The sequence below is a fragment of the Opisthocomus hoazin genome, chromosome Z (genome assembly GCF_030867145.1).
Source record: "Opisthocomus hoazin isolate bOpiHoa1 chromosome Z, bOpiHoa1.hap1, whole genome shotgun sequence".
Lineage (NCBI taxonomy): Eukaryota > Metazoa > Chordata > Aves > Opisthocomiformes > Opisthocomidae > Opisthocomus > Opisthocomus hoazin.
Genome location: NC_134454.1, coordinates 11551531 through 11623619, shown reverse-complemented (window position 1 = coordinate 11623619; position 72089 = coordinate 11551531).

Genomic DNA, 72089 nt, shown 5'->3' with positions numbered 1-72089 from the left:
AAGGCAAAAGCAGGGACTGGGAGAATGAAGAACCACCCAATGCAGAAGAAGGTCAGTCTTGTGACTGCCTAAGGAACCTGAGGGGACACAATTTCATGGCACCTGATGAGATGCATCTGCAGGTCCTGAAGGACCTCGCGGATGAAGTTGCTGAGCCACTGTCCACCATATTTGAGAAGTCATGACAGTCCACTGAAGTTGCCTCTGACTGTAAAAGTAAAAACATAAACTCCATATTTAAAAACCATAAACAGGAAGATCTGGGCAACTACAGGCCAGTTGGTCTCACCTCTGTGCCTGGCAGGATCCTGGAGAAGATCCAACTGGAAACTATGAAAGGCACATGAAAAATAAGGTGGTGATCATTGACAGCCAACGTGGCTTTATAAGGGCCAGTTGTGCCTGACAAATTTGGTGGTCTTCCATGGCAGGCTTATTGCATTGGCAGATAAGGGCAGAGAAACAGATGTCATCTATTTGACTTGAGCAAAGCCTTTCACACTGTCCTGCACAACATCCTTGTCTTTAAATTGCAGAGACGTGGATTTGAAGGATGGACCACTCGGTGGATGAAGAATTGGCTGGATGGTTGTGCTCAAAGACTTGCAGACAATGGCTCGATGTCCAAGCAGAGACCAGTGACGAGAAGTGTTTATCAGGGGTCAATAGTGGGACCAGTGTTAGCATCTTTGTCAGCAACATGGATGGTGGGATTGAGTACATCCTCAGCAAGTCTGCCAATGACACCAAACTGTGTGGTGCAGTCGACATGATGTAGGGAAGGGATGCCATCCAAAGGGACCTTGACAGGCTTCAGAGGTGAGCCTGTGTGAACCTCATGAAATTCAAGAAGGCCAAGTGCAAGTTCCTGCATCTGGGTCAGTATAATCCCAAGCACAGACACAGGCTGGGCAGAGAATGGACTGAGAGCAGCCCTGAGGAGAAGGACTTGTGGGTGCTGGTGGATGAGAAACTCAACATGACCAAGCAATGTGCGCTCGCAGCCCAGAAGGCCAAACTTATCCTGGGCTGCATCTAAAGAACTGTGGCCAGCAGGTCGAGGGAGGTGGTTCTTCCCTTCTACTCCACTCTGGTGACACGCCACTTGGAGTCCTGCATCCAGTTCTGGAGCCCTCAACATAAGAAAGACATGGACCTGTTGGAGCAGGTCCAGGGGAGGGCCACAAAAATGATCCGAGGGCTGGACCACCTCTCCTGAGGAAAGGCTGAGAGAGCTGTGGCTGTTCAGCCTGGCTCTGTGGAGACCTTGTCGCAGCCTTCCAGTAACTGAAGGGGGCCTGAAAGCAAGCTGGAGAGGGGCTTTTTACAAGGGCATGTAGTGATAGGACATAGGGTTATGGCTTCAAGCATAACAAGGGTATATTTAAATTAGATATAAGGAAGAAATTCTTTTCTATGAGGGTGGTGAGGCACTGGCACAGGTTGCCCAGAGAAGCTGTGAATTTCCCATGATTGGAAGTGTTCCAGGCCAGGTTGGATGGGTCTTCGAGCAACCTGGTCTAGTGGCAGGTGTCCCTGCCTATGACAAGGGTGTTGGAATTAGATGACCTATATTCTCCCTTCCAATCCAAATCGTTCTATGATTCTATGAGTTTATGATTTATTTTCAATTCTCCTTTAATTCAGGTTGTCTGATTTCCACTCTTTAACTAAATTATAGTTTAAGCATGGCTTCGAATATTTTCCCTTCTAAAGACGTGCAGACGGTAGAGGGCAGATATTCATAAATTTCAGCTAAACTTGTAAGTGTATTAGAAATATTGTGGTGGACATTTTTTTCCATAATGCAATACTAATGTGAACTGCAGGACAAGCAGAAAGAAATAGTAACCAGGTTTGACAGTAACTTTTACAAAAAAATACTACATACCTGCCTGTAGACTATAAGGTATATATCATGCAGGCTTTTTTTTTTCTTTTTCCTGAAGAATGTCCTTAGGAACTAAATTTTTGCTTTAAATTGCTAATATCATGAAAATTTTATGTTCACATCTGTCAGTGACTAGCTGTTGGGACACTGCATTTATGGTTTGTCTTAAAAGTGGTCAATGCCTGCTTTTCATTAGTTTCGTTCCCAGATGAATAGTCCCAGCTGAAATATCTTGTGCACAAATTCGCAGAAACAGAAAGTGGGAGCTACTAAACAAAAATATTGTACTTACTAGTAAGTGTCCATAAGGTTGGACCATATTCTTTTAAATATATAAATGAGTAACAGCCAGGTTTGAGGAAATGAGCAGAAAATGACTGCTGGAAGGTATTGTTTCCTAATCCCTTCTCTGATAATGATTTGCTAGGAAGCTCTCAACAGTCATTTCACTTTTCACTTTTCATTTTTCTGCTTTTGCTTCTCTACCAGGGCAGCTATAATAATAATCCTTGCTCATGCTCAGGGATGTCCAATATATTTGTCAGAGAATATTTCTGTGAAGTTTACACTGAACACGTAAAGACATGGTGAATAAGCAAAATGTGTTTGACTCATTTTGTGATTTCAAAGCAAAGAAAAATATACTTCTGGTTCTTCCTACCTAATACCTGTTCCCTATCTGCTTTCAGAACCAGCTTATTACAGGCATGATCTGGGGACTTACTGGTGTTATGCAGATCCATACATTTTATGAATTAGTTTCTCTACACCAAGGTTCCTCAGCCTGTATTAGAGCGTACAGCATTAGATAATCAGCTGTACTTTTCCCGAAAAGTTTGTGGGGAATTAACAGCATGACTCCCATTTACTTTGATGGAATTTGGATAGCTAAATCATAGCGCTCTGCTTCAAATACACATTCCTTATGCACCCCAAAGTCATAGAATCATAGAATCAAGAGTGATAGAATGGTAAGAGTTGGAAGGGACCTAAAAGATCATCTAGTTCCAACCCCCCTGACACGAGCAGGGACATCTTCCACTAGACCAGGTTGCTCAGAGCTCCTTCCAGCCTAGCCTTGAACATTTCCAAGGGAGGAGACATCCACAACTTCTCTGGGCAACCTGTTCCAGTGTTTCACCACCCTTACTGTGAAGAATTTCTTCCTAATATCTAATCTATATCTGCCCTCTTTTAGTTTACAGCCATTGCCCCTTGTCCTATCACTACACACCCTTGTGAAAAGTCCCTCTCCATCCTTCCTGTAGGCCCCTCCAGGTACTGGAAGGCTGCTATAAGGTCACCCCGGAGCCTTCTCTTCTCCAGGCTAAACAGCCCCAACTCCTTCAGCCTGTCCTCATAGGAGAGGTACTCCAGCCCTCTGATCATCTCCGTGACCCTCCTCTGGACACTCTCCAACAGATCCATGTCTTTCTTATGCTGGGGACTCCAGAGCTGGATGCAGTCCTCCAGGTGGGGTATCACGAGAGCGGTATCCCTCGACCTACTGGCCACGCTTCTCTTGATACAGCCCGAGATCCTGTGGGCTTCCTGGCCTGCAAGCGCACATTGCCGGCTCATGTTGAGCATCTCATCCACCAGTACACCCAAGTCCTTCTCCTCAGTACTGCTCTCGAGCCACTCTCCATCCAGCCTGTACTTGTGTTTGGGATTGCCCCGACCCATGTGCAGGACTTTGCACTTGGCCTTGTTGAACTTCATGCGGTTCACACAGGCCTACCTCTTCAACCTGTTAAGTTCCCTCTGAATGGCATCCCTTCCCTCCAGTATGTCAACCACACCACACAGCTCGGTGTTGTTGACAAACTTGCTCAAAAACTGTCCATGTCACTGACAAAGATCTTGAACAGCACTGGCCCCAGTAACGACCCCTGAGGCACACCACTCATCTCTGGTCTCCACCTGGATATCGAGCCATTGACTGCAAGTCTTTGAGTGCATTCATTGAGCCAGTTCCTTATCTAACAAGTGGTCCCTCATGACTGGCTGAGTAGACGAAGGGAGAGCCGTGGATGTTGTCTACCTCGACTTCAGCAAGGCTTTCGACACAGTCTTCCATCCTCCTTGGGAAGCTCAGGAAGTATGGGCTAGATGAGTGGTCGGTGAAGTGGATAGAGAACTGGCTGAATGGCAGAACTCAGAGGGTTGTCGTCAGCGGTGCTGAGTCTAGTCGGAGGCCAGTAACTATTGGTGTCCCCCAGGGGTCAGTACTGGGCCTAGCCTTGTTTAACTTCTTCATCAATGACCTGGATGAAGAGTTAGAATGTACCCTCAGCAAGTTTGCTGATGACACCAAACTGGGAGGTGTGGTAGATACACCAGAAGGCTGTGATGCCATTCAGCATGACCTGGACAGGCAGGAAAGTTGGGCAGAGAGGAAACTGATGAGGATGAACAAAGGCAAATGCAGGGTCCTGCACCTGGGGAGGAACAACCTCATGCATCAGTACAGGCTTGGGGAGGACCTGCTGGAGAGCTGCTCTGCCGAGAGGGACCTGGGTGTCCTGGTGGACGACAGGTTAACCATGAGCCAGCAGTGTGCCCTGGTTGCCAAGAAAGCCAATGGGATCCTGGGGTGCATCAAGAAGAGTGTGGCCAGTAGGACGTGGGAGGTTCTCCTTCACCTCTACACTGCCCTGGTGAGGCCTCATCTGGAGTACTGTGTCCAGTTCTGGGCTCCCCACTTCAAGAAAGATGAGGAGATACTGGAGAGAGTCCAGCGGAAGGCTACAAGGATGGTGAGGGGACTGGAACATCTTTCCTATGAGGAGAGGCTGAGGGAGCTGGGCTTGTTCAGCCTGAAGAAGAGAAGGCTGAGAGGGGACCTAACATATACGTTAGAAATATCTGAAGGGTGGGTGTCAGGAGGATGGGGCCAAACTCTTTTCAGCAGTGCCCAGCGACAGGACAAGGGGCAATGGGCACAAACTGAAGCACAGGAAGTTCTGTCTGAACATGAGGAAGAACTTCTTCCCTCTGAGGGTGACGGAGCACTGGCACAGGCTGCCCAGTGAGGTTGTGGAGTCTCCTTCTCTGGAGATATTCAAGACCCGCCTGGACAAGGTCCTGTGCAGCCTGCTGTAGGTGACCCTGCTTCGTCAGGAGGGTTGGACTAGATGACCCACAGAGGTCCCTTCCAACCCCTACCATTCTGTGATTCTGTGATTCTGTGATTCTGTGAAATCCATGTCCTTCCAGTTTAGAGACATGGACATCATGCGGGACAGTGTTGAATGCCTTGCACAAGTCCAGGTAGATGATGTCATTTGCCCTCCCTTTGTCCGCCAACACTGTAACCCCATCATAAAAGGACATCAAGTTGGTCAGGCACGATTTTCCCTTTGTGAAGTCATGTTGGCTGTCCCCAAATCGCCTCCTTGTTATCGGTGTGGCTTAGCATGGTTTTGAGGAGGATCTGCTCCATCGTCTTTCCAGGCACAGAGGTGAGACTGACTGGCCTATAGTTCACTGGGTCTTCCATTTTTCCCTTTTTAAAAATGGGAGTGATGTTGCTCTTTCTCCAGTCGGTGGGGACCTCCCCAGACCACCACGACCTCTCAAATCTGTTGGAGAGTGGTTTGGCAACTTCATCCTCCAGTCCCGACAATATTTTTATGTGCACAGTAGAAAATGGATGGTAAGTAGCATTTTATGCATGAATGAGTAGCTCTTAGTTCAATAAACATATTGTCCACCTTCAGAGAATTTAGGGTAACTTGCAGGACTGAGTTTTCAGCTGCAGCAGGGAAACACTTTGCACAACTAAATAACAAGTAAAGGCATAACTGGGAAATAGAACATTGTCTTGGGGATGCTTCACAGTGAGGTTTTGTGACACATCAGCTCTGGAAAACTCAGGGTGACATTTTATGGCCTAATGTTATCCATCTCAAAGCTGAGATCCAGCTTCTGGATGAAGTCAGCAACAAAAACCACTTTATAATCTGTTAACAGGACAGCTATGTGCAAGGTGGATTCATTTCACAGTTTTCAGCAGAATAATGCATTTTCTTGATGCACATGTACATCCACCAAAAATGGATCCTAGAAGAATATTGTAGCGCATACCATTCACCTATTTCATAACGAGTAGCCTGAAATGAGTCTCCCCTTTCTTGTCGTCCTGGGTTTGGCCAGGACAGGGTTAATTTCCACCAGAATCCAGGAAGGGGCACAGCCAAGCGGGCTTACCCCACCTGACCAAACAGAACAGGGTATTCCATACCATGTGCCGTCATGCTGGGTTCAGGTGGGGGGGAGTAGGGCGGTGGGAACTCACTTGTGTCTCGGGAGCTGGAGGCGCCGGTCGTGGAGAGCGGCTCTGTGGGTTGTGCAGTTTATGTTGTGTATTCTCCTTATCGTTGTAGTTCCTGTTCCCTTTGTTTGCTGTTCTGTTAAACTGCCCTTATCCCGACCCACCAGTTTCTGCCTCTTTCTTTCCATTCTCCTCCACACACAGGCAGGGGGATGGGGCGGCTGCATGGCGCTTTTGTTGCCGGCCGCAGTCAAACCATAACACTTGTACACACAACATAGCAAGATTGAGGGCATCCTTTGAGTTTTCTACCAACTATGTTGTTGCCTACAACTTGATACCTATGTCTGTGACTTAAGCTGATAAAACAGTTCTGAAATCAGGGCTAGGGATAAGTTTACTCTTTGCTGATGAAATGCATAGAGACAAGGGAGTACATGATGCCTACTGATGGTCAGAAGAGAAGTATGCAGAGACCACTTCAAATCTGAGCACACCTGAAGTTAAGCATCTACAGTCGAAGTTTAAAGACACATAAGTCACCTTATTTTTCCAGTTGCTGTGGATTCAGTGAAAAAAAAAGTCATCTAGGTACCTAGCTATGGAACTTAGCTTTAGAAATTTGAATTTGACAGATATGGTCTTGGGGTTCCTTCTTAATGCTCTATATAGCACCAAGAAATGCAGTATCAGAGCACGGAGCACAAACATTCATACTTTCAAAGCATCAGGAAAAAAGAGTTTTCCTCAGACCTTTCAACATGCACAATCTGTCCCTCACTCTTCCACATACCTGTGTGCAATAATTCTTCCCCAGACTTGCAAAAGCCTTTCTGTGAAAACTTGTTCTGGACGTGTCAGTGAACACACTGCTCTCTGCTTCTATTAGGAGTCATGTTTTGTGAGGTTGTCTTGACAAAAGGACACTTTCAAACTCACCATAGCTGAAAACTGTAGTTGAGATGAGAGCAGACCTATTGTTATCCATTCATATGTACTATTTAAAGATCAAATGCACTAGACTGTACTTCAGTCCAAGGACAGGGAGAGTTTTTTTAAAAACCGTTCATACTTTTGCCACAGTACACAGTAAGATTTTGATTTTATTATCTCCTACAATAGCTTTGTTGATAGCTATACTATAGGCACCCAGCAACAGACTTCCAAAACATCTCACCTTTTGCTGTTTTGTGTCACGTTACAGTCTTAATGATGTGGGTTCTGCTAGTTTGAGCAGGAAAGCTACAATCTTTATCAGTTCAACAAGGATTTCACAAATTACTCCTACAAAAATAGTCCAACTGTATGAAGAAGCTAGAATTAGGCAGGTATGTACTAAAAGTTAAGCCACAGTTACTTGCACAAAAAGCTTTTAATATGAAAAATAATAGAAAAAAATAGTTTTCAAAACCAACCTCTTTGTAGTCTTTATTTTAAGGTTAAGAAAATGCATATGATATCTCTACAAAATCTTGAAATCATGACACGTGCTTCAGTACCAGAGTGCCAGTGAGCATGAATGCTTACTCTGAGCACATTTGACTGATTTACAGTGTCAGTTTTCTTCCATGAAAGAAAGAATATTGCTTAGACCACCAGAAGATGAAGACATTTCTTAGTGTCGTTGCCAATGAAATTTTTGAGCAGGTTGTATGTGAAGTGACTAGTGTATAGCAAAAGACTCCCAGAGGCTGTTGAAACTATAAGACCTTAATGTCCTTGGCCTGCTTATGACTTACAGGAGGCATAAATATGGCTTGGGGATTAGGTACAGAGACATAGCATGTGCAAATCTTAAGTTGTCAATTAGACAGCATCATCAAATCAGTAGCAGAAGCTCCAAGGGCATATTTGTCTGCAAAGAAGGGATTAAAATAGACGGTCCCTACTGACTATCCCCTAAGATATATATCTGTGATTCATGACACTTGAGTAACCACATCTAAAACTTTGATCATATCAAGTCCAGGCTTTACTTTATGCTTAAGTGACTGAGACAAATACTGCTCAGAAAGCACCTTGTTGATAAACTTGTATTTGTAATGACACTTACTTGCTCTTTTTTCATGGATTTGAACTGTATATTACTAACCATACAAAGAGAAGCTTCCACTATCTGCCTGCCTATCAATTGTTCTAGGCCTTCTTTAAGATATCCTTCACAGTCTCCATGCACCACACAGATTTTTCACGCATATAGAACTTAAAAGTACTCAAGTTAATGAATACTTCTAAATTCACATACAGCTTGTAGTCTATAACCGAGTTCAGCTGGATTTTTCCCTAACACTTGTCAAATGAAAGATTTTTGAAAAGAAATAATCAAAGCTTTACAGTAGATGTAGCATTTTTGGTATCAGAGAGTAGCCTAGCTGTATTACTGTGTTTTGAGTGTATCTTTTTTTACTTTGCATAGTAAAATTGATTATCAAGAAATTTACCAAAATAAACTATTGAATGGTTTTCTATAGCAAGGAGGAATTGCTGTGTTAAGAAGTAACACTTCTCTAATTTGGGTTAAAGATGGCATATGATAGTCCTTTAAAATTATTGTAATTAATCTACCATTGTTCTTTTACTTGATTTTCTCTTTGTTTACAGGTTTGAATTACTTTAGTTCAGGAGACACAGTATTCATGAACAACCATTCTATGATGAATTATGTACCTTAAAGAAAAGTATCTTTCTTGAATAGCAGCAATACAATACAATGATTTATAGTCCTTCTCAGCGAAATAAAGGTGCAAAGATTAATGAAGAGGGTTTGGTTTCAATGAAACTTAAAATGTATTTGGATGGTTCCTCATATAAATTCAACCTCAGAAAGTTATGTGAGGTTTCCCACAAGAACAAAAGCCAATCTCAGCTAGCCTATGGTGATAACAACTTTTTAAAGTCGCTAGTATCTAGTTTCCACTTTATTCTTACTAAGAATAGCAATGGAAAATTAAAAAAAAAAAGTACCAAAACAAAAAACAAAACCAAGAACCACAAAAAACAAACAACTACAACAAAAAAGAAACACAAACAAAAAAACCCACAAACAAAAACCAAAAAAACAACCACAAAAACCCAACAAGCCACAAAGGGATGGTAGGAACAGATCTGAAGGGAATATTTTCTTTCAACTAACCTTAACACTGCTAATTTAAAAATGCTTTAGGAATGACGCACAGCTTCTCTGATGGACAAACACGTGGACGCATTCAGTACTCCCAGGGAGTCCATCTAATCTAAATCAAAGACTGCATGATAGAGGCAGAAAAAAAAGCAACGTATGGGCTTCAGTAAACACCTTTGTAAATCATCTGTCAAGACGATAAGTACACTGATCTAGATAGACTGACATGCCACAATGAACATAAGAGCAAGCAAAAGTCGGGATGATGAAAAAAATTCTTGGAAATACCTGAGATTAGAGAGAAGGAAGGTAGCTTAAAGTTAAGACGCTCATCAAATGCTCAGAATAGAAGGTAGTCACAGTTTCAAATGTAATCATAGATTAGGGCCCAAAGTCATTTTGCTTTCAGACACCATATCGTATTTACACAATTCCGCAGTCTCCCAGTTGTGGGTTTTTACTTTGCTTTGTTTTGAGGAGCTTTATCTTGTCTTTGGCTAAGACTGTATGACTACACTATAGCATAAGGGTACACAAACTGAATTCAAACAAGCTAGCTCAGGTTAGTAATTGTCTGATCTGAGTGTAGCTACTACTCCATGGACATCCACACAGTTCTGCTAGGGACCTCTTTGGGAACGTATCATTCCAGGCTATGTTCTGATGGCTTCTCCTGAGTATGTCAAAAAATCTTAAAAAGGAAATATCCTCCAGCTCTTGTGCAAAGCACTGCTCCAGGCCACTTACATGTTGAGAAACAACTTAATCTGTGACGCAGATGCAATTTTCTGCTTTCACTTTCTTTGCAGTTTTATCAAATCCGTGTACAAATATTTTACTATCTGTTTCCTTCTTGTACAGTGACTATCAGAATAGCTAAGGTACGTAGGTTTCTTTCACAAATAAATAATGCCAAAGGAAATACTGAAAGAGTAGGAGGGAACAAAAAGAAACAAGGAAAAACAGTAGACCAACAGACTAATAAAAATAATCAGAAACTTGGAAATCACCTACCAAAGACACTACAAATGTCATATGTTTTCAGGTTTAAATGGAAAGCTTATTTTTTCTAGATGTTTATTAATTTTTAAAAAATCATAGAATTATAAAATTGTTTGGATTTGAAAGAACCTTTAAAGATCATCTATTCCAAGCCCATGACTATGGACAGGGACATCTTTCACTAGATCAAAACACAGAAAGCCTCATCCAACACAACTTTGAACACTGCCAGTGTTGGGACATGTACAGCTTCTCCAGGCAGCCTGTTCTAAAGTCACAACCACCTCATCATAAAAAATCTTTTCATTTAAAACAATTCCCCCTTGTCCTGTGACTACAGATCTGGATAAAAAGTCTCTCTCTGTCTTTCTTATAAGCCCACTTCACATACTGAAAGGCTGCAATAAGGTCTTCCCACAGCCTTCTCTTCTGCAGACAGAACAACCGGAACGCTCTCAACCTTTCTACATAGCAGAGGTGTCTCAGCCCTGTAGTCATTTTAATGGCCCTCCTCTAGATCCAAACACCTCCATGTTTTTCTTGTGCTGTGGAACCCAGAACTGGGTGCAGTACTCCAAGCTGCGTCTCATGAGGGCAGAGTAAAGGGGAAGAATCACCTCCCTTGAACGGCTGACCACACTGCTTTCTGCGCTGTGAGTGCACATAGCCAGCTCATACCCAGCTCTTCATTTCTCAGTACCCCAGGCATCTGCAGGGCTGCTTTCAATCTATTCATCTCCCAGTCTGTGTTGGTATTGAGGGTTGCCCTTGTTGAACTTCATGATGGCAATGGTGATCCAGAGGCAGACAGAAAATAAAAATCCTTTTTCTTAGAATTTACAGTCTTTAAGCAAGCACACGGTCTGTGGACAGTAAATTCTAACTCAGTTCCAGTGAGATCTGCTCAGGTATCATCAGATGGCAAAAAATCCCAAAAATGAACAGACTTCAAAATGACAAGAAAATGACGCTCATTGAAAGAATTAAATAGTACGTCAGCTATAAGCAAGAAATATGTGTGTGTGTGTGTATGTGTGTGTCTATCTATATGTGCACGAGTACATATATCAATGTATAACTCTCTTGTATGAATACGTTTCATACGCGCATCTTTGCAGATATATGCAGTTATATATGTTCTTACACTGGGTAGGATGTCCTATCTTCATTCACTGACTCTAATACCAGGTCTGTTTTGTAGGTCCACAGGCAGAAATCTCATGGTCTGAATTTAAACCCTAGAACTTTACAGCAAAGGGGAGCAGTGATCCTTCCTGTTGTTTAATGTATAGTATCTGAACCCTAAAGCAGCCCTCTGCATTTCTCATTTGACTCTAAAGGTGAGTAAAACCTATATTGTGTTCCCTATCTTTCTCACACAAAGCATCTTTGATTAAAGCCAGGATAAGGCCCATAGATGTGTTTTCATTCTGTGTGGGCTCTGACAACTTCCAGATTTCCCAAGAGCAACTTGTCTTTCAATCACCTGTGGCAGGTCTATGACACAGATGAGCTTGTCTCAGTAATTAGAGGTCACCTATATGCAAAACATTTTTCCCTGTGAACCCTAACTAATCAAACCTTGTGCAGTCAAATGGACTTGCTTGTCTGTAAATCTATCCTCAGATCTGGTAATCTCTCAGTGGAGAAGACAGTCCTTAGAGTGATGTGATAATATACAGACTGGTTTATCAGTCTGAATCCTAGTCAAGTGCCTATTTTCTTGCACTTCACATTTTAAATGTTTTATAGTGAAAAGAAGTATATTTCTTTCAGCATGTGACAAAAACTACACGATTTCTGTAAGAAGACAGATGAAATACATCTGCCTTTGAGTATGGAAGCCATGTATATGTGAATGCTGCTCCTGGCTGAAGAGGATAACTGCTTCATCTACAGATGGGCATCTCTAATCTTTCCGAGTAGAAAAGCAGTCTCAGGCTAAGGAGCCAGTAGAAAAAGGAAGATGCAGAGCAGAAGCAGTGGGACTCATCACTGGAGAGAGGCTTAGATAGGTCCAAGGAAGTTTCAAGTTCGGGCCCACAGACAGTAAAGCATGAGTGTAAGGTAGAACAAAAACTGTGTCCCGTTGATATTCATGTGATTGGTGGAGTGGGGAGACTGGGGACAAAACAATGTAGGAAAAAATCTTGGAGAACTGAAGCAGCCCTCCAGGAAGGACTGTCAGGTGAATTCTTGCATTTATTTATTATGAGTTCTCTGAGAAACACTTCGAGCATGTTTTAGGAGAATTAGGTAAACTGGTATATGTGCACAGCAGGAGGTTTCCTGAGAGGAATCCACTGAGAGGATACTGTATACAGAAGGATTTCTGCACACGGGGAAGCAGTTTACTGACTTTGAAAAAATTTTAGCATCAGATAACCACACTGGACAGCAAGGTGACTGTGTGATATTCTGGAAGCAGCAGCTGGAGTGGTTTTGTGGAAAGAAAATAAAGGGAAATGGTCAAAGGTAGGAGAAGGAGAAAGAAGAGGGAATGGTGAAAAGGTGGCACTGGGTTTCACAAATAAAAAGTTTTGGAAAGGGGGACTTCACTGCTATGTGTGGATGGCTTTGTCTTTGATCCTTTTTTCCCAGGTGCCTTCCCTAGCTGCTGAAATTCTCATCTTGTGGACAATGTGGTGCTATCAGTGAGTTTAGAAACATGGCTCAAGGAACAGCAAATAAAAGTTTAACATGCAATCAGCAACATCATTGTCATATTGTCTACTTGTCACTAAGCAACTTAAAATCTGTCACCCTACCAGTTTCTCTTTGGAGCCTAAATTTTCAAAAGCTTACACGAATAAGACAGTAGGAGTACTGAAGCAAGGTAAAGAATTTAGATGCTGATGGGTAAGAGGTCAGGACTCTTGTATAAGGTAGTTTTACATGATGCAGACAAGAAAGGTTACATGATTTGTTATTCTGCAGAGCTTGTTGGAATTACAGGCTTGCTTCAGGTTACTCCATTTTTGACACTGTGTGGGCAGGCCTGGTGAAATCTGGGACACTTTAACCTGTGTGAAAGAAGGCAATTCTGGGACTTTCACACTGCAGGAGTCTTCAAAATGAACTACCCACGTAGCGAAGACAAGCACTGACCACAAGTCTGTTTGTTATTCTGCAACTTCTCTCTCACTCCCCTTTCTTTCTCTTTGACCAGGAGTGTTACTGCATACCTGAAATAATTTTCCTAACAAATGTTAACCCTCTTTTTCTTACGAAAAATTTCCTGGTGAGTTGAATTTAAGAAGTTTCAGAAAATTTGTGGTCAAAAAAGTAGCAATAACTTCTACAGCTGAATCAAATATTTTCAGAAAATATCTAAATCAGAAGTTAGATATTTCTAATGGAGAAAGAATGAAAGCCATAGACAATTCACTGGGAAACAGTGAAGCAACAGGCCTGAATATATGCTATACGTTTTTTTGTTCAGGACTTTTATTTCTGCCTGAAGACATACCTTATTTACTACAGTTTCAGTCTGACTCCACCAATGCTTCAGGGTAGTTTGTTGTACAAACATCAGGTGCTTAAAAATTTGACACTTGGAAAGTCCAATTTACATAAAACAACAGCTCTTCACCAACCTGGTGAGACTTTACCAGCAGGTAAATTATAGCAAACTGGGCAGTAATTGTAGCAGATTAATAAAATTTATCAGTATTCAGGAATGAAATATGTCTAACATACTTTCTACAGTTGTTCTTTGCGCTGTTTTGAACGGTATTAGAAGATGGTGCTGGAGTGGTTAGGTATGTGTCACCATTTAAAGCAGGGTGGCAAGAAACAAGGCAGCAGGTATTCTCTATTAATCCCCGCCCTCCTCACCAGGGAAAGCAAAGAAGGAGAAGTGAGAGAGACTTTCAATTTGGAAATTAAAACAGCTTTACTAATAGTACTAATAAGAGAAATAATGCAAAATATACAAACCCGATACTGAGTACCCTTCCACGGGTCTGGTGTTGCAGCACTGGCTGTGGGGCAGGCACCAGGAAGTCCTGGACTGGATCGAACAGTAGACAGGAACCGGACTCAGGAATGCATGGGTCAGAATCCAGACCAGGGTCACAGACAGGACAATGAGCAGGGTCTTCTTCAGAAGCCAGCTATGGATGAAAAGAGCGAGACCGAGGATCCCCCAGCATCAAACTGAGTATGACCTGTACGGCATGGAATAGTTCATAGGTCAATATTGGGTCACCTGTTCTGTCTGCACCTTACTGCAAGTACAACCCTTATATGATCCCTCACTCCTAGAATATAAGAGGTCTATCAACATCCTTGGCCTCTATAGAAATAATTACAAACCTGGGCCTTTTCTGCAGTCCATTCTTACTGTTAGCTCAGTAAAACTATAAACATCATATGTTACCAGCTCAGGAGCAGAAACTGAAAAATATACAGCCATCTTCAGAAAAATGCAGTTATTTAGAAGAACTTAGCTGGATGGAAAAGTCACTAAAATAAAATTGGTTCTGCTTTAACTGAAACCAGGACAGTATGTCAAAAGCCTATCCTGGGTTCAGCTAGGACAGGGTTAATTTTCACAAGAAGCCAGGAGGGGACATAGCTGGGCCAGCTGACCCAAACTGGCCAAACAAAACAAGGTATTCAATGCCATGTGCCATTGTGCTTGGTTCTGAGCAGGGCAGCTGGCCGGGGGGAAGATAATCAGGGCTTGAGAGCACACTGGGCATTGGGTAGGGAGAGTTGCTCCCTGCATTTCACTGTTTGTTTTGTATATTCTTCTGATCAGTATTATCATTGTTACTGTTCACTTCATTTGCTCTTCTGTTAAACTGCCCTTGTTCTGACCCAAGAGTTTTGCCTTTTTCTTTCCATTCTTCTTCCCATCCCAGGAGGGGGAGGGACGATAGAGTGACTGTGTGGTCCCTTGTTGCCGGCCAGGGGCAAACCACAACAAAGCCTTACATTTAAATGTCACCTTTTTTCCAGAATTTTGGTTAAAATTACAGATACATAAACAAAAAGGGGCACAAATGAATGTTGCAATTGTCATTTAAGTCCCACCAGCCATTTACATGGACAATTACATGATTTCATAATTTATGGATGGCATCATGGTTCTGGCGCATGTAAACTAGCGGTGGACAGACTGATGTTCAAAGAATTATTTGTATGTGCTTATTATCATGAAAGATGTGAAATCTTAAATCTTTAATATACCTGCTTAAACGACAGACATTCACATTTAAAGATGACTTTTTATTCACGCAGAATAACAGTTTAGAATTTAGAGATAACACATGCTAAATCCTATTTATATTAATTTAAGCTCAAATTTACATAATCAAATATTTAGGATCAAGCATTCAAATAAGTGATGCAATTTTCAGATGTCAGGAAGAGCCAAAGACATTCAGCATCTCCTAAAATCACACTCTGTTTGCAGCCTCGTCCAGTTTTCCGTACTTCTATCTAAAACAATTGAATCTAATTAATAAAGGGTATTTCCTAAATAAAAATAAAAATTAAAAAGGATCAGTATATAATTTCATGAGTGCTTTGCACTACTTGAACACTGACCTAGCCAAAGTCTTCCTGAGAAATGTTTTATCTGGACTAAGAGTGTCGTCATCCTGTGAATCATGAAGCTGAAATACGAAAGATAGCTAACAGGACAAAAAAGACTGAAGACTCCCTTCAGTAATGGAAAATATGACTTATCCAGTACATATTTTCAGACACATAATTCAGTACAATAATTTCTTGCAAACTATACCATCATGCATAAAATGACAGTCTTTCCCAATGATGGGCTAGTGTTCGCTCTGTTCCTGTTATGTAAATATGTCACCATTTCAAACAGTACTGAGTGATGAGATCTCATTATTTACGTTCCTGGACAAATATAACCTCTAAATGGGAAATTCCTTTTCTGAAAGCATGTATAGCGTCTATAATTGTGTGTATACATGCAAAGACTCAGTTTTTGAATATTTGTGTACTTTTTAATGTTATTTTTCATGAACATGTTGGAAATCCATAGCTAAAAATGATTCCTAGGAGGCCTTTTAAGCATACAGGTGCCTGATTTGTATGTGAAAATACTAACAAAGAGCCAAAAACACACCAATGAGCCAAAAAATTAAAAAAGAAAAAAAAAATATAGTATCTTCCTGAGGTCTTTTTATTTTTCTTCTTTTCTGATGACCTATGTATTGCATTATCTCTTGCTAATTATTTTTCCACGTATTCACTTCCATGCTTTAAAGCTTCCACAACTTTGACTTTCTTTGTCCAAGAATTTGGCAAGTATGTCACCATGCGTATGTTGTCTTGCCTTTGTAAAAATGCGCTAAGTCAGCATGTCATGTTTTACAGAGGGTAATTAAACTGAATAATCCCATAAGAACCTTCCAATGAGGCTATATTTGTTAATATCGCTAATATAATGAAACTTCATTGTAATTGCTTCAAATTAGTTGAACAGTTTTAAACCACATTTTGCCAAATCATTAATACCATATAAATTTAATGTGAAGTATGCCTTATGTGCAGGTCAACAGGATTAGAGCATATTCTCTCAGGATTCTATAGCAAAAAACTATAGATTTTATAGTAGTTTCTTTTTAGTGATAAATTCATATAAGAATACAGTAATTGGAACCTACATGTACCTACTGTTCCATATTCGGATCTCTGGGAAACAATTTCCTTAAAGCGCACATTTTCATACTTCTTTTGAGATTTGTATTTTTATGCCCTCACATAATGTTGACTGTCCTGTTGAAAACAGTGCAAGAAAATAGCTGTGTATAGGGTTATTTAAAAAAAAAAAAAAAAAAAGATAGTCTAATATTATATTTCAGATTTTTATTAATCTTAAAATCATGGGTAAATTTGTTCTGACAAAATCCATGTAAGTCCCTAACTATCATAATTTGTAGAGTAATAGATTTTGTTTAGGGCTGTGACCATTTAGTCTCAGCAGTAGTGCTCAGACACCACCTGTCTTGGTTGACTTCAGTTTCGAAATGTTAGCTTGATTTCGCTAAAAGAATCAGGATAACAAAAATATTTCTTACTTGCCATAATCTCATTTCAATGCAAAGGTATTTTGGCACATATATCTGTTTGTTTTGTTTTTTTAAGAAATAAAGTAGGATTGACTTTACTAAAGAAAACAAAAATTTAAAAAAAAGGATATCTGGTACCTCTCATTGAAGCTCATTAGCTAGATACTAATTAGTCAATAAAGTATGTCTTCTAAATTACGTCAGTTTGAGCTTCTTAGCTACTGATAAGCAGTTTTAGCTATTTCTTCTTCACATTCATTTTCTTTGTTTCATTGCTAGTCAGGAAAACACACAAAATAACGCCTTCCAGAAAATATTAATCAGTCCAATACCATCAAATATTGCTGAATATACATTTTTTTTTCTGGATATCTCAGCTCCAAGTCATTTTTTTATCAGTGGATTTACCTAATTCTACTTATTTTTATTTCTGTTTACTACTAACTTACAGCAGTCATGAGTCAGCACCAATGATATGTAATCTGACACATTATTTTAAGTAATTATTGTTCTTAATATCATTATCATAATTATTTTGAAGGAAAAGTACTTCAGTTTATTTTGTGGTGTAAGTAACTTATGTTCAGAGTAATTAATTTCAAAAAGTCATTTCAAAGAGAATGTCAAAATTATCCTTTTTAAATTTCAGGTTGTGCAAAACAATAGTTTGCATTTCTCAAGAGAGAAAAGACACTAAATTACAGAATCACAGAATCACAGAATGGTAGGGGTTGGAAGGGACCTCTGTGGGTCATCTAGTACAACCCTCCTGCCAAAGCAGGGTCATCTACAGTAGGCTGCACAGGACCTTGTCCAGGCAGATCTTCAATATCTCCAGAGAAGGAGACTCCACAACCTCCCTGGGCAGCCTGTTCCAGGGCTCCGTCACCCTCAGAGTGAAGAGGTTCTTCCTCATGTTCAGAAGGAACTTCCTGTGCTATTGTACAAATTATATTTGTACAATACAATTTTGGAAAATACAAAATATTCCAGTTTTAAATAGTTGAAAATCTGATCTTTTTCCCTTTCCTTTTCTTAGTGCTTATTTTATTTTCAATCAAATTCCATGAGATTCAAAAAAATTTCAGCATCACTTTATAGGGATTTATAAAAACAGAAATTCACGTTTGTGCTTTAATTTGATTTTGAACAAAAGCAGTTTATCAAAGTGCATTACAAAATTTATGTCTTGCAGTTCTCTGATACTGGTAATACCTCATTCTTTTCAGGTTGGGAAAAAATCCACGTGGTGTTGAAATTACCAGGACTGGAACAGTGGTTATAGGACCTTTTTTCTACATTCTGAAGCTTTCCCAACACTACTGGGATGCACTATGCAGTAACAACTAACATACTCTATTTTCTGCAATATTTTGTTTTCCATTCATGTCTATGCCATTCATATTAGTCTGTAACACTAACTTGCAACAATTAAGATGAATTAATTCTTTCTTAACTACAAATTTAATTACCTCTACTTTCCAAGACAAAAGATAGAGATTTATACCACTTACGTGGGGGATACAAATTGCACAATAAAACTTAATTGTTCCCTTAGAGTGTAAGAGTAATACGCATGTCTAAAATTGTAGCAGAACGTTCACTAAGCTCAACAGAAAAAAAAGAAAAAAATGTATCTCAAGCAGTAGATCTTCTTCCATAGTGATTTTAGCTGTAACTCTTTCTTACTCTTAAAGATTCAGGATTAATTACCATAAGACACTCAGGATCACACATATCACACCTTGTCATAAAGACGTTCATTTCTCCTTGACCCATACCTAGCCTCCCTAATATTTTGTCCATAAATTGATAAGCACAGTAAGCCTTTGGTCTGGCGAAGTACTTCATCTTGTGCACAGTTTTAAATGCCAGAATAATTCTGTTGCTTCCTGGATCCAGGCCACCTATGACTCACCAGACGACTGTACAGTGATCAAGACACTGAATAATGACCAGTGATAGGGGCATAGCACCCCTTTGACACATTTCTCCTGCATGACTTTTAGTGAACTACTTAAACTATGCCTTAAATTTGTCCTCAAAACATTAAAACTTTTGTCAAATATGTATTGTGAGAATATGATCTTTCAAGTTTGTGAGACAGAGAAAGATTAATATACTAGAGTCCATAGAGAAACTAGTAATAAAATTAAACATCCCAATCAGGGGTAACTGGAACAGACCTTACATCATTGAGAATGAGTGTTTAAAACCTGTAGAATTCTGAAAAGAAATGAGTTAGGGGAATAAGCTAGTCTCCAGTGAAAAGGTATTTATGCTTAAAAATGATGCAGAGAATGAAGTATTCCTACCCAGAACTGCCCTAGGGTAAGAATGGCCGTGCAGTGCGAGGCACTACCAAAGCATGCCACTGCTTTATCTGTGGCAATGTAGGAATACTTTCAAAACCACTTCATTTGCATGGCATTAGTTTTACTGTGACAGTACTGAAGGACTAAAACCAGCAAACTGTAGTGGCAAAGTATTAAAAACAATCAACTAATTGCTCTCCTTTCTCTCTCTTGATATACAGAGATATACAACTAGATACAGGTCTACACATACTAACATATGTATTTAGATATATATTTTTTTGTATATTTAGGTATGTATACACATGCATACATATATTGTGTATGTATACATTTAGTTAACCAGCTACCAGTTCCTTTTCCTAAGTCAGAATGGTTTTCAAATAGAATTCTGTGGTTTTCCTTGTTGCATGTTCTTAAATATTTTTAATTACAGAATGGTTCTTAAATTTCTTCTTTCCATTGAATATGTCAGTGGTACATTTTCACAGGGAAGAACAAATGAAAGAGTTTGCTGAACATACATATGGATAATAAATAAAATCTTTCTATCCAAATATATCACATGAGTCCCTTGTAGGAATACATTTTCTCTGACACAGAGTAGTTGGGACAACACTGGTCTTCTGTATCCACTTTTCATAGTTAAAAAAGGTCACAATACACAATGGAAAACTTAATCTGATTTGGGAGATTAAGGATATTAGCATGAAGACTAAAAGCCTTAAGTTCAATGTACTGTCACAGCATTTGCTTATTGTTTGATTGTTTTATTTGCCAGACGTACCTGCACACATGTGTGTATGCTTGCACAGAGGCATTCATTGGTACAGATATGATTTTTGATAAATAGCTGTTTGTTCCTTTTTTTAGATTTTCAGAAATTCTAGGTTGAGTGCAAAGAGATTTACTTCTGAAAATGGAAAATTATTATAGTTAGTTCACTACAAAAACATCTTAAATATTGTGTTTTTCTATAATGCAATTCTGTATAATAAGTATTAATCTCACTTTTGAAACAGTGGGCATCAAAGTGAATAGCAATATGGAAAACAGTGCTAAGAAAAAGACAACATATTATTTAAAATTAAAGTGTCTTTATGCTGGCAGTAGCATGAGACATTTTATTTTGAAAAAAAAGATTATAGAAAAATAACCTTGAACTTTTTGGTAGTGGAAATACTGTGTCACCTTTATCTCTTCGGTAAACTGATGGTCTTGCTGAGTAGAGAAAAAAATCCAAATATAAACATGTACAATTTCAGGCATACTCTTTGTGTGGGTTTTCCCCTTAATCACTATAAAGAGTCCAGAATAAGAACTTGATTAATCAAAAAATCAGTGCCAGCAGCAAGTTATGGTCCTGTAAGTATTCTAACCAATGGCAAAGCATTCAGAATTCAAAGTTGCATCTCCTACAATGTTCACAAGCAAGAAGAGTAATAGTTGCACTGATACTCTGATTCTGCTGTTCTACAAGTTTTGCATTTGTGCTATCTATCTGTCTTCTGGTTACATGTTCAAAAATTGGAGAATCTGCTCCGACTTCAGTTGACATTTGCATCAGTGTAACTGAAATAACAAAAGTGGCTTTTAGCAATTAATATTAGTTGACAGAAAGGTGGGAAAGGCAAGTTTCTGTTCTCTAGTTCATATAAGCAAAGTGCTGCTTGCAATTTTTCCAAAATACAAATAAACTCTCCAATCAATAAAATATGTCCAGTGCATATTTTCCTTTGGCCGAGTATCAATCACATCAGATAAAATCATGACTCAGAAAGCACTGATCACCAGTGACCATTTAAATCCAATTGTTCTGAAATTGACTATACCCAACCACACAAATGAAAATCTGGATCAGTCAGGCGGTAAGTTATTATTTATAACCTCATTTATTTGTTTACAGTCCTGAATAAAAAAATTGTTATCTCCAGAGTGTGAAAACTCAGAGCTATTTCCAGACTGAAAAAGAGATCTTGAATCTAATGGATTTAAGCCTTTAAAGAAAGTTTTGTTTCATTATGAACCAGGAGAAAATAGCTCTTGATGTACTTCTCTAATTCACCTCCAGATAATCCTGAGTGACAGCTTAAGAGATTTGTGGGTCAATCAAATATCACTCTCTGGTTAGAGTATGGGCATGTTTTCAGAGGCAAAGTATTTTACTAAAGGACAAAAAATTTGCATAATCAGCTTGACAGAGGATGGAGGTCAAAGAGGTTTTGTACTTCTTATTGCCACTTTCAAAAGCACAGATATTCTTCATAGTGAAGAAGGAGCAATTTTTCTCATTTCAGCCCTTGATTTAATTGACTGGTGGACCTTGAATTTTTGATTCAGGGAATTAACTAGAATTCGTATAGTCTGCACAAGAAATTCTAATTTGAAGTTGACCTGTTTGTCACAAGTGTTACCAGAGAAGAGCTGACAAAAGCCAAGAAAGCTGCACAGGTGGTATGGTACTTCCTGACAGCAAGCTTGGATGTAGTAAAAGTCTGTGCAGAGCTTTTGGATCTGGGTCAGACTTTTGAGGATATGAAACTTTTGCTTAGCACAACTGTAGGGCAAAATTGTATGTACAGAGGGAAAGTAAAAGTCTTTTTTTAGCTTGGCTAAGTTTTCAATGATCCTTAACACTCAAATCTTGTGGTCACCTCCAGGACTTCTCCCATTGCCACTAGTGGACACTTTTTCTTTAAAACCACACATGACATGTTATTATGAAATAGGAAAAGCGTAGGAGGAATTTTACACTGTAATTTTTTTTTTTATTCTGTGAAAAGTAATTTTCCATGTACATTGCATAGCACAGTTTTGCCCTCCAAAGAAACTGAAAATAACCCTTTTAGATGTGGTCATGGTGGGCAATAGCTGGCAGTTGTTGCAGAAAAGGTAATAGGACCCTTGTGTAAACACACAAAAATGCAATCTTTAATTTCATAATTACATACTATTTTTCCTTGCCTCATTCAGTGTTCAATGCGCACTTAATCAACCCTATTGCAATGATTTTTTCTATCATCTTTGTTCAGTATATGGCCCTGGGCATATTTGCTGCTTTACTGTGTTATATATTAAGTTATTGATTTCCTCAGAAGTTTTTCTATAAAATTCTTTGCTAATCTATCTGAATGCAGGTATTATTAATTAGAAGAAATATAGGAAATATTAATTAATTTATCTTTATAATTCCTCTCATACTTCCTGTTTTATATGCAGACTACATCTTAATTAATTAGCCTAGGAGCAATCACAGGCTCAAATATGACGTTGACACATTGACCTATCTAGCAAGCCTGCAGCTAGGATGTATATGTATTCCATAGTGCTTTGCCCTGTTAAGTCTTTCTGTAGAAACATCTCTGCTGATTTGCCTGCCTTCCATGAAATATTGCTGCAAGACATTCTGGGATATACAGCAGCAGGTTTATTGAAGAATAGACATATCTATGGTCATACTAGTACAATTTAACAGCTGTTAGTGGCATGTTTGAACCTAGCATAAATGTTAGCCTTTCGACTCTTCATATTATATAACTCCTACCACACTGAATGCCTTAAAGTTTTGACAAAGGGATGAATTCAAACATTTTGAGGTGAGACCAATTATTGTGTTTGAAAGACAGATTACTGGTCGGAAATATGTACTTAAAAACTTTTTAACAAGCAGCAAGAAAGTCTGAGTGACTTAGCCAAGTAACGCAACAGTATGTTAGTCATCATTGAATATGAACCCTTTAGAAGTGGTAACTGCATACGTATTGTTGAGTAGTATCTTTGTAAGCTTCTGAAAGCTGCAGAAACAATGCAGAGAGTAGCGCAAACTATTTTAAGCTTGCGAACGGAATTCTACTTTACTCTTGACTATGAGAGTGTAAGAGAAAAAGAGTGAAAGATAGATCATATTTGGGGCCCAGCTTCACCCGATATGACGAACTAGGAAAAGATTTTTTTAGTTTCTTGTGCTCCTCATGTAAGGTGTCTGCACATAGCTTTTGTAAAAGGTTTTTTTCTTCTGTTTTGTTTTTCCAAGTGGAAATATCTGCACTTGCAGTAAGCAGCACAAGTGAAGTGAATTTGGAAAGCTGTGGGTCTATTGGGAAGACTTATGTATTGGATCTGTATCTGATAAACAGATGGTCTATATCACAAGCTCCATAGGCCCAAAGTTTCTGGGAAGTACCATACACCTACACAGACTCTGCAGAATTATTTCTGTACATGCACGGTGTTTATGGTGTCCTAAACAGATCAACTTGTTGCACAAGCGTAAACCACCCGTGAAGCATATGGACAACAGATCCAATGCTTCTCTTTAGACAATGGGTCTGGTAGCCATAGTTTCAGTAGAAAAGACCTTATTTTTATAGTATGTAATCTCCCCACCTTCTCCCTCCAGCATAATACTTTTGATAATTAATTTATTAAATACACTTTTTTTCTTACTATGGTAAACTGGTAGATACTTGTTTTACTTTATAATAGATACACACTCTCTTTCAAGAATTCTGCAGCTAGGGCTGCATTTTTTGTAGTGTATGACACAGCTTTCCAAAATGCAAAACTTTTACCAAGACTTTTGTTTCTGTCTAAATATTTTACTTTGCCTATAACACAAGTCTTTTGAGCACCTAATGTAAGATTACTTAATTAAAGTACTTCTTCTCACATAAGAAACTTGCTTCCTTTTCTATTATAACATACATGGAATTATAAAGAATATGTCCTTTTAAGTTATAAATAGTAAATTTATCTTGAACTACACCATTATATGCAGCATAAGACCAAAATTACTATCAGTGAGAAAAAAACCTGAGATTAAAGAAATCAAATTATTGGATCATGAAATCAGTATTACTAAAACAGCCACTGAGTTACCTGACAGGTCACATGTTGGACTGTGCTCTCTTTCTCTGTCTGATAATGATTTTGGAGCTTACCAGCAAAAAATACAGTAAATTTTTCCTCATTTGTGAATTAAAAGATAATTTATACATGCCCTAGAGAACACTCACTCTGTAGTTAGTACAACATGAATTTACTGTCAGAGTTGCTTAGTGTGTTTTCACACTTTCTGAGACGGTAGGGAGGAAAACAAAAGTTCACTTCCTTTCCAGCACACATAGTTTTTCTTGCATCTGCTGAACAAGCAAAAAATGTGGGCTTCTCTGTCTGTCCAATTCAAAAGATTTTTGTCACTCTGTTTTTGGAGCTTCAGTACCCTTCTTCTGTCATGGAAAAGGAAGAACAGAGACACAACTATTATTTTCAAGAAATATCTTCCTAAAATACCAATAATCACCAGTGAAACAGGTGTTGTCAAGCTTTTTAACCCTCTAAGACACATTTCCAGATTTTCTTTCTGTGGAGAGTCACTGAAAAAATCCACATTCCTCAAAGATCAAAAAGATTGTTTGCTTGCACAGGGTTTGCGTGGGAGGAGAGAAGGACATGACAATGACTCCATGACCTGTTCAGAAACAAGCACCGCTCCACAGGGATATAGATTTTATTTGGGTGAAAAGAAGAATTAGAACCCGCTGATGTTTGTATGGCTGAAGACCCCTGGGCTTCCTATCCACTTGACAGGAAATGCTCTTGAGAAAATATGTGTTTTATTAACCTTACACAGTTAGGTGATTTTCAGACTTCTTTGCATGTGCTTAAGATCTTCTTTCTTAAGATTTTCTTTCTGGTACCTATAGGATGTCCACTTCACTTTCCTGAAAGTGTCTCGAATTCAATATCTGGTGAAAATCTGAGAAGGTGTAGTATAATTAAATCATGAAACCTTGTGTATATTACTTGCACACTGTTAATACAGAAAAAGCTCTTACCTTCAACATTTAGTCATAGATTTGTTTATAATATGTAAAGCTAAAGCTTCCAGAGTAATAAATAATAAAAAAATCACAGCTCATAAATTGAGCTTTCATGCAAAGCTGCTTACAAATACGATGTTGAAGTATACCAGATTAAAACACACTTTCTATTATCTGATTGTATTGGCTATTACTATAAAGTAAAAGATATTATAGGAAAGAAAGTAGAAAATTTCTCATATTATTGCCATTAGTTTCTATAAGTGGGAAAAAAAACCCTAAATACAAGCCTATGAAGTATGGATTTTCAAAAGAATAATTTGAATCACAGAATTACAGAATCACAGAACGGTAGGGGTTGGAAGAGACCTCTGTGGGTCATCTAGTCCAACCCTCCTGCCAAAGCAGGGTCACCTACAGCAGGCTGCACAGGAACTTGTTCAGGCGAGCCTTGAATATCTCCAGAGAAGGAGACTCCACCACCTCCCTGGGCAGCCTGTGCCAGTGCTCCGTCACCCTCAGAGGGAAGAAGTTCTTCCTCATGTTCAGACAGAACTTCCTGTGCTTCAGTTTGTGCCCTTGCCTCTTGTCCTGTCGCTGGGCACTGCTGAAAAGAGTTTGGCCCCATCCTCCTGACACCCACCCTTCAGATTTTTGTAAGTATATATTAGGTCCCCTCGCAGCCTTCTCTTCTTCAGGCTGAACAAGCCCAGCTCCCTCAGCCTCTCCTCGTAGGAAAGATGTTCCAGTCCCCTCACCATCCTTGTAGCCTTCCGCTGGACTCTTTCCAGTAGCTCTTCACCTTTCTTGAAGTGGGGAGCACAGAACTGGACACAGGACTCCAGAGGGGGCCTCACTAGGGCAGTGTAGAGGAGAAGGAGAACCTCCCTCGACCTGCTGGCCACACTCCTCCTAATGCATCCCAGGATCCCATTGGCCTTCTTGGCAGCCAGGGCACACTGCTGGCTCATGGTTAACCTGTCGTCCACCAGGACACCCAGGTCCCTCTCCACAGAGCTGCTCTCCAGCGGGTCCTCCCCAAGCCTGTACTGGTGCATGGGATTGTTCCTGCTCAGGTGCAGGACCCTGCATTTGCCTTTGTTGAACCTCATCAGGTTCCTCTCTGCCCAACTTTCCTGCCTGTCCAGGTCACGCTGAATGGCATCACAGCCTTCTGGTGTATCTACCACACCTCCCAGTTTTCTGTCATCAGCAAACTTGCTGAGAGTGCATTCTAACTCTTCATCCAGGTCGTTCATGAAGAAGTCAAACAAGACTGGGCCCAGTACTGACCCCTGAGGGACACCACTATCTACCCGCCTCCAACTAGACTCAGCGCCGCTGATGACAACCCTCTGAGTTCTGCCATTCAGAGACTTCTCTATCCACTTCACCGACCACTCATCCAGCCCACACTTCCTGAGATTCCCTAGCAGGATATTATGGGAAACTGTGTCGAAAGCCTTGCTGAAGTTGAGGTAGACAACATCCACTGCTCTCCCTTCATCTACCCAGCCAGTCATGTCATCATAGAAAGCTATCATATTGGTCAGGCATGATTTCCCCTTGGTGAATCCATGCTGACTACTCCTGATAACCTTCTTTTCCTCCACTTGCTTGATGATGGCCTCCAGGATAAGCTGCTCCATCACCTTTCCCGGGATGGAGGTGAGGCTGACCGGCCTGTATTTCCCTGGGTCCTCCTTCTTGCCCTTTTTGAAGACTGGAGTGACACTGGCCTTTCTCCAGTCCTCAGGCACCTCTCCTGTCCTCCAGGACCTCTCAAAGATGATGGAGAGTTGCTCAGCAATGACATCCACCAGCTCACTCAGCACTCGTGGGTGCATTCCATCAGGCCCCATGGATTTGTGAAAGTCCAGATTGCTTAAGCGATCCCTCACACAGTCCTCCTTAACCAAGGGAAAGTCATCCTCTCTGAGGGCTTCTTCTCTTACCTCCGGGGCCTGGGATTCCTGAGGGCCTGCCTTGGCACTGAAGACTGAAGCAAAGAAGGTCTTCAGTAGCTCTGCCTTCTCTGCATCCTCCATCACCAGGACACTCACCTCATTCAGCAGAGGCCACACATTGTCCCTAGCCTTCCTTTTGCTGCTGATGTAGTTGAAGAAGCCCTTTCTGTTTTTTTTGACATCCCTTGCCAGCTTCAATTCCAGGTCGGCTTTGGCCTTCCTCGTTGCATCCCTGCACGCTCTGACCACATTTCTGTACTCTTCCCAAGTGGGCTGCCCCTCTTTCCACATTCCATGGACCTTTCTCTTCCACCTGATCTCCGCTAGAAGCTCCTTGTTTAACCGTGTGGGTCTCCTGCCTCCTTTGTTCGATTTCTTTCTCAGGGTGACGCACCGCTCCTGAGCATGGCGGGAGCTACGTTTAGAAAGAATGCTGTCTTTGGTGGAAAAAAGGGTAGGATTCATTGTGGTTTTCAGTTCTTGATTCTTCCAAGTCTCAGTTTAGGTTTGCAATTTTTCATCTTTTTTCTTTTCTTTTTTTTTTTTAGCACAAGCTTTTTAAAAATGTTTTATTGGTAAGCATTTCATTACCCTGACCTTTTTATAATAATCCTTTGGACACAGATGTCCTACAAATGGTCTAGAAGGCGATAAATCACTTTGTATGGCAGTTCCCATGGTTTGCCAACTTTGTTAGCCAGCTTCTGCAGATGCCCTTTCTGACATCAAAACCCAGGAACCCGCAGAAAACAAAAAAAATGCCAGATTTCTCCTGATGCCCAGGAAGGCTCTCATTGCTGTTGGAGAACTTTGTGTTCTTTGATAAATGCCACTGTGCTGAATCAGCATGGTAGGCAGTTTAACTTTGTGACCTTCTTGAAGTTGATTGTTTCCCCCATAGACTGTCTTTGACATAGCCTATAACAGAGTGTCAAAACTACTACAGTAAAAGAGAGCTGTATTTATTTTACTATTAAGTCGTCCTTCCTCTGTGCAGATCTCCGGTGTCTTGGCATTCTCCTGAACAATTTCATATGCTTCATTTTTTCCATCAGCTGTGTGCAGGGTTTTTTTTTTTGAGGGAGAGCATTCTTTCTACAACCCTGTTCTGTCACCCTGACACTTCACGTATGCCTTGAGTGTCTGGGCCCTGTTTCTAGAAACAATTCATAACAATTTTTTGCTTCTTGTAGCCTAAACATTGCTACTATTACACTTACAGTATTTGGAGATACGGCAGCAGCTTTCATTTTTGGGAATTATTTTCAGAGCATTATTACCCACATTAGCAGTAAAAGCAAAATCCAATCTACCTGCATCTAAGCGAAAAAAAAAACTTAAAACCAAAAAACCCAAAAAACTAAAACAAACCAACCTTCTCTTACTGCTACAGATGCAACTCCTGAGGATTACTTTTAAAGGGCTTTAAAATCTCACGTATCGTTTTCTAAGCTTGAAAGCTGTCTCAGAGCTTCTCAACAGGGTAGGCACAATGAAATTATCACCTGAGGATGAGGACAAAATCTTTAGGATAACAGCATGACATTGTTTGAGACTAAGAGGTTTAAAGAAGGCTGTGGTTAGCTAAAACAAGTGTAATTTTCTTCCCTCCTGTCTCAGGTCCCTGTGCATTCTGACTGCTTTCTCAGTAGCAATAGCGAGTGGGGTTTTCAGAGTAAGTAATTTTTACATTAAATATGGCTTGGTATTTCCATAGGTATTGACACAATAGACCTTTTGCACCCCCACGCAGCTTTCTGACTCAAGTAGCTGCCTGCTTTTTAGTGCCTAAGGCCAGCCCTAAGACATCCTGTTTTCTTCAATCTGCCACTGTTTGTAGAGTGGACAGTAGTATATCATACAGTGCACTGACATCATCTGAGCTGGGATGATAAGAAAAGCTTGCAACAGTATGTTCTGATCGCTGTCAGTACCTGAAGCAGCAGATGATCAGACTGAAACCACCAGATTTGCCGTTAAGAGGAACATACTTTTACAGTTTTGTTATTTTGTTGCCAAATACGGCAATTGCTTTTCATGATAATTGAAGACATGTTTACTCTAGAATAAACCCATTTTCTTCTATTGTTTTTGGAGGTTCTTGCTCTAAATCAGATAATAGAGTTAAATTTCTTACCAGCATAAGGGCTATAAATGAACTAGGTTAGATAGCTATAACAGACACTCTCCTGTGTGCAGCACCTTCAGGCACCAGACCTACCTGGACAGGTGCAGTTTTCCAGAAAACATTGTTCAGGATCGCTGTGCTTACATGGATTTAACACCAAAAACTTTCTTTTGTGTTTGTTGTAACTGCATAATCACATAAACTGTACCTTACCTGATAAAACTAACAAGTACCTCTGCTTCACGTTTTGCTCTTCCCTTGCTTTTTCCCCTCCTCCCAGCATGCAGTCATTTATTGCATCTTAAATTGACTTAATCACTTTAAAAGGTCTCACATATATTTTTATCTTTGCAATCTGCCTCTACTAGACCATCATGTCACGATTCTTCTTTCCCAGCATGAAAAAGGAGGCAACTAATGTAAATTTTCCAGTCCTTCATTTAATCATTTATTTTGAAAAGAACAACATGACAATTCACACAAAGAGAGAATCTGAGAAGAAAGGCTGACAAAATCACTTTTTGTTACATGTTTCCATGCATAGGATAGTTTAAAGCATAATATTAGCCAAAGTGTTATTGCCCCAATGCTATGAAGACTGTATGCTGAGCAAAGGGTTTCTGAAATCCAGAAGGAACCTTATTAACATTAAAAACTGACAAATTGACAAGAGTTGCCATGAAATCCATATGCAGTGTAGATATTTTCTTTTAAACCCCTTTCTGCAATATAATCTAATTTGATTTCATTGAAGGAAAATGACAGATATCAATGTTTTGAATCATAGAATTGTAGGCTGCACTTCTATTTGTAGCAGAGTAATATGCCCAGAAAAGTAATAGTGGTCTGACAGTAGTGTATGCAAGTCTTTATTTATGAACACACTCTGTTTGTGTGTGTACTGGAATGCACATATGGTATAAAGTATGTAATATTTGCACACTCATCTGATAAATAACAAATAACCTAATAATCTTTCAAAAACTATGACTAATGATGGAACACTTCTGTAGCTGGTTTTGCGACATCTACATGTATGTCCATATGCCTACGTGCATAGGAATTATTGTATGTGCATACAACACATACTCACCGTTGAATGTTACCATTATGAAGAGAGCTCAAAATCTCATTTGCAGCCCCCACTACTGAGTGTTGACTGTGGTTTTCTGCACATTGCCTGGCTCACTGCAGAGTAGGTAAGTTGTAAAATGTAAGATAAAGTTATCAAGCAAGGAGCAACTTCAGCTGAGCACATGAAATTACAATCAAGGAAGATAAGGGCTGATTAATATTCACACTGTGAATCCTAGTGTATCAGAATTACATTCAACTGTAAAGGAACCTAAACTCTTTATTATGAAAAAATGCAAAGGAAGAAACCCGAAGAGTTTTAACTCTATCTCCACTTCTAATAAGAAATATAATCTTTAAAAATTAGAGATCTTGGAATTATAGAATCATTGAAATGATAATCATAATCAGATGCCTTTTAGCATTTTCTGTCCAATGTATAATTACGGCAAGAAGGAGAACAGCTATCTGAGGTGATGGTATGAAGCATAGTAAGATGTGTGGAAGGGTGCACAGGTAGTCTCAGGCACAATGCAAAATGGGGGAGCAAAGAGATGAAGATAGGAAAGAAGCAAAGCATGCTTACGCTGTCATTTATTGTCTCACCTCACCCAGAGAGCGCAGCATAATATAACCTTGCCGAGAAATGCAGTATTCTCCTTGGCTGCTCATGACTTGAACAAGTGTGCTCTTTACTGGATAAAAAACTGGCTGGATGGCCTGAGCCAAAGACTTGTGGTGAATGGAGTTAAATCCAGATGGTGGCCAGTCACAAGTGGTGTTCCCCAGGCTCAGTACTGAGGCCACTTCTGTTTAGTATCTTTTCCAATGATCTGGATGAGCAGATTGAGCATACTCTCAGTATGTTTGCAGATTACAGCAAACTGGGCAGGAGTGTTGATCTGCTCGAGTGTAGGAATGTTCTGCAGAGGGATCTGGACAGCCTGGATCGATGGGCTGAGGCCAACTATATCACAGTCAACAAGGCCAAGTGCCACGCCCTGCACTTGGATCACAACAACCCCACGTATCTCTACAGGCTTGGGGAAGAGTGGCTGGAAATCTACCCAGCAGAAAAGGACCTGGGGGTGCTGGTTGACAGCCGGTTGACCACAAGCCAGCAGTGTGCCCATGTGGTCAAGAAGGCCAACGGCATCCTAATTTGTGTCAGGAATAGAGTGGCCAGCAGGAGCAGGGAGGTGATCGTGCTCTTGTACTCGACACTGGTGAGGCTGCACCTCGAATACTGTGTTCAGTTTTGAGCCCCTCAGTACAAAAAAAGCATGGAGGTGCTGGAGAGCATCCAAAGAAGAGCGACAAAGCTGGTGAAGGGTGTAGAGAGCAAGGATGAGGAGGAGCAGCTGAGGGAACTGCGGCTGCTTAATTAGAAGAGGCTGAGGGGAGACCTTATCGCTTTCTACAACTACCTGTAAGGAGGGTGTAGAATGATAGGTGTCAGTGTCTTCTCCCAACTAACTAGCAATAGGATGAGAGGAAATGGCCTCATATCACACCAGGAGAGGTTTGGATTGGATACTTGGAAAACTTTCTTCACCAAAAGGGTTGTCAAGTACTGGAACAGGCTGTCCAGGGAAGTGATTTGAGTCATCATCCCTGGAAGTATTTAAAAGGTGTTTAGATGTGGCACTTCAGGATGTGGTTTAGTGGTGGACTTGGTAGTGTTAGGTTTATAGTTGGAATCGATGACCCTACAGGTCTTTTCCAACCTAAATGATTCTGTGGTTCTTTGATTCTCTGATTCTTATCAAACTCCAAACACCCTCATCTGTTTTCACGTGCCTTATACGTGTATATAGAGAGAATATGCAGAAAAATGTGTATGTGTAAAGAAGAACAACTTTGAAACTTTCCCCCTATTATTGTTAAAATGGTGTAATATCTTCAGTAGGATTTATTGTTTTATACTTTTGTGACCTTTGTATCTTTCTTACTTTTTATTCACCTTACAGAACTTCTTGTAACAATGGATGTCTTGTGCCTAATGCCACTATGTGGGCAGACAACCTGATTTGACTGTATTTTTCTATAGCTTAGTATTCAGCTCTGTGAGATAAGAACACTCTGAAAGCTTGTTTCAGACACTGAGTATTAATAATGCTCTTTACCATAGAGGTGACACACTTTAGCTCTCAGGAACTCTCTTTCTTTACACTTCTCTAAAATTAAAGAAACCCGTCTACTGTGTTGTAGGTTTGCACAACAAAGATGGGACCTAGGATATCTAATGTGGGAAAAACTTTTTTCCTACCTTTACTTTCTTCGTCTTGCACTGTTACATTTTTTTATTACAAGGGACTAATGCTTTTGTTCTCAGGGGAAAGCAATATAGCTTTTTTTCCTTTTTTTTTTTCTTTTTCTCATATATGAGATCCTGTAGGTGCAGCTACAATTTTAAAAGATAGAATGGGTTTATCCCTTGACAGAGAAGATATACAAAGTACTTATGTCCTATACACTTTATTCTCCTTTGCCTTACAGTTCTGATTGTTGTAAAAATCAGTATTATTCAGTGCGTAATAACTGGATGAAGATTGCTTTCATACATGAACATGACAAATGCATGCAATGTGCAATTACACCGTAAGAACTACATACACAAAAAAGAACAACTTTACAAACAGCAAAATTGCCCCCTGCTGGGTTAGTGATAGCCATAGTGAAAGGTGTTACATTTATTTGATTATCACAGTGATTTGTTAACTGCCTCTTTACAACAAAAAAGCCTATCTTTCAACAGCTTTTTTACTGTAAGTGGCCATTTTAATACAACTGCCATCATTATGTCACATTATCACTGAGGATAAGTCAGTAAATGATTAGTCAACAAAGTTGACTAACTAAAATTCGACAAATAATTGATTAGTCAATAGACAATATAGTTGTTACCTTCAGCTTCACTATTTGTATACAATGCATAGTTGACAAATAGAGCTAAATTTTCTTAAGAACAAAAACTACTTATACTATCAGCTACTTCTTTTCTCAGCATCACATGCAGAGACATACTGATTTGGGTGTTATCTTCTGTAGACATATTCCTATGACGTTTCAGTCTTGCAGAACTTCATTAAGTAACAGGTATGTGCATTTAAATGCTTCTGAAGATTTTTGATATATGATATGATTTTGAAGATAAAGCTACTTACAGGAGAAAAATACATTTGCTTTGGGAAGACACTTGGTAAAACACTAGTTCTTCTTACATAGACTCATTCCAGGTATTTGGTCTCAATGTCATAGCCTTTTAAATGGGTGGAAATTCATATATGTGACTTGATACAGTAGATGGGGTAAGGAGTGAGAAGATACAATAACAAAGCAAACCTGAGGGACAATTATTAACTCATTCAGATATTGGCTTTGGAAAGCAGGAAAAGTGCTAGTAAGTATCATACCTGAGGAGAAAGTGAGAGTGATTCAGAACTTGTTATATCAACTGTGTTGTGTGTAAGTCTTTTAGAATTCAATATGTCAAATTACAGAAACCTTGTGGCTTTTAAAGAGTGGTGCCAGAGTAAATTTGCATTCTATTATTTCCAAACTAAGTCCCCTAGGTTTAGTAATGACTACAGAAAGCAATTCCAGATGAGTTATGCTTGTGAAAACACGCATATGTGGCTGCTGCTTGCAGCAACAGCCTTATACCTGTCCTGCTAAACTACAGTGACATATACCAAGAACCTCAACATGATATTAAATTGCTTGTGTCTCTAACAAATATCAAAAAATGAACACTATCAGGCTGCAACGCTGGACTTTGTTTTCATATAGACCTGGTATGACAAGCATCACCAAGATCCCATTAAGCTCCACTATTGAATAAAGAGTTGCACTTAATCTTGTCCACAGACAGAGCAGACAAATGTAGCTCTCAAGGTGCACAGTGTGCTGCTGCTGCCCCCTTAAGACAAGTAAACATAATTAATTGTATGCGTGCTGTAGTTCGTCTACGTTTTCTCAAAGGTCTTTCTCTATGAGCTATTAAAGAGCAATTATAGTGAAAGACTTGCCAAGTATAAGCTGATGTAACAATAAATCCAGTCTATTAAAGACCTATGAAAAAATAACATTTAGTTTAAGGACCTCAGAGAATTTGACAACCAGAAACTTTTTGTCAATTCTTCTTGGAAGTTTTAAGTAGCAAGGCACAAACTGTGAAAACAAAGAAATAGTTAACACTACTAAAACTTGAAGAAGAGCTATTAGAAGGGAGTAAAAAGGTTCAGTCCCTACCCATGCACTCTAGGATGACTTACAGCTCAGTAACCTAGGTAGATCATGAGGTGATTATCTGAAAACTATAGCAAGGATGACTTATTATCACTTTCCATTCCTTTAACCTTTGTCAAGAGACCTGATTAATGCTTGGTCATTTGCTCCTCTCTTTAAATTTTGTTGAAGACTTGGGTGTTAGAATTTTAATGGCTGCTTATACATGTCCTTTGAAACAGAATTGCATAGGGTAATATTTTGACCTAGACTGATGTTCTCCATTTTCATTTGGCTGTTCACCTCTGCATCTTTGAAATGAGTTTGGTCAGACACAGCAGGGTAAGCAGAAAAGTTAGCTCACTGAGTGTAAAAGGGTGAGATTTTGTCTTCTTGCTCTCTATTTAAAAACTTACTATTGCAAGGCCACAGAGGCACAGTGGGGTCTAAGTAACTGTAATTATTGAACACATAAAAACTGTATGGCCTGCTGCTTTCAATAATTTCTGGTAACTTCTAAATTATAGAACAAAATGTGGGCCTCAACTGAAAAATGAGTACAGCCAATTAAAAAATACTCTATTGCAGGGTAGCGTGGTACTAACCTTCCACACAGATGTTTGAAGAAATTTCCAGATGCTAGTACTTTTTTTTATCACACTTAACTGTGCATGCAAGTGTCACCTTAAGAAGGACAATCAGCCCCCGATTACAAAAGCATTCAAGTATTAATGCACATTTTTGGTAGGGACAGAGAATATGAGACAGTGTGCTTTCATAACAGAAAGAAAGATGTAGTATGGTACAACCCCAACTTCCGCATGTAAAAAGATTCTGCTTAAGGATCAGTAGCACTTGCAATTACACCTATGTATTTTTGCTGGGTATGGCATGTCATGTACACTGTAAATTCAAACTACAAAGGAAAAACAGTCTGCTTCTGAGTGTTCTCTAGAAACTTATTAAAATACTTGAAATACTGTAATTCCTTTCCTACTGTGTGACAGAAATACAAGACTTCTGGAGAGCCTTTCATTAGAATTAAAATGTCAAAAAAAGGTCTGACTAAATGTTTCCCAGCTTGTGCTTCAGACAAGAAAAGTAACTGAAATGTACCGTGTGTTTACTGAAGGTGAATAAATGAAAGGAAAATATCCCTGTAAATAATTGCTAAGATTCAGAAGAATTGCCACTATCAGAATGGCTAGAACACTACCAGAGTTTTCTGGAAAAATAACCAAAATGATGACCTGAAAAGGCTATGAAAGTCACTTGAAAGCTCACCTGTATAATTTAGTTGTTTAATAAAAGATACGTAGTCTTCATTATACTTTTATGGAACAATCTTTAGACCATCACTGCAATAACACTGTTGCTGCAATTATTTAAAGCTGCTAATTAAAGAGCAAATACAAATTGACACGTGTTCTTTGTCTATTGAGAACAAAAAAGATTTTTGTTTGTTTATTTAATACTCATTCTCTTCACATTCAGTGTAATTGTTAGAGATAATCATAACTCCAGATGCAAACTCTGTGGTCACAGTGGAATTCTTCATGTGCTGAAGTGGTTTAATGTATTTGCTGGATCAAAATCAGAACACGTAAATCAGCTCTTGAGGACCTGAGGCATATAACAGTACTAGAAACTGAAAATTTTGATACAAATCTGTGAAAGATATGGAATTATTATTTAGAAAACTATTAAAAAAAATCATGTATGCTTTTCAGAATTTTACAATACAACTGTGAAAAATCAAACGTGGAAAAAATGGATACAGAGTTTGTTCAGAAATATTTATATATTTCTGACCTTTGGTTGAGTGAAATGTACGAAAACAATGTCAGAGGCAGAGCACGCTGAGTGCTTCTGACTAAGCAGCACTCAGAATGGCTGCTGCATTTTCATAAGTAGTCCTTTCTACAACATGATGCTTCAAGTCAACCAAAACAATGCAATGTGCTTTCTAGTACTTTTGTGAGAGAGCATGTCCTTTTCTTCAAAAGAAGAAAAAATACATTTTGAAGACTATACAAATATTTTTATTTTGCTTTTGTCATCATGATTTTCATCTCCCTTTCTTTGTTAGAGTTCATGTTCTTTTACAGATTTCTTTCTTCTTGTCTGGTTAATGTGCCTGACATAGGTTTTGTATCTTCCTGTGTGTTTACAAAATCCTATACATTCTGAGAAGGTTTATTTATCACAGTGAAGATTTCAACTGCCTTTCAGCTTACCTTTTGGGCTGGGCACATTTTCAATGCTTTCTTTGATAATCTACAGCCCTGCAGTAAACAACTTTATTCAAAGCACTTTCTAACATAACATCTCCTGTAGTTTCCCTTGTGCTACCAGTACAAATTTATGCAGACAACTCTCATGTGAAGCTTCTTTTAAAAACTATGCATACCTCTCATATTCTGCTACTTATATGTCCTAAAAAAATGTTAGGGTTCGTGTTACGTTCTGCTGGTGATTTTTCAACCTTTCAGCTACTTCAGGTGTCTTCAGATTTTAAGATACTTTAACAAAGCATATATTTTATCATGACGCATTAGTTCTGCAAAATTTTACATACGTGAGTGCTTAAAACCTCTGATTCAATACTAAATACAAAGCAAAGGATTTACTGTGTCAGAATCTTGCTCAGAATATGAATCAGATATCTGCAACTGTGTAGCCTAAATAACTACTTTCAACACATAAAACTGGCACAACTTCCTGGCGTGAGTACATTAACAGTACCTGGGCAAAGTACAGGACAATGGAGGATCTGTGGTTTTATTACATCGTCCTGATTCTAATCTTCCTCCCTTTAATATAAATACGTTGAAATTAATCAAGCAATTGTAGTATAAAACTGATAGACATTTTATGAATCAAAATCAAGTTTACTTCTATGACAGGTTTGCACTATCCTCTGCAGACTGTCTCATATCTTTTGCTTCAAAGGCTTGGGCTAGTCATTTCTCATGTGTTCTCCAGTCTTGCACTTCAGTGTAATCTTCCTTCTTCCCTTAACCTGTCATATTAGATATTTTTTCCTATTTGTCTGTGCAATGGAAAATCAGCTAGACTATATGCTGTGACTATTCCTTAACAGTGAAAAATAAATCAATGCCTTCCTGGCTTTTGAACTCACACAAGTAGAGATATTCAACTTACTGCACTTAAAACATCACACAAACTCATTTCCTGACTTATTGGACTGCTTGTGGTCTATTATTAATCTCAGCCAAACGAAGACTTCCCTTCTAGTGTTTAATTTTGTGTCTACTACTTAACTGGGGGGGGTGTTAAATTTTATATTAATCTTTGTTATGCATACAGAAGAACAAAAGTACCCAGTGGTCAGAGGAAATCAAATTTTGCAAGCTCCTTGAAGCTTTGTATGTATCACACACTTTTATCAAGCCAAAATATTGCTGTGTTAGATATTGATTTCGACTGTAAATGTGTAGAGTGTGTTTTAGTCTGGCCATTGTAAGATACCCCTTCTGCTGATGCAAATAGTTCTAAGCACAATTTAGATAATTTGACATAAAAGTATCCTATTAATTTGGAAAAACATCTATCTGGATGTCAAATAAGAAAATGTGTATATCAGTTATTTAAAATCATACGTTTAAACTGAAAAGAAAGAGATTGTTTGCATGATGTTCTCACCATTACCTCTGGGTTGATTTTACTTTTGTTTCTGAGCAAATTTTCATTGCCATGTTTGCATTTGTAAGTATTTGTCCTACATCCCTTTGTTAGCTGGGCTATTGTTGCAAATCAGTGCTACTTGCCAGCTGGCTTTACCAAAAGCACTGGAGTTTGATTGGAATTTCTGGTGTCAGTCATGGTGGCAGTCCAGTGAAGTTCCCAACGACTGTAAAACAGGAGACATAAGCCCCGTATTTAAAAAGGATAAAAAGGCAGACGTAGGGCCAGTCAGTCTCACCTCTGTGCCTGGCAAGATCATGGAGCAGATCCGACTGGAAACTATGTAAAGGCACATAGAAAATAATGAGATGACTGGTGGACTGGTGACAGCCAACATGGCTTCAGTAAGGGCAAACTGTGCCTGACAAATCTGATGTCCTTCTATGATGGGGTTACTGCACTGATGGATAAGGGAACAGCAACAGACGTCATCTACCTGGACTTGAGCAGAGCAGGTCACACTGTCCCACATGAAATCCTTGTCTTTAAATTGGAGAGACATGGATTTGATGGATGGATAGATCACACAGAAGATAAGGAATTGGCTGGATGGCTGCACTCAAAACGTTGTGATGAATGGCTCTATATCTAAGTGGAAACCAGTGATGAGTGGCATTCCTCATGGGTCAGTATAGGGACCAGTGTTGTTTAGCATCTTTGTCAGAAATACAGACAGTGGGACTGAGTGCACCCTCAGCAAGTTTGCCGATGACACCAAGCTGTGTAGTGCGATTGACATGCTGGAGAGAAGGGATGCCATCCAGAGGGAACTTCACGGGCTTGAGAGGTTTGCCCATGCAAACATCATGAAATACAAGAAGGCCAAGTGCCAGGCCCTGCACATGGATTAGGACAATCCAAAGCACAAATACACATTTGGCAGGGAATGGATTGAGAGCAGCACTGAGAAGAAGGACTTGTGGGTGCTGGTTGATGAGAAGCTCGGCATGATCCAGCAGTATGCACTCACAGCCCAGAAGGCCAAACTTATCCTGGGCTGCATCTAAAGAACTGTGGCCAGCAGGTCGAGGGAGGTGGTTCTGCTGTGGCAAGCAGGTCAAGGGAGGTAATTATGCCACTCTACTCTGCTCTGGTGAGACCCCACATGAAGTCCTGCATCCAGTTCTGGAGCCCTCAGCACAGGAAAGACATGCACCTGTTGGAGCTGGTCCAGAGGATGGCCACAAAAATGATCCAAGGGCTGGACCACCTCTCCTATGAGGAAAGGCTGAGAGAGCTGTGGCTGTTTAGCCTGGACAAGAGAAGGCTCTGTGAAGACCTTATAGCAGCCTTCCAGTAACTGAAGGGGGCCTGAAAGCAAGCTGGAGAGGGGCATTTTACAAGGGCATGTAGTGACAGAGCAAGATGTAATGACTTCAAACTGAAAGAAGGGAGATTTAGATTAGAGGTGAGAAAGATATTATTTACTCTGAGGGTAGTGAGGCACTGAAACAGGTTGCCCAGAGAAGCTGTGGATGTCCCTTCCTTCGAACTGTTCAAGGCCAGGCTGGACGAGACTTTGAGCAACCTGGTCTCATGAAAGGTGTCCCTGCCTGTGGCATGACGTCTGGAACTAGATGATCTATAAGGACCCTTCCAACCCAAATGTTTTTATGATATGAGTCTATTATAAGATTCACTCTGAAGATAATTCTATATGCATTTTATGAAGTTTTCCTGTTGCATACTAAGTTATACAAAAAAAGACTGTTAATTATTCAGGGTTTTGTGGCATTTACACATATTTTCCATTTGATTACTAACTAATAACTCATTAGTTATTGTTAGAACTAACTTTGTAATTTGGAATACAGAGAGAATCAAAGAGTTACAGAAAGACAATGTCTTTAGGTGAGCTCCTTGATATGGATGTTTATTTGTTCCATGCTGTTACTGTTTACTTGAATGATGTTCTTTTTCGTCTGGGTTTTTTCAATTATTTTGTAAATGTTGACACAGTTAAATTTGAAAGAGTTTTAATTTATTCCATTTCTTGTTTTAGAGTTCTTCAGATATGCAAATATATTATTTTATTATTTCAAAAATTTCTTATCTGAATCCTGCAGCCTTTTATTTATGTTTGTCACTCTCGTTCTTCCATACTTATATTCTAATCTATTTTATTCTTTAACTAAGACACATGCAAGACAACACTTTCTCTGAAAAATTGATTGCGGTAATACTACCACTGTGAAACATGGCTCTGTTTTTTAGCACCTTCCTACTTCCTATATTCATAAATTCTCAAATTTTAACCCACAACCCGAAGAATCATCTTTGCTTTTTAAATGTAATCATAAGCCACACAGGTAATTTGCACAGTACTTGAAGTAACACGTTGTATGTGATTATACCAGTGTGAGTTCTTGATGGCCTTAATTTACTGCTGTGACACTGTAAGATACCTGGAGCTTCACATCCTAAACATTTCCCCTTGTCTCTGGTAATTAATGCGTTCCATATGGAAGTGCACTTAAGATTTGTGAAATCAGACTGGTGTTCCCAAATAACGTTACCCTTTCATATCTGTTCTTTCACAGGAAATAAAAAGATCTCTTTTGTGATGACTCCAAGAGCAATTAGGGTTTTTTTGCTCTTAAGGTTGGTATTTTCTTCCAAATCTTTTCAGCACTAACAAAGAATTACCTGCCTTCCTCATATAACCAATGAATATTTTGCTTATACTAGGCTATGAGAACTCTACTCTCTTGAAGGTCTTGTGGTGTGAGGCCACAAAACAGCTACACGTAAGCTGATCAAATGTCACAAAAAAAGATAATGATGAGAGGGGTGGTGGAAAAAGAAAAAAATTACTCCATTAATACTACTTTTTTCCCTAAGCTTTCTACTCTTCTTGAAGTCCTCGTTGAATTCTGCAGCGTTGTTTACATTAAATACTTCTTGAATTGTTATTCATTTATGAATTAATACTAAATTATATTGATCAAAATGCCTTGTCTATTATCATCTTCTGGGGAAAAAATATTCTAAGGTGATATATCTGGAGCAAGTTGTGGTCCTGGAGGCAGAATCTATATACATAGAAAAGTCTGAAGAAACAGTTGTGCTTTGAAGCATGTTGTAGTTACAAAAGATAAATTTGGAAGGCATGTATAAAGACATAGGGACAGTACACCTACAAAGAGATGGTAGTGATAGGAGCTACAACAGATATTAGGAAAGTACAAGAGAAGGTTGTTGACTCTACAGATGGTAATGCCTGGAAGGTTGTTCCCAACCCTCCCTGTCTGGAGTGCTGGACCTGTTTAGGATCGAAGATGTATGTACAAGGAGGATGAGATTCTTCCTTACTTGTTTTGTAGCTTTGCAAATACTTTGTGAAAGCAAGAAAATTAAAAAAAAACACAGGAGGTAAATCTGCACTTTATGTTCATGTAGACAAAACCCTATATATGAAAGAGTGTGTGCAGATTCTGTGTTACAGGGTATCCAACAGAAATGCATGGGTCCTTCAGCTATTCTGCTTTGCTTCATCGTTCCCTCCAGGGTGCTGGGATATAGCCTGGCCGTGCTAGGGACTCACAGCAAAACAAAGGAGGAAATAAATGGTGATCTCAACATGGACTGATATTGGCCACTGCAATCTCATGTTGGGTTTCGAAGATTTGACATGGACATTTCCTTAACACTTAAATGTGTTCCCTTGGACCCACCATTGCCCTGAGGCCATGACTTTTGCCCTCTTAACATCTTTCTTAAAAAGTGAAACAGAGAATACCCCAGTAACTCTGAATTGTAGCACTTTATATTGATTACTTTAGCCATTTTGAAGTGTGGCTTGCAGGGGAACCAGGAAAAGATTTAGATTTTACTGATTTATCTTCTACTTCCTATTCATTTTCTGGGAAGAAAGATACAACAGAGGAGAGGGAATGAAAATAATATATTTGATCAACATAGCGCAAAAAGTCTCATGCGACAGGAAGGAGACTTTGGTTATGTACAGAAACTTACAGTAGAATGTATTTTCTTTTCTGCGTATTGTCTTCCTCTTCCTGAGTCTCCAGCACTCTTTTGTTTTTGATCAACAAACATAGAACAGAATAAAGCAAAAACGTAGATCTACTAATCTAAAATATGATTCTGTATCTTTCCAGACCAACTGGCAATTAAATTGATGTTCGAAAGTTACAGCTTCCCAAAACACATTTCACACAGCAATACTATATTTGTGGGTCACATCTGTTACTCCCAAAGTCTTAATTGTGGCATCAGTTTTGCATAATATATCCTCAGCAAAGACTCGAACATTTGTCTTCGTTACCTGAAGGAGAACTGTAGATATATTTCAGCTCAGAGCATAGTGTTGGCACTGCAGATGTGCTTTTCAGGCCATAGCAGAGGCTTCAATGGGCATTAGTACACAGCACAGAATGTTCCCAATTCAAAATGTTAAATATGTTGCTAATTATAATCAAAACCTTTGAAAAATGAATAAATACTCTGGAGGCTTTCTTGTCTAATCAGAAATGAGAAGAAACTACAGTCAGAGCATGTGTCATATCATTTATATAAATTAAATTTAAGGGATTTTGACAATAATAGCAATTATATGCATTTATTAGAAATACAATTATACAACTGTACTGTTTTGACCATGTATAGGGGAGCTAGGACTGGATGGAGAAAGAAATATTGTGAGCTGAGCCACTGCCATATCAACTTGCACATGAGAGGTGCTTCCATGGAAAACCACTTACTTTTGTGGATGGACAGATTCTGAAGTAGGCTGCTCCTACACCAGAGCAGACCAGTGCAATCAAAGCAAGTCCTTCTTTGGTGAGTGGTAAGTAAAATGGAAAAGAAAGTAATTTATTTACTGAGCAGTAATAGAACGTATTCTAATAACACTCGATTTGAAGTATTGCAAAGTCTTTCTTGAGGAGTAATGGAAATGCGTCTTCAGTATGAATAAGAAAAGATTATTTTCTCCAGAAATAAAATGAATGATAGAATAGTTTATTATAGTTGCCAGAATATTTATACTGACAAGTATACCCATATATTTCATTACATGACAAAGAACAATGTATTGTCTTGTCAAAGAAAAGCACCATTTTAATTTAAGATGAATTGTACTTTACTAGCTGGTACAGACTTCAGAGATCATAGATCTGGGTAATGAAACTGATTTAAAGAAAACAACTAAGACATTACTTTAGCAATTACCTGATTAGAACAACTTAGTCCTTGATCAGGGATGCTAGCATTTTAAAGAAGGTATTCTAAATGAACTGATTCTTATTACAAAATTAAAATACCTTCCATAATAGCAAGCTTTAAAGCTTAAGTATGCCTCAAGGTATCCAAATTGCTTCACATATAGGAGTGGAAAAAAAATTCTGTCATCCTCTTCTCTGTAAGAATTATTCTAGAAAATTATGGTCCTCCTGGAGACGTTTTAATCACTCATTTTATCTGAATCATGAAGAGCATGTTATTAATAGAAATAACTCCTCAAAGAGTCTCACTTTATCCAGTGGAATAGGGCTGAGTCAGTGCTTACAAATTAGTATAGTGATGTGACATGTAAAAATGGAACTCTCTTCATCTTTTTCACCCAGGAGAAAATGTGGTGTGAAATCATCTCCACAGAGGACAAATGGCACCTTAGAAATCACCAATTTTGACATTTAGGGATGGTTATGCTCTTGGTTAGGTTGAAGTCATCGCAGTGCATGCTGTTCTGATATAACTGAGAGCAAGATTATTTCAGAGCTCACTAATCATCCAGAGGAAGAGTGACAAGTACAGGTGAAGTACTTGGAGAAGAAAAACAACAACAAAAAATAAACAAACACCAAAAAAACCAACAGCAACAAAAAATACACTGAGCAAAAAAAAAGTCTTAAAAGGATGTTTTTACTTCAGAGAGAAACTCTTCTTCTAGCTCAATGGTTGCACTGAGGAAAAAAAAAAAAAATTAAAAGAGATTGAATACTCAGAGTAATAGAAAACGTAAAAGAGTGACCAGAGTGGCTATTTCTCTCTTTTCCTTGATGACTTTTGCTTAGAAAATCCAAGTATGGAGTAGTTTTTAATTCATTTGATAAAGTGCTCAGCTGCTCCCCTTCCTCCCCTTAAGATAAAAAGGGTGTTAGAAAGAAAGTAACTAAATATACTGATAGAGTACTACCAATCCTTTTCTTTTGCACAGTTTGATTGTCAGAAACTAATGAGAAACCATATATATCCATAATCCACAAAGTTTCCAAATCACATTAAGCCTAGTGCAAATTAGCTTAAGATAGGATTGAATATTTAATGGTATCCATTATAACAATGAGAAATGACATGAAACAAAGTGGAAACAGGCAGTTACTCTGTTACATTAAACAAGCAGGACATACAAATTATTAAATTAATGCAAGCTCACTGAAGTTGTTGAGTAAGGGGACTAATTTTCGAAACAATTTTTGTTGTATTTTCAGTGTGGGTTTTTTTTCCATTTCTGCTGAAATTCATAATCTTTGAAACTGCAAAAATAATTACCAAAAAAATGCTTCCTTTTCAAAGTTGTTATGAAAACTGGAATGTTTCCTCTAAGGAAAGACAGACTGCCTTATTAGCCAGTCAGATATCTGAATATGTCAGAATATGTCCCTGGATTATGACAAAGAAAACTGGCTGGTACTAGCGTGTACCTCCATTGAGGTGCTTTTAGGGAGTGAAAAAGCAGTCTGAAGCCATTACTGACACAACAGTGTGTTTTATATCATAGGAAGTTACTGCAGAAACCAAATTTAGAGTTTCATCATTTCAGGAGACCCACAAATAATGAAGCAGAGAAAACAGGATGGGAACTGAATATGAAAGTTCTCCTAAATTTTTCAATAAAGATTGAATTCTTTAATGTATTGTGCATATAAGTATTTATATTTTTATTTTATTTTATTTTTACTATATTTCCATAGTCCTCTAGGCAGCTTTTTTCTGTCTCTCATCTGGAGACAGACCAAAACAGAGATTCTGTGGGACACTCAAGAGCTGTAGCCTAGTTTCATGGCATAGCAGAAAGACAATGTGAGATAAACAAAACCATAGTCATACTGCCTGATTAGAGACTACTGAGCATATATTAGATTTTATGACTAGACAATATTTGTTGTGAGGAAAAAAATGGAGCAAAGAACAGAAAATAAACAACAGAAAGTTGATGTAGTATCTTGTGTAACTATTAATCCAGTGTCGTTCTCTGGCAGTAAAACACACAGCTTTATGCCAGGGATTTTAATTCTAGTGAGGCCAGATTGCACTTATTTTTCCTGAACAGTCACATTAAGTTGATTAGTACTAAATTAATTAAAAAGTAAAAAATGTTTGAATAGTTAGAGATTTTCTTCCCATCAGATCTAACTCTGAGAGAGAAAAATGAAGAAATGAGTCAGCGAGTCACGCAAAAATCTGCCCAGTTGTGACCAAATGAATTCAAAGAGGCAATACTTTGGTTTTGAATTCTGCTGAGCAGAAAAGGAGAATGTGGAATGCCAAGTATCAAAAGTTGTATTCCTGACAGATCATCTGTTTTCAGGGAGAGACTGTTCCAGGCCAAATAATAGAGCTATGTTTGTGCAAACAGATCAGATTCTCAGCCAGTAAAAACAGTAATAACAGCAACAGCATTAACAGCAGTAGCTCTGCTGTCACTGTACCTAGACAAGATAATCTCAGACAAGATTGTCCGAAGGCAAGAATTTCTCGTACAAATACAGAAGAGAAATACAAAACAAAAGAAATGACCAGTATGAACACTCTTCCTGCTTGGAAGAACCTACAATGCAAGCACAAGGAAGAAGGAAAAGATAAGCACAGATGCACAGAAGAATTTGAAGAAACAGTAAGACTGAAATGATCATTGTGATAGGAAGCAGAGACCACCCATAAGGTGCTCTAGCCATGACATGTCTTTATAGGTACTGCTCCAAAAAATCATTTTGAGGAAGGTTTTGAAAGCAAAAAATTAAGACTTTACACAGATATTCAAAGTCTTCTGCCTGGATGGAGAGTACTGAGGTGGAGAATCACAGCTGTATTCATTTGAATATACTGATAGTTATTCATATCAGCACAGTCTCTGACATTAAAGTATAAATGAAGACAAAACTGCTTACAAAATCAGCAGCCAAGGCTGTCCCAAACTTTCACATCCGTGACCAGTTCTTTCTTTCTTGTAAGTAGCAGGCCCAGCAAAGCACTCTGCCTTGTTGGATCCTCAGTCACCCATCTCAGGAAGTTGTCATCAATGCCCTCTAGAAAATCTCCAAGATTGTTTGAACCTTTCTGTGTAAACCCTCAAGTAGACATCAGGGTAGTTACAGTCCCCCACAAGGACCAGGGCCTGGGAATGTGCTGTTACTTCTGGTCATCTGAAGAAGGCCTCAGCTACCACCTCTTCCTGGTCAGGAGGTCTATAGAAGACACATGCTGCAACAGAAACTATGTTGGTCTAATCTTCACTCTCAAGCTCACAGCTGGCTCCTTACTGAGTCCCAAGCAGAGCTCCATGCACTCCTGCTGCTGCCTCACATAAAGGGCAACACAAAGGGCAACTCCTCCTCCTCACCTTTCTGCTCTGTCCTTCCTGAAAAGCCTGTACCCATCCAGCACAGCACTCCAGTTGTGTGTTCAGTCCCACCACACTTCCACGAACCCAGTGAGGTATGTAGCACTGTGACTGCTTACAGACTTCAAACTCCTCCTGTTTGTTCACCATACAGCATGCATTAGAGGCATTTCAGAGAGTGTCTTGGGTTTGCGTGGAAAGGTTTTGGTAGAGGAGGGGGTACAGGTCTATCTTCTGTCAAAAGATGCCAGAAGCTTCCCCTATGTCCAACAGAGCCAATGCCAGCCAGCTCAGAGACGGACCCACTGGTGGCAAAAGCTGAGCCAATCAGCTTGTCCCAAGAGCCTTTAATCATATTTTTCTACCCCTGCCCAGCTAAAGGAGGGGGAGTGACAAAGCAGCTTGGTCAATGCTTCTTGTCCAGCCAGGGTCAACCCACCACAGAGAGGCACACAAGTGTGCTGATTCCCCAGCACAGGCTTGAGAGCTTTCCCCACAAGGCTGTTCTGCAGGCATTGCTTCATGTGACTATGCTCAAAGAGATTGTGCTTCAGCTCTGTTTTATTGATTACTATGTCCTTTCTGCTCCCATCATCCCAGGCCTTTGGCTTTCCTACCCGCCCACAGCTTCTTCAGTTGTTGAGGAATCTTTCCCTCCCAGCCATTTCTAGTTTAAAGCTCTCCCTACCAGGTTTCTTAACAGCCATACCAGGCAGCTGGCAAAGATGTCTTTGCCCCACAGAGTCAGGTGTATCCCATTTCTTCCAAACAGCTGTTGACCCCCAAAGAGGGTCCCAAAAATGCTTTTATTCCCTTTATTATCAGCTTGGAATATTGCTGATATTGCAATTGGTGCCAATCTCACATGCTTAGAGACTCTTCTAAATCCTGCATGTTATTTTCAGATAATAGTTTGAGTTGGTTCATTAAATTTACAAAAGATATGTCCTGCTCATCAGGTTTCTCATGCAGTATAACTATTTCTCTGCAGAAAATATTAACCAGAACAACCTTTCGTTTTAAAGGAGATATTGATTCTACCGTTACCTCTATTCTCTCAGTAAACATTCAGGAGATCTCCAGTATTCATTCCCAAACACGTTGTTTCCACTGTGAAACAGTGGTATGCAATTACCACAGGCAAAGTAAGACACTCTGGGCAAATCATTACAACTGCACACTAGATGAGGCATTTGATCTAGTATCTCGTCTTGGTATGATGTGGTCATTAAGATTACAGAATTCCTACAGCCAGACTTAAATGAAGGCATCAAACTCCACATGCAGTTTTATTAATACAGTCAGATTCCTCATGTAGATCTAGGTACAAATAAAACTAAGTTTGTATTTTTGATCAGTGTAGCCATCTATGCTTTTCCCATCAGAAATAATTCTACCTAAGCTGGTAAAAGGATTAGGTTTCCTAACACACCAACTGGATTTTCCCTGGTACTGTAACAGAAGCAGAATCAGAATCATATCAACTACTTCAGCAGTCCTCCTAACTTTTGTAAACTGCAAAGGAGTGTAGAGTGGGGAGGGGAGAAGTGGGGAACTGTTCCTCTACAAGGCTCTGAAGTGACCTGGAGCAGAGGGATATAGTGCAAGTGCTGGGCAGCCAGAGCCCTAAGGAAGCTTACCTCACCTATGCATTTGGGCTTGCCAAGCCTGCAATCAAAACCAACTTTCAACAACTCTTATATATATGGCAGACCAATCTGTAAATTCGTCAGCTCAGGGGACACAGTGTTGCTGTAGTAAAAGTCCCTGTCTCCAGGCTAGTATTGCTGTCAGCTCTGCAGCTAGAGAGTTTCTATTTAAACGTAACACAGGCTTTAGCCCCATCTTTGAAAGAAATGTAGGGATGCAAGTACTGCTAAATATCAGAAAGATTAAATGTTCATTCCAACTGAGATCTTGCACAAAGAAGACATTTTGAGAAATTGATGCTACCTGGCCTTTTAAGTTTCTGCTAAGATTACAGCAGAATCCGGGTCTTACAATATTTTTATGAAAATGAGCTCTAATTTTTTTGGAAGCGAAGTGGTTGTGAGTACAGACATAGATCAATTTGAACCAGGTGCTTTTCATCAAAGGGCTGATTTCCTGATAGAATTTAAACAGCTTTTAAAGAGGAGAAAATTGTTGCTCCTGAATATACATTATAGAATTTGCTGCAGGTTCTTATTCTGCCTTGAAGTCATGCTTTTTTCTCCTGCATCCTCTGTCATTCCTTCCTATCACTGGCTGGACACACCAGAATCTCCAGCTACCAGAAGCAATGCTCAAAATTGCTCTACACATGCAAATCAGGTAGTCGTCTTCCTATTTCCCACATTGTTTTCCTCCTCTCCCCCACTTTTCTCATCTGTATCAATCATGTCTGCTTGACAGATGGATATTGAGTATTGATTTTCAAGGTAAGCTTTTTACAGAGTGGGAAATAAAACTTTAAAGATTCAGTCAAAAGTGACATTTTTATGCATGTCTTTTCTAATGTGACATGTAGCAATAGTTACTGGAATCTGAGTAGAAATCATGTCCATGTAGGGTTAACATTTACTGGGGATTTTTTTTGTGACATTTGCCATCAGGTGCGGGAACTAGCTGAACTTTCGACAGAAGGAGAACCCTACTTTTGAGCAATCTAAGTTATTTAAATGTAAAGAGGTCAACGTACTAAAAGATGCCTAGAAGCCAAACACTGCTAAGGGTTGCTTTGCATTCTTCAGAAAATTAAGACAAAGTGACCATACACACAATTCTGCAAGAAGTCTCTGTTGTTATGTCCATTTCCCATTCTAGCGCTTGAATAGGCAAGAAATATCCTTGTAATGATGGCAAATAAGTAATTCCCTTCTATAAGCCACTATCTCTTATGTATGATCTCAGTTTCACCCTGCATAAGTTGTTACAGAAAGATTTGCCGTTGCCTGGAGGCAATAAAACTGGATATAACCAAAGATTTAGATTAAGTATGGCACTTCCTTATACCCAGTGGTTTGCAAAGTTATTTTACGCAACCTTCAGAAAAGTGCCTCTAGCATTTGAACTGATGGCCAAATTTGCTTTTTCTCACACCCTGTGGGGATCAGGCTTCTCTTCAAGTTCTCTATTAAGGTGAGTTTTTTGCTTTCTTTCTAACCAATTTAAATATTAATTGTTTCCCCACATTTCTGCTTTTTATTATTAAATTTCTTTGTATGGACTATATGGTGTATGGAAACTTGCTCAGTTGCTAAGGGATCTTGTTCAGCAATGGTTTAAAAGGCAAAGTCACATATTCCTAGTTACTCATCTTTCCTGTTCTTAGTTTGAGAACTTTGCTTACGAACTTTGTTGGTGTATTTTAGGAACTTTAAATTCTGACATCTGCTTGCAGCTCAGGGACTTTGCCTAAGCCAGTTTTTTCCTCCTGTTCCTAGTCAATTGCTTTAGCTGTCAGCACATTGCCAGGTATCTAGGGCAGCAGCTAGCATCTCAGACAGCTTCTTAATGAAAGACCCATGCTGATCCTTCTATTTATGCATTAGATCATTGACTGATCTAAGACTCACCCTGGACCTGCAAGGTACAACAGCCTTGTTTTAATCAGCCAGAGCTCCCAGCAGTAAGCAGATAGCATTCACAAGTGCAAGAGCCCTCTGACATGCAGCACACTGCACCACTTTCTCCAAACACACAACATAGTGCCCCAAAATATAACGTTTATAAATGGAGATTTCTGAAGAAAGGAATTACAACAAATATAATCTTTCAGCAGAACCATGCTATCCACTTACAAACAGACAGGAAACGTACACCAAGGTGGGCATACAAAAGGTATTTTCAGTCTTTAACCTTTGGAGGGTAAATCCCTGTAGTGTCTCCTAACTTAGGGTTAAATTTGACTCTGAAGACATACCTTTACACCATCATTCTGTAAACATATGCACTTATATATATATTCTCATATTTTCATGATGAGGCTAAAATTGACCTGATTACTAGATGATTACAAAGCCTGTTAGCACAATGAGAAAGGGCACTGTGTATTTTCTTCTGGGTGAGCGTCAGAGGAGGATTGTGGCAGAGAGCTGAATGTGAAACATACTTCTTTGTAGGGCTGCCTTCAAATCAAAAATGTCTTTCTTTTTTGCCTTTCCATTGTGGATATAGGATATTACTATATGAAAAAGGGAAAGATTTTTCTACAAAAATATGCAAAGAACTCTGCCTTTCCAAACAACATTTATTAGGGAGTTTACTATATTTTGATCTTTCAATTATGTGTGTATATATGCATAATATGCTTCTTTGTACTTCTCTCCCTCTTTTTCTTCATATCTACCCTCAGAGAAATATTATTTTCACTTCTTTTCAAACTATGTTTATCCGTCATCTTCATAATGATGTTATGTCCCAGCCCTGTTAGGATGTTAGTTTCTCTGTATGCTTTATAAACCACAACAGCGTAAGGACCTGTTCCAGTTTGTTTAAGTTTTTCTGCTTTTGCAGGGCTTTCACTTGAATATGGTTAAAATTTTACCCCACTAGCCTCATTAATACCCATAGTATTAGCATCGACTTTTGAGATACTCTGTATACGAAGTGAAAGTGACCTATCTTCCTTAGACACTTCAGAATGTTTTTCTTCATTGTCTTATGTTAAGCAAATAGCAAAATGCTGTAAAGCTTCGGACATTAAACACTGCCTCTGTGGAGTTAGTCTGACCACCGATTTCAGTGACCCTAGAATTTCATCCAGTATATTTAATGCTGGAGCTTGAATTTCTTCTGAATTGTAAACATTTATATTTTCACCAGGGGTTGAAAATGAAGTGCTGAGCTAACATTTTATGGCTTCAGAAATGCTCTCAGTGGATCTTACAAATTTCCATTCGGCTGGGAGAATATAAAAATTACACCATATTCAAAAGAGCAGCCTATGCTTCTTTGAACCAGAACTTCTGAGTTGGCAAAAAAGACCAGCAGACCAGAACTCATATAGCATACCTTAACAGTGAGGTCTAACTTCTTGCTAAGTGTTTACAGCAATATTCAAATTTTTAGGTATGTGTGCATATATATGGATATATGCATATTTTATCTACTCATGTAAAACTATGAGTATGTCTGAGTGTAAGCGTGGTGGGCTGATGTCAAATGGCAGCCAAGCATCCAAATAACCCCTTGTTACTCCACCACTGCAAGACACAGGTGGGGGCAAAGAGAAGGAGAATGAAACAGGCAAGACTAACAAGTCAAAATAATCACTGCAGTTGCTGTCACAGGCAAACCACATTTGAATTGGGGAATTTAACTAAATTCATTGGCAATGAAAATTAATGTATAAGTACTGATTGAGATATTAAGAAATAAAACCAGAAAAGCACAAATATTTACACACTTATGGAGAGCACTGTCCCTTCCCCTTTCTTACACTCAACAGCACTCCTTCAGACTCCTCTCCTCCTCCCTTACTATCAGGGCAGGTTACACTCAGTCATTCTGTTGAGGGACATATCAGTGGTTGCCTCTTCCAGCCACTCCAGCCCAGGACCTCTCCAGCCTGGCTGATGGAGCCCAGCCCGGTGTCCGGGAACCTGGGGTTTCTGCACAAGTTGAAGGAGGCTGGTGACTTTTTCCCATTTGCAGGTTCATCTAATAAAGAAATAGAGCACGTGTCCCAGAGACATACACACACAGACAGAGAACACTGACACAGCTGGTCACAGAGGCTGCCACAGAAAAGGCGCAGCCACAGAGGACTCACACAAACATGAAGGCAGACAGCCCAGTCCCCTCCTCCTCCTCCTGGGCTGGCTGAGAGAGAAGGTCACCAGTGTGGCATGCACAGGACACTCTCCAGGTTCCCAGGCATACACATGTTCACAGATCCCAAGTACTGGCACGGCCCCTCTGCCCGCCTGGCACTGCTGCCCTGAGCCACGGTCTCCTACTTGCCACCTGGTCCAGCCTGAAGTTTGCTGGTGATTACACACATGCACAGCCCACGCACACTGGGTTTGGGGAGGATACAGACGCGCGTCTCTCTTCCAGCCACCAGCACCGAGCCCCTGGCTCGCCTCACTCATGCCGGTGTCCCCTAGTAGCTGGTTTTGGGAACACACGCTGTTCCCGCCCTGTGGCTGGAGATTATAAACCCCCAGCTGCTCCAGTAGCTGGTGCTGGGGTCCCCCCACTGGCTCCAGTCTCTGACAGCACAGGCTAGGGGTGCCCGCATCCCTGATCTGACTGGAGTGGCTGCACCAAGTTCCACTCACGCACACGCACAGGTCCCCCAGTATCGGGCACTTAGTCACTGCAGCACTCACACACACGGGACAGAGGTGAGATTACGCAGAGAGGTAGATAAGAAGAGTTGTAATAAGATGCAAGAAGATAGGACAGGCTACGGCAATCAGGTGTGGGGCTCAGCCAGAGAACTGTACTGAGTGGCCCTGTTTTACACATGACTGCACCCCTTTGTACCCCTTTCTGTCTGCCCCCTCTTTGTTCCTCCCTGCTGCACCTTTCCCTGCCCATCCCTCCGTGGGTCTATCGATTCCTGCACCACTCGCAGCCCGGGGTACCCAGCCTTGCAGACATTAGTTGCAAAGCCCAGGTGGATCTTCCTCAAAGTGGAAGCTGTAGTTTCTCAATGGCCCATGAAGTAACATGACCGGTGAGATTTGTTCCTCATCATTGTCTTTGGCCTTTTTGTGGAGTTTGTGTCTCTGTATATTTTGTTTCTGGTTTTCGCCTTTTTCCCTTGATTTCCCAACTAACCACATGCCCAATCAGATAACCTTGCTGGAATAAACATTCCCACACTCTCACATACCCTCACCAATTAGTGCAGCTGACCAAGTTTTTATGATGATTGCCTCCCTTATCACTTGTCTGTCAGATTTGTGTCTCTCTGTATTCTCATTTACGGCTTCCTCCTTTTCTCAATATCCCATTATACACTGAAAATGGTCCTTGGCCAGGTAACCTTAAAAGGGGAAAACACTCTTCCTCCACATACCCTTACACACCTCAGCAAGCTAACGAGCAACACAGGAGGAACTGCAGTCAGGACATTGTAGTTTCTATCTGCGTCTCCTTTTTTGTCACTCTTCTCTTCTGCTCCTGTGCTGGTCCTCAACATGCTGCAGTCCTTTCAGGGGTGTGTCTGTTCCAGCACCACACAGTATCTCCTCCTTCTCCTCCTCTCACCTTGCTGCTCCCTCTGCTGTTTCTTACTCTTTTCTTCCACCTCCCTCTCTCTCCACAGAGTTTTCCTGCTCTCTCTTAAGTAAGTTTACACGAAGACAACACTACCTCGGATGCGGGGCTCAGCTGTGCCCTGCAGTGGATCTGTTGGAGCAGGAAGTAACTGGCAGCCCCAGCCTCTCTTCTCAGAGGCTGCTCTGCAGCCCCTCCGCTGCCAGCACCTTGCCACCTACACCCAATACAATAAGCCTGAAAATTTGGACATAATCTTGATTTGAAAAGATTATTAGAATTCTATTTCTTTGTAAAGGATGAGTGTATAGCGCAGATTTTTTCTCAAATTTTGGTGCAAGCGTTGCCTTGTATTTCTTTCCGACTACTTATTTCCTGTCTTTGTAGGGCACTGACTGTTGGGAATTTTATCTGTGTTTGTTTAACTTCTAACATGAAGCAGTTTTAGTAGGTAACCTATAGCTGCTACTACAGTTCAAGAAGTCTCTCCGCATACTAGTAACATGAGACCCTTCTGTTCTGGTTTCAGCTGCAGCCGGCAACAAAAGCGCCACGCGGCCGCCCCTCCCCCCTCCGCGGTGCGGAGGAGAATGGAAAGAAAGAGGCAGAAACTGGTGGGTCGGGATAAGGGCAGTTTAACAGAGCAGCAAACAGAGGGAACAGTAAACAACGATACAGATAAGGAGAAAAATATGACACAAACTCGCACAACAGACCCTCTCTCCCAGACAGGACCGGCGCCACGCGCTCCCCAGCCGTGAGTGAGTTCCCCCCGCGCCGCCCCCCCCCCCACCAGAACCCAGCGTGACGTCACATGGTATGGAATACCGGGCTCTCTTTGGCCAGGTGGTGTCAGCACCCACCCCCCAGCTGTGCCCCTTCCTGGAGTCCGGTGAAAATTAACCCTGTCCTAGCCAAACCCAGGACACCTTCCAGTTCGGAAGACTCATCAGTCTTCTTCCCATGCTAGACCACATATACACTAGTATAAACTTTAGCTGAAAAGGGCTTTTGTCAGGAAGTGGAGGAATAAAGCCTTTCTTGGAAGGGTACTTGTAGCTGTAAAATCTTACTCATTCTCTGTACTTCACAGGGAAACAGGTACGGCTAACCACACACACAGAAGTGTAGAGCCCCTGGGTCATTTCAATGCAGAAAGGAAAAAACTAAAAAAAAAAGGTGCTGTAGCCTTTCTGGTACTCCTTAGATGATATATGTTCAATACAGGACTATAAAATGTATATGTATGAAAAAAGAGAAACAGAGAGAAACAACCTGCCAGAAATGTCCTTGGCAGGGCTGAGATGTAGATGCCAGCTCTTCTCAGGAACACGACTCTGGTTACCACCAACCCCAGTGAAGTCCATGCAGAAATGTTTATGTGAAAATGTATAAAGTGTGGTACATTGTAAACAAAGTGACGTTACCTTATCAACATTGCAATTCAAGCAGTTTTCTAGGAAAGTGTTCCCAGTGTCTGTTCTTATTTAGTTAATACCTTCTCCACACTGTTTCTTTCATAAATCAGAGGCTAATCATCTACACAGATGCATTTTCTAACAGTACTTACTGGAGTCACTTTCAAATTGCTCCAAACTTCTTGATTTTTTTCATTCCCTCTTGGAACACAAAATAATGACCAATTATTTTCACATTCTGGAGAAAAAAAATAGAATCTGAGAACCTCTGTGCCATCCGCCTGAAGCAAATTTGCACTGTTGAGATATATCAGAGGATTTTAAACTTGAAGTAGTGGCATACCCTTGACCACAGCAGCATGAATAGCTCTGCTAGAATTGCAAATGATTTTATGTACATTGCCAGTAAGACACCATTGATATCATAGTGTAAAAAAAGAATATAAAGTAGTGAATAGCTTGTTGCTACTGTCAATCAAGGTTGTTTGTGGGTTACAATGAGGACAGAATTTGGGTATGTAATACTACTCTGAAAACACAACATAGAGTACAAGATACTAGGCAGAAATGGAAGGTGATCGATAAGAAACTTTGCCTGAAACCTTTAAACAAACATCAGCAAACTGAGGAAATCTGTAAGTATAAAATGACAAATCACTTTCATCACACTTTGTAGTTAGTGTTTATGGATTCAGACACAGTGATAGGTAATGTACTAGATTTATGTAATGCCATTTATTAAGGCTCTCATTTTCCTATCTCCTGCACATTACGACAATATGTCATATTTCATGACAGTTATTTTATGCTCTCAGGTTTTTATTTAAAATAACAATGCGACTTGTAACTTGATTATAAATCCATGAAAGGTGACATGCAATACTTTTGAAGGATTTTTTCAGTGAAGAAGGACCAATACAGGATCTACAGATCATCTGACAGGTTTTGTGTTGTGGAGTGTCTCTGCTATGATATTAAAGGAGACAGGTCATGCCTGACCTACTGTTGATATAACCATACAGTGGTAAAAAATTCTGGAAGTTTCTCACAACCCTCCATCATTCAAGAATAGTTGAGGACAGATGTTTTCCATCAGCCTGATACTATCTTCGCGCTTCTTTCATTAAACTGTCATTTTAAAAACTGCTTCAATTTCACCTCCCTTTCTGCTTTGTTAGTTTTAACGTGTTTCTCTGCACCTTCTACGACAGGAGAGGTTGCCTTGGTTCTTGTTGTGTATAAATTTGCCAGGAATTAGAAGACACTCACACACAGTTACCTACACCAAGTCTGAATGTGATCATACAGTAGCAAACAGGTTTAAGTCAAGAAGAGTCTTAAGAATTTATACTAACTTATGGTCTAATTCTGGTAAGTTTTATCATGTATTAAGGCACTATGAATTGAAACATTTACATAACTGTAATGTTAATGTGAATTAATATGAAAGAATCAGTAACTTCGCTAGACTGGTTCTGTAGAATGTATTGTTCACTGAACACAGAAAATGAATGCTACAGCTTGTCCTAGACAGACATAAAAGAAGATTCAAGAGCAACAGTGATACAGCAAGCACAGCAAATAAGCTGTAATTGAACCAAATGATCCTTTAGAAAGGTACAGACACTTGGGTCACAACATTTGCAAAAGCTGTAGATGTATTTTTTTCTTCCAGAAATTCCTTTCTTGTTTTTCTTGGCCTCAGACATTTTCTGTTCTTGTAAGATGTTGCCCCGAGGAGCTATGAACTTACAAGGACAATAAAACACATGCTTTATGAGAAAAAAGTTTTCAGAAGTTGTGCTGCAACACAAGAAATGGGAAGTCGGGTCACAGACACTCAGCACCAAAAAAAAATTGATATGAATAAAATATATCTTATTTCTCTTTTGTGAAAACATAGAACAATTGGAAGTGAATCCTGATCTCGTGGATGTGGCATAAAGTTTAGTTCCTTGATGCAAGTAAGACAGTTGCCCACCCATGCATACAAATACTTGAATAAAGATGAGGCGAATGCAGCTCGGGTGTACAGCGGAACGGCATTGCTCTCCTTCTTACAGCCACAGTGAAGCAGCGCTGACAGAGAAACTAAGTTGTTGGCTGCTCTCCAGACCTGCTTCCAGCAGAGAGCCACATGCTGTATCTACATCCTGATGCTATCAGGTCACACACTGCAGCAAATATCTAATCTACATGGACACAGGCAGCCTTAGTCCAACTAAGTGCCAAGGACTAAGCAGTTCCCTAATATACATAAATCTATTTCTAGGTATGCACCTATTTTTAAAACCATCTATGCATAAATGGGGGTGGTGGGGGAGAGAAAACTAAACGAAAGAAATAAAGCAGATTTAAAAGGAAACATTTTCCCACATGTCTGGCTTCTATTCCTACCAATAGGATGAATCAATACCAAAGACTCAAGTCTACTCCCTATTAACTTGATAAGTGCTCTTTTATGTTGAGATGGATGATGACAACAGTTTCCTGCCTCGTAAGGAGGTTCTGTGGATGTATAGATTTTAAGAAGTGCTCAGATACTTCATTAATGAGGAATCAAAAGGAAAAAGATAAAATTCAGGCTGGTGATTAAAGCAGACACTTAAAATTGTCTCCTAGTTTTCACTGAATGTATAAGAAATGTACATAAACGATAGAATTGCTTTTGTTTGTTTGCTTGAAGAAACTATAAACTTAAAAGATAACCAAAACAGTAACTGCTTTATTTGTTTGAGTGGCTGTGGGATTTTGTTTGTTTGTTTCTCTGAAGTACTTGATACTTTCCAGGATTTAACTGCAATAGGCCCTGATCACAGAATCACAGAATGGTAGGGGTTGGAATGGACCTCTGTGGGTCATCTGGTCCAACTCCCCTGCCGAAGCAGGGTCACCTACAGCAGGCTGCACAGGACCTTGTCCAGGCAGGTCTTTAATATCTCCAGAGAAGGAGACTGCACAACCTCCATGGGCAGCCTGTTGAGATGGATGTGGTAAACCAGCGCTAAGCATGTACTCCCAGCATGGTGACCTATGTGGAAATTATTACGCCTCCCCTGGAGGGATGGAAAACGTCCTTAGAAGACGTGCAGTGAAAACAGGGGAGGAAGAGTCAAGGGAAAGACCCTCGTCGCAAAGGCCTGCTGTTCACGTGTCAACACATTAAACAGGACCCAGAGGTCTCCCTGCTTCTGGCTTCCCCTCCAACATGCTGGTGTGTTGGTGACCACCATTGAGCAAGGCCCCGCAATGGGCACGGGCCTTCTGGGCTGCGTAGCCTTCATCGTTCTCTGCCATTCCATGGACTGTTCCTGTACCTTCTGCTGCGCTGCCCACATAGAAGCCAGGAGGCAAGGGCAGAGGTGCTGGCACCCCACCTGGGATTCTCTTTCTCTGGAGATATTCAAGACCCGTCTGGACAAGGTCCTGTGCAGCCTACTGTAGGTGACCCTGCTTCAGCAGTGGGGTTGGACTAGATGATCCACAGAGGTCCCTTCCAACCCCTAACATTCTGTGATTCTGTGATTCTGTGATTCTGTGATTCTGTGATTCTGTGAATTGGGTAACAAAGGGGTTTCTGGTTACAGCACTGCAAGGGAGAAGTGCATCCAGGACCAGCTAGGTGTCACAAGGCCCAAATGTTGTGTGTCCCTTAGTAAGCCTCTACAACTAGGACACTGCATCCTGCAGTCTGATGTGTAAAATAACTGCAAAACTGACATACAGACAGATTTGCTACCCATGAGTACAGCAGAGGATCTGAGCCAGATTTTAATGCTCTACCCTCTCTGAAAAAAAACGACTATACCTTAGTACGGTTTCAAGAAATTTTTCAGGTATCTTACTGCACTGATTCTAAGCCTTTTCAATACTTTTAGTCACTGTTGCAACAGAGAAAAAAAAATTCAGTCTTTCAATCCAGAAATCAGGGGTTGTTATGACCTTCAGGTTAAGAATCCATATGGCAGTGCTATTTTTAACTTAACTTACAAAGGTTTTGCAGAAGAACGTAATCAAATGCACAGCCATTAAAAATCGAATCTTTTCCAACTTTTACCTCAGACTGTCACTCGAAATGCAGGATTTGTAGCTGTGGGTTAGCTATACGAACCAAATTACTTATGGGTAGGTGGACCTTTCAGATAACATTGTGTTAAGAGCTGGCATTAAAGGTTGAACCCTACTGCTAATCTCAGTAGAAATATTATAATTGATTGGTAGAATATAACCATAGAAAGGAGACGACCTTTATTTCATCTTACAAAAACTGAAGATTATGTCTTCAATTAATTGGACTAAAACTGGGAGCCTAGGAGGTCCTTAACAATTAATAATATTAATATTGCAATTTAGTGGCATCTTTGTTCCTATCTGTGCAGCTGAAGAGCTTAGGTAAAACAGAATCCACTGTGGAAAGAAAAAGTAAATGGTTCAGATCAGGGTAATGATATTAATTAAAATATTTAATTAAAAAAATTTATGATCGACAAATAAATTTACAAAGATCTACAGATCTAATTTTAGTTTGTTTGCTCCTACATAAACCGAGCCAAAGGAGAAACATTTCTAAGAGCCCAATTTCCATCCAAATGAAGGTGAACTGAGAGACAGATACCCAGACACATTTGAACTGCATCCAAATTAAACTCTTCAGATCAAAAGGAAGAGAAAATGTCACAAATGTTTTCTAAAATAATAAGTCTTGAGAAAAGAGGCAAACCTTTACCTTTCCAAAGGATTCTATAACTTTCTAAATACTTTGGAAAAAGGAGGAGAAATGTACCTCTAAGATTAAAGAGCACAATATTTTAACATCCTTTAAAAATAGGAAAAGTACAGTTCCATAACATCCCAGAAAGAGGATACAACACATTGAGGGTATTTTGGTATTTAAGGGTGTAAACTGGTACTTTCTGGATGTGTTCTTCCCTCTCATTTTAATCAATGAGTTAAAAACTTGAATTGTGTCAGTCGTTTTGCATATCTGACGTTATCCATTGAAAGATAACCCTAAGGTTTTTTTCTAGAGAAGAGTAACCCCATAAAATCTCTCTGCTCTCTCAGTCCTGAAACCACCAGAGAACACTAGCCTAACAGAAAATACTGCTTTAAAATCATTCAATTGCCTGTTCCAGAAACTGGCAGCACATGGTCAACAGGACACTTTTCCACCACTGGTACATCCCTTGTAACTGGTAGAAATTAATAAGAAAGAAAGATTACCTTTGTTTCCTTTCGGTTTGAGGTAATTCTTAATCCTTTTTGAACACTGGAAACCGAGAGATTTACAGAGCTGAGAATCTGGTTTTTAAAGTCCACTCACAGGTCACAGACAGCTTGCTATCAGCATGACAGTGTTAACCCACAGTAAATAAATAACTTCAAAAGACAGCACTACTGTGTCCACTCAGACCCCAACACTTAGAATAAAGTGCAATAAATTATGCTTCAGTGCATGAGGCCATGTAGTACCCCTCCACATGCAGTCACCCTTCTCAGGCATTAGTCCCTTTTCTAGTGTCAAGGTTAAACTACACGTGATCTTTCGTAGGTTATGAACTCTGCATCTTCTTAAACAAATTAAGAACACCAATGTATGTATTCAAAGTAATAAACAAAGAGGCAGTAGACAGAATAATTTGGCTAAAGTGTAATTTTCAATTTAACACTAACACACAGACAGATATAAACAGAAGGATACAAAATTCAATTCATTGCAAGCGCCTCTGTAGGAAACCAATTTATTCATAAAAGCACACTTTAAATGGCTATTTGAGGAATAAGATGATCTTTGACTAGCTGAAGAAAATAATAGGATTAGAGTTTTATGCAAACCAAAATTTGTGGATATGAATATCACTAGGCTTTAGGGAAGTTCATACTGAGGTTGAAACTTCACAGCTAGCTATTTAACAGGAGACCTGGATCTACAAGTTTGGGAAAGACAGGTGTATTTCATACTGAGATTGAATCTCTGGGGCTTTCACTTCCTCTCCCTGCTTACCATGGAACTCTCATCAAAGCAGAAAGCAGATTAATAACTGCAGAGCAAGCAACTGTTATTTCTGTGTAATAAAATTCTTCTAGATATAAAACCCAGTATACAGGAATTAACATAAAATATATCTAATTTTTGCAGATCTCTGTCTCTTTAACCGATTAGAAAGTCTTAAGTTTGTTTTGATATTAAAAGCTACAGAAAACAGTGAATCATGTATCAGCTTAAAAACTGGAATGAAAACCAGGCTGCAGTCTGTTGAAGTTGTGAGGGTCAGGAAAAGGGAAGGAGTTTTCCACCTCCTTTTCCCTGTGCTAACCCATTACAGGTGGTGGTGTCCTTCTCTGACTCCGAAAGACTCCCTTGTTCACTTGGTGGGATTGGGGAGAGGAAGTCACCTGCCCCAAAGTTTACTGTTTAACTAGCTGGGCAGGTCTCAGTAGTGCGCCATGGGTAACATGAGCACAGCTTTTTGTTCCCTGGTGTGAACAGAGGACATCAGAAAAGAGCTAGCACAGCACTGAGCTTCAGTTGTAAGCTCTAATGAGAGCAAAGATAGGTAAGCTTAGGTTCATCTGTAGTTGCAGTGTTCTTAAGTGTTTTTTTCCCTGGTTTCTTGTCACCAGGGACATGGTGAAAGCAAGTTTGCACTGGACAGTGAAATACTTTGTGACAGCCCTAAAAGGAAGAGGAACAAGTCTGGAAACCCTTAATCTCTTTTTTTCTCCCCTCACAGAACAGATGCGGGCAAGTCAGGATGTACCTCTATCCTAAGCAACTGTTCAGAAAGCACATGCTTCCTGGGACTACAACACAAGCTAGGACTTCAGAGGAGGAGTTTCTCCCATTTCCATCAGGCCTAGCATGACTTTGCACTGTGACATATCTGGACAAAGAGCTATGGACATTGTCTGCCCTGGGAATAAATGTGTAGAGCTGGACAAAAATTTTCGTGTCCTTGAAAAAGATTTCCACACATACTTCCAAATCAGAAGTCTATGTAACACATGAAAGCAGCCATATCGAGGTATCCCCCAAAACTTTTCACGATAACTTTGTGCTGTCCCCTTCCTATTTCAATAATGCAGATATGGTTTTGACAGAAGACCATCACTTTTTTAGGACTTTCCCAATTGCAATACTACATGTTAGGGAGAGCTTTGATTCTATAGATCTTGATGATTGTGATGACAAGGTCGAATGTTTATGGGTAAAGATGAGGCAGAAAGCCAACAAGGCAGACATGCTGCTGAGAGACTGTTATAGACCCCACAACCTGGATGAAGAGGTAGATGAAGATTTCTACAAGTGGCTGGCAGAAGTCTCACAATTTCTAGCCCTTATTCTCATGGAGAACTTTAACTTGCAGGACATCTGCTGGAAATACAACACAGCAGAGAGGAAACAGTCTAGGAGGTTCCTGGAGTGCGTGGAAGATAACTTTCTCATGCAGCTGGTAAGTGAGCCTACCAGGAGAGGATCCTCACTTGACCTGCTGTTTACTAACAGAGAAGCACTGGTGGAAGATGTGGTGATCGGAGGCCATCTTGGGCTTAGTGACCATGAAAAGCTAGAGTTCTCTGTTCAAGGCGAAGTTAAAAGGGGGGCCAGAAAAACCACCACCAAGGACTTCCGGAGGGCAGACTTTGGCCTGTTCAGCACGCTGGTTGAGAGTGTCCCCTGGGAGAGCGTCCTGAAGGGCAAAGGGGTTCGAAAAGGTTGGACATTCTTCAAGAAGGAAGTCTTAAATACACAGAGGCAGGCTGTCCCCATGTGCTGTAAGACAAACCAGCAGGAAAGATGACTGGCCTGGCTGAAAAGGGAGCTCTTGCTGGGACTCAGGCAAAAAAGGAGAGATAACCATTTTTGGAAGAAGGTTCAGACAACTGAAGAAGAGTACAGAGATCTTGTTAGGCCATGCAGAGAGGAAATTAGAAAGGCAATATCCCAGCTAGAACTCAGACTGACCACTCTTGTAAGAGATAACAAAAAAAAAGTTTTCTGCAGATACATTGGCAACAAAAAGAGAGCCAAGGAGAATCTCCATCCCTTACTGGATGCAGGGGAGGACATTGCCACCAAGGATGAGCAAAAGGCTGAGGTACTTACTGCCTTCTTTATCTTAGTCTTTGATAGTCAGACTAGTTTTTCCATGGTATTCAGCCCCCAGTGCTGGAAGATAGGGAAAGAGAGAAGAATAAACCTCCCATAATCCATCAGGAAGCGGTTAACGACCTGCTACACCACCTAGACACTTGCGAGTCCATGGGGACAGATGGAATCCACCCAAGAGTACTGAGGGAGCTGGCAGAGGAGCTGGCTAAGCCACTCACAGAATCGTAGGATCATAGAATTATTTAGGTTGGAGGAGACCATTGAGATCACCGAGTCCAACCATTAATCTAACACTGTCAATTGCACTACTAAACCATGTCCCTAAGGTCCCTGTCTTCTGTTCAAAAAAAATTCTTTACTGAAAGAGTGGTCAAGCATTGGAACAGGCTGCTCAGCGAAGTGGTGGAGTCACCATCCCTGGAAGTGTTCAAAAAACGTGTAGACGTGGCACTTCGGAGCATGGTTTAGTAGACATGGTGGTGTTGGGTTGACGGTTGAACTTGATGATCTTAGAAGTCTTTTCCAACCTGAATGTTTATATGGTGCTATGATTTTAAGATAACTTTTGACTGAGAAGCTTAATGTGAGCATTGTGTATTTTAGTACCTGAAGCCTTTTGTTAAATGAAGCCTTGTGAATATGAGGAACAGGAGGTGTTAAAGTTTTTATGTAAACTGGCCAAAAATACCTTCTTAAGTATTTGGTCAAATTTATTCCATACAAAGAATGATGTTTCAGACTTACGCACATTATGTATAGGTACATTTAATTTAATTGGTATAACTTACATGACGATTCCAATTAAGAGCCGGAATTTTGACCTCAAGGTCTGAGTGTTACAAACTATATGTACTTTTCTCATTCCTCAGTGATGATACAGGTAAAAGTCTCCAGCTATTCACAGGGATTTTAAAGTGGTTACTGATTTACATATGACATCTCCACAAAGCCGTAGAATTACACTCCTTTTTTTTACGGCAAGGATGTATAACTTTGGTACAATGTTCAGTTCTAGCTAGAGCCTTTGTCTTGAGGGCCAGTTAATCTTGTATCTTTTCTTGCCTTGGTACAATTTTAAGATTGTCATAAGAAGGATAAATTTCGTGCCATTTTCTGTTCTTATTGCGATCTTCACATTGTTGTGAGAATGGATTAATTTTGTTCCATTTTCTGTCCTCATTACAGTCTGTTATGAGAATGGATTAATTTTATGACATTTTCTTCTCTCATTATAATCTTTGTTATGAGAATGAGAATCTGTAATGAGAATGAGAACATACCAAGCATCAAAGGTCTGTGAGAACTCATGACAAAGACTGTAACAAGAAGGGAAAATGACATCAAGTCCGTTCTTGTGACAATCTTAAGACTGTAAAAATAACTCAGGATAAAATTACATTTGTCGATTCATAAGACAAAGATGGTCGAGAAAATGAGAATTGGAACAAAATTAATCATTTTTTGTGACAAGCTGGACATTGTATCTAAGGGCACGGTATGTTTTCAAAAGTATAGTATGTTAATGGAAAGAAACACATGAATTTTGTCCAAATGGCCCTATACAAGAACTTACTGCTTTCAAGATGTTGGTAGAAGTAGTCAGTGTACTCTGAGTCATAATTGCACAGTATACCATTCAGATTTCACTAACAGAAAGCAAGATACACAGAGAGATTCGGTGGAAATCCTCCCATAGACTTCAATACAGCCAGGAATTAAATAATATTTTTCATATTCATCCAGAAAAGAAGAGTCTTTCTTGTGTGAATACTGCAGCAGTTCTTCCTCAGGATCTGAAAAACTCTAAAATGTTATATTTCTAAGAGCCAACACTAGCTATGCTTACCATCTTAGTACTTATTTACACACAACAGAAATCCAAAAATGAAAACAGTAGAACTTTCCATCAAGGGGCTTTTTTTCCCAATAATTCAAAACTACATATGACTACGAGCACTTTCAAGATTTTGGACTAGATGTACTAGCAGAACTGAAAGAGATGAGCTGTATAAATCAAACAAAGACTTTTGGAATCACTGGAGATATACAAATTGAAAAAGTAAGTTTTATTGTAATGACTGTCTAAATAGCTTGTTCCAAATGGAAAGCAAGTAATCGATATGAAGTTTGGCAGTTTTCTAAAAGCTGCTAAAAGCCTGCTCTCCTAAGGTGTCAGGTGTCAGAAGTTGAACAGGCTTTGAATAGAGTGCTTTGAATCTAGATGGAAGAGAAAGAACAATTAAAAAAAGAGAAAAAATGTTTACTCTAATTTCACTTTAAAATATCAGTGCTGCATGCAAATATAGATATGGCTGCAAAAGAAGGGATACTAAAACTGAAATATTATGCAAATAGTAGCACTTTAATACTGCTGTCTGTTGGGATTTCAATTCTGATCAATAAGAATGGTTGGTGATGTTACTTCAAATTCAGCATGAATGCCTAAGTCTCAGACTTGATCATAGCTGCTGTTCTGGTATGTCCTGGGGAAATTTCATTCCTGCAACCTCTACATCTTCTGTTAAAGCTTAGCCACTTTATGCAGCAGAAAACCTACGAGAAGGGTTGTCAGCCAGGTGTGTAAGTTTTAAGACCAACACACTTGACAGCTATTTTACATCCTTAAAAATCTGGACACTGTGCCTTACTGAAATCATAATCAATGACAGTTTCAAATAAAAGTGACAGCAACAGAAATAGTAGAAAATCAGCTTATCATAAACCAAATCATGAGCAAACCGTTGCACAAGAGGAAAAATCAGTAGGAAGTGGCAGAAGAAATTATGTAAGGAAGAATAAGTCTCTTATTTAAGAACAGATATTCAGTAACAATGCAAAAATCACTCAGAGAAAAACACCATCCCCTCAACTGAACAGCAACCCTTGCTCACTGCAAAAATTGTAGAAGTTTAAACTACTCTCTGTTTTTACATGATAATATGAGATCTGTTCTTCCTCATGCTACAGATTTTGTTACAAAATGACCATGGATTATGGGATCACCCCGAACTCGAATTGTGACAATGATAGTTCATAGCACATGCATCAGAAGTTACAAAAAACTGTGTGGAGAATAATGCCTTCAATTACTATTTATCCTGCTTCCCAAGTTAGTGGGAAATTTTACAGGACCTTTTTAATTAATAAAGTCATGGGCTGAGTTCATGAAATAGATCAATTTTTTTTTATTCTGAGGAAGTTTTAACTGAAGATTTTTACTCTGATTATGTAACTCTAGAGAAAGAAAATCAATAATTTGTTACATATTTCTCTAGAAGATATCCAAATCAAATGCTTTTGGATGTTCAGGTCTTTGCATTAATGTAAGAATTTCAGCTCAGGTGCTCAAAGATATTTAAACATCTGAGTTCCCCTGATTTCAGTGTGGTGAGGTGCCAAAATATCTGTGACTTTCAATACTCTAGGATACACCCCATTTAAAGTCTGAATTCTAATCCTTCAGTAATACAAAAGATGTTATGGCATCACTTACAGCTGTTCTTAAGACACTCTTAGTTTTCTGCATCAAAGATAACAACAGCAACTTATAATTAACAGTAACATAATACAGAAATCTAAACACTTTCAAAAGGTTAATCTCTGAGCCTTGCAGTCTTTTATGGCATATTATCCTCACTGTTGTGAGAAGGGTTCCACTTCTGTTGTCTTGGTGAGGTATATTCGATCAAATAATTCCCCACTATCCTTTCGTCCTCCACTTCTGAGTGCAAAAAGATCCTTGGTTTCACCATAGCTTGCAAATAACTTCAATGAGACTATCTGGGAGAAGTGAGAACCTTATTTACATATCTAATTAGTATTCATGTTTCAAAACAAGTTGGAAAATAAACCTAGTGTCTTGTTATTTAGAATAACTAACTCCTAGTCTCGATCAGGTAATGTGCATGTCACACTAGCATATTATGGTAGATTAGCATAAATTTTTCCTAACTTTTATCCTGCCCATAATCTTCATGTCTGTATTTTTTCCTTGAGGTAAAATTGATTGCCTCAGTCTCCTTTAATCTTAAAGCACACCTTACTGTATATGTTGTTAGAGATATATTCTTTCTATTATGTAGAGTACATAATCACTTGCTTAGCTTTGCTGCAGGAGTGGTACCTCCAAGCTTCTCTGAATCTTCTGTTGTTTCATTTAAATGCATATTATCACTCACAAAAACCTTAATTTTCTAGACAAGCAAAAATATGTTCTTGTTTTCTTCCCGTGAAACAACTCAAGAGCCTAAAACAATACAAACATCTGCACAAAGAAACTGAGTCTCTCAATGAGCTATGGAATGTATACACAGTTTTGTAATGTCACTATTCAAAACCCTGCTGATAGACATCAGAGCAAAGAGAAATAGCCGGCAGCTGCCATTTCACCAATAATTTCCCCATTACAGTTAGCAGTAAATGTTTCAGCTTTATACATTTATGTAGATATGTGATGTTTACAGTTAAATAATGTTTTTCTTGCATTTTCTTTAACAGTGATGAACAACTCTATTGGCATTCAGTTCTCCTGTTGATCCAGTGATTTCCTGAAGAAAAAAGTACAACCGCAGAACACCCTATCTTCTTTTATCAACTATCTCCTTGAAGGCATTGGAATTCTAAGGTCAATGCTCAAACAACATACATGCTCATCTAATCATATTTTTATTCAGTTGAAAGTTTCCTTAATTTTCTCAAGATTTTTCTCCATTACTTTAGTCTGCTTTCCTTTCAATTAATGTATCAGACCAATGTTTTGAAATATATATATATAATTCAACATTTGTTATTTTTCTTTCTATGATACCATAACAATACAACTCACATATGTAATTTTGGATGACCCACAGAGGTCCCTTCCAACCCCTACTATTCTGTGATTCTGTGATTCTGTGATTTTCTCACGTTTTTTTATTCACATTCCTTTACAAGCTATGAGTTCAACACTGTCAGCCTAAATATCACCTAGCTTTCATTCAATTTCTCTTGGACAGTGGGGAGATCTTTCATTAGTAACACCAGTCATTCCAACATCACGTTTTTTCATGCACATATATTAGATTTAATTAAAAAAATATCCTTCATCTTCCTTGGGATTTCTGAGCTAGATTCACACTTTGCCACACTGTTACCATATGAAGAAACCTTCTGAGCACTGTGCAAAGTCAGTTTAATGTCACACAGAAGCTCTTTCGAAGTGGTGCCATCTGCTGCTCTTGCCCTTCCCTATGCCCTCCCCCCCAAAAAATCAAATGTTGTATTGATTACAAGAGCATTTGCAGTTTGATGTTTTCCCATTCCATTGACTCTGGTTTTGATTATCGAACCTTTTTACCTCAAATCTCTTTTCCAGTCTTTTTTATTCTGTCTAATGTTCAGAGGCTAATCAATATGGAATAACTTCCATGGGGAGTGAAAGTCTCCTTTCCTTGGCAAGTTTCTGCAGACTGTTTTTCCTGCATCTCCTTCACTCTCTGAATCTTTCGCTCTAGACTTCTTCTCAAGGATTGAAATATTGTAAAATTGTCTTCTGGGGCTCAGATAATTAAAAACTCTTATACCTTTCCCTCCTCTCTTTATAAAAATCTTTTTCTCAGGTAATTCCTTCTTTTTGTAAGACAGTACTTGTCACAGAAGTGTAATAGGGATTCATAGTTATCTTCCTCTGCTCAAATTGACTTTAAATTATTAAAAATATTGGTGGCTTCAGCACTAGTTTTATAAAAACTTAAGTCTGTTGATACGACATTTTTATTCATGCTCATTGCTTTTAGAAACAGAATAAAGCACAATTTTTACCTTCATTATTTGTCTACCATGTCTTCAAGGCTATTCTGCTTTGGAGGGCTTTAATTGCCCTGTGCTTTCTTCTAAGGTATTCTCTGAACAGTGCTTCAAGGGCACATAGTTCAGAAAATGCTCAGAGCAGAAAAGACGGTTTGGTGTCCAAGTTCCTGCTGACTGGCATTGTATAAGATCTCTGTAATGTCACAGCCCCAAGCAGTTCCTGCCATTTCAGAGTTAGTGATACAGGGTCCCTTTTATCTTTAATATTATTGACTTTTGTTGCTACAAAGCTAGATCCTTCAGCCCTCCCTGTTTGTGAGGTTTCTCTCGCTAGTCAGCTGGACAGTGGTGCCAGCACATTTCTTAACAAGGTTGCATGTGTGGCTGTAAATCTAAGGAGCAGTAGCTCAGCTGTAATGCATACACATAACAAACCATGGGCCTTCCTGTTGCAAGGGAAGACAAGCCACACCACTACTGGTGGAACAACAGAATGACTGATGGTACTGTGGCTGCATGTTTTCTAGATCTTGTTAGATAACCTGACGTAAGTAAGTTAACCATTTTAAATGAAGTAGGAAATAAACATTTTTTCTTTGAATCTTCTTCTCTTCCTGCAGAACACCAAAAAGCAGGAACTAATTTCACAAAACATGTAGCCATGCACGCATTTGTTGTGATCCGTGTGAATTTCGGTCTTCAAAATTTGCAAATCATGAATGTGTCTGTCCTCTCTTGGGAAAGCTATGGTGTGTAAAAATTAAAGAGGAATTCAGAGATTATTTTCATAGCATCAATAATTCTTTCACTCAAGCCAATACTTCAGCAACGTCTTTGAAATGTGCCTACCTCCCATCGGACTTAAAGACAAGAGAGCTTTCCTGATCGCTAAATGACTTAACATCATACACAAATATTTAAAATATATTAATCCTTCTGTTTTTATGTACCCTTTTGCTATGGCAAAAATGTTATTAATAAAACCATCTGAAATGACATTTTTCTTCTTGGAACTTCTAGTATGAATAGAACACATTTTTAGCCATCCTTATGCAGTATTTTGGGGGGAGTGTTTGTCAGGTTTTTAAGGTTGTTATAAACCCTGCATATTAACAAACATTCTGGCTTAAATTTTATTTTAATTATGAAAGGGCAAAAGAGATAATTTTAAATAAGAACTTTATTAAAACTCAACAAAAAATAAATTTTAGTTAAAGCTGACCACTTGTGAATTTTTAAATTTTGGTTTAACTTTCTTGTGCACTGTCAATCTAACAATTTTCTTTCTCTACCAAATGCCAATCCTAACTAATAAAAGTAAAATGTCAGAGATCTGTCAACTCTAGGCAGAGACTGCTGATCTGTGAATACAGGCTAGCTGCTGCAATGCAATCTCACTACTTTCTTGCTGGCTTCTCCAAGGTTATTCACGAGATACTTCAAAAAGCAGGATTTCCCAGCACAAAGCTGATAAGGAACAGCAGAGAAGGCAACTGGCTGTCTGGCAAGCGGAGTACAGGCAGTATCCTGCCAGGTGTTGGGCCAGCAGTAAGGAATTGACCTTGTTTTAACAGACAGCACTAGAATGAACTGTGATTTAATAGCTGGCATCTACAACACTGGACTGAACTTTTGACACAGACTTACTAACAAATTTAACTGCAGCAAGGTTTGATATAAGACCCAGAGCACATAGCTATAAATTCTAACTCATGATGGAAAGAACAGTACAAACTGGAAGTTACAATATGATTGTTGGATTTCCTGCTATGTTCCAAAACCTCAGAACCCTATGTGTCTATGTTTCTCCATCTCAAAAATATTCCAGGTTTTATGTAATACTACAGGAAAAGGATAGAAAGAAAAAAAAAAATACAGCATTTGCTCAAGCTTTATTACTCTTTCAAATTACAACCTTAGTTTTCTTATTAGTGTGCTCAGTTTTCCACTCCAGACTTGGTAATACGTGATACACTCCAAAGTATGCTTCACACGAGTAATATCCTCATTTGTGTTAAGGAGGCAACAATTCTATAAATCCTGGGTGTAGTTCCTTCACTATTTCTTGATCCCTTTATTCAAGGTTTTATAACAATTTAAAGGAGGTAGCCCAGATTTTCTAAAAATGATTCATCTAGGTAATGGAAAAGGTTATTTTAAAATTATAAAAACAAAAATATGTGGACTTATTTGTAATTTATCAATCACAACTTTTAATAAAGTTGTATTCCAGCTTTCTCTTCAGTCAAAAAGACAAGCCAAACAGTTGAGAATGTTAAATAATATATAGCATTTTTAAAGATTAAAATTAGAATGTCTCAGAAGAGAATGATTTGAGAGCACAAAACTTAGTTGCAGGAAGTTTTAACAAAGGTGAAGAGCCAAATACTAA